Raw genomic sequence first — 71,728 nt, forward strand, 5'->3', positions numbered from 1 at the left:
GAGAGACACACAGATGAAGAGAGAGACACACAGATGAAGAGAGAGACACACAGATGAAGGGAGACACACAGATGAAGGGAGACACACAGATGAAGGGAGACACACAGATGAAGGCAGAGACACAGATGAAGGCAGAGACACAGATGAAGGCAGAGACACAGATGAAGGCAGAGACACAGATGAAGGGAGAGAGACAGATGGAGGGAGAGGCAGATGGAGGGAGAGGCAGATGGAGGGAGAGGCAGATGGAGGGAGAGACAGATGGAGGGAGAGACAGATGGAGGGAGAGACAGATGGAGGGAGAGACAGATGGAGGGAAAGACAGATGGAGGGAGAGACAGATGGAGGGAGAGACAGATGGAGGGAGAGACAGAGATGGAGAGAGAGACACAGATGGAGAGAGAGAGACACAGATGGAGGGAGACACACAGATGGAGGGAAAGACACAGATGGAGGGAAAGAGAGAGAGAGAGACAGATGGAGAGAGAGAGAGACACAGATGGAGAGAGAGAGAGAGACAGATGGGGGGAGAGCAAGAGAGAGACAGATGGGGAGAGAGAGACATAGAGAGAGAAACAGACAGAGAGTGAGGGAGAAAGAGAAGCAGAGAGAGAGAGAGCGAGAGTGGCAGACGGACATAGAAATAGGTTGGAGTGCTTCAAAAACTAAATTATATAAATGCAACTGGAAGTTCCTAAAATGGTGCCATTCATTCTTCTGTCCTTCAAAATAGCAATAAGATTTGTTTGGGCAACAGAACAATAATCAACATTGCAATGTCACATCACCAGGACACAGGCTGGTACTCTGCTCTGGACCAAAGAACTTATGAATGTTGTACAGCACATAAAATGCCTGACTTTCTCTCCTGACATTTCTGAAAGATACATCCCCAAGTTGATGACAGCATTTTATTTGGTGCTGCCTGTGTGCCGTTGCCACCAGTTAACATTTCAAACCAAGTATTCTAAGATACGAGTGTAAGTCACCGGAATTTATCGCAAATTATAAGCTATTAAAATCAATGGTAGCCAATTTTTAAGCCCAACTGTGGAGGTACCTAGCGATAACTTCTCATGTTTAACTGCCACGCATGGAAACCAACAGCATTTAGCCCGATATTGCCACTCCAACATCCAGCTTCAGCATAAAACGCTCATTTGTATTTGTTTCAAAAGGAAACTTTAAACTGTATAAATTGATGGAAAGTGGTCTACATACACACTCAGTGCTATAATGTTTTCAGGGCAATGTGCCAACCAATTGATATCAGATGTCGGTTGTCAATCTTCTGTCTGACAGGCACATGGATGGTGGATATAAAAATTCACTTCAATGATCAATGGCAGCCAACTTTGAACAAGAGGACGAGTTCTTGCACTTTTGTTAATGTAATGCTCGTGTACAGTATGCTCAGTCTGGCGCCATTTACTCCAAGCAAGTGTCGTTGAACAGTCCACAGGATGACGATTAATCATATCGGCCTTTAATCATCATGTTTAATAATGGCCCAACCTAGCCAGGAAGGAAACAAATAATTAGCTTTGGAATACTACCCAAGTAAAGACGAACACGTGGATTATCTCAGAGCTAGAGAAGGAGCAGACAGAGGAGGGGAGAGAGTGAGGCGAGAGAGAGAAACCATGTCAGTTGGTGTTACCATTCAAATCCGCTTTATATTTTAGAGGTTGCACAATTACTTCACAAGTTATACATTCTGTGTTGCTGATAGTTTATTTTCCAATCCTTAAGCCATGTCCGTATTGGGGAGGCTCGCTTATTGTTCTGTATTTGATTTCTGTATTACTGTTCCATAATCTGAGTGTCCGTTTAGCTCAGTTGGTACTGTAGAGTTGACTAAGAAATGTGTTGTATAAGCTTATATGCGTATAAATTGAAACAAAAACAAAAATACCTGGAAAAACTCAGCAGGTCTGACAGCATCTGCAGAGAGGAACACAGCCAACGCTTCGAGTCCGCACAACTCTTCATCAGACCAATATGGGCAAGTCGCAATGTATGGCAGCTAATTTAAATCACTCTAATATTCTTCTCGTGCCAACCTTGCCTTAATTCTTTTATTGTTTCTTAATTCTTTCACTTGATTAACGATTGCTCAGAATGTGTTTATAAAGATGTATGTTAGAATCCAGAATGCAAGGCATGACAGTTAAGTTTAGCTAACAGTTAAAAGATAGTAAGTTGTCCTGTAAGCCGTTACTATCAGACGTGAAATCACAAGCTGCACGTGCAAGCCTGGGGGCAGCAGTATTGGAAATACCTGTTTTACCAGAAATACCTGTTAAAAAGATGTGAGGAATGTGCAAGCCTGCTCAGCGATTATGGATGCACAGTGAAGTAATTTAACCCAAGGAAGTTGCTCAGACATGAGCTTTACTTAATATGGCAACACTGAGCCAAGGGGCGAGGGAACAGTCACCTATGGGCAATAACCAAATAAGATAAAAGGAAGCAAGGAAGGAAGGTGCAAATCAGGATGCCTGAGAACATTGGGCATACATTTTTGCAAAGAGGAGGCAGAAGACCAACCATCAAGATCTTTGGTCAGCAGAGCACCGTGAAGAGACATGTGTCACAGTCGATTGAGTAGCAAGAACCGATGTCCAAGCAACAATTAAAATTTTTTTTTTATTCATTCATGGGATTTGGGCTTCACTGGCTGGGCCAGCTTTTATTGCCCATCCTTAATTGCCCTTGAGAAGGTGGTGGTGAGCTGCCTTCATGAAACACTGCAGTCCATGTGGTGTAGGTACACCCACAGTGCTGTTAGGAACGGAGTTCCAGGATTTTGACCCAGTGACAGGGAAGGAACGGCGATATATTTCCAAGTCAGGATGGTGAGTGACTTGGAGGGGAACTTCCAAATGGTGGTATTCCCATCTATCCGCCATCCTTGTCCTTCTAGATGGTAGTGGTTGTGGGTTTGGGAGGTGTGATCTAAGGAGCCTTGGTGAAATCCTGCAGTGCATCTTGTAGATCATACACACTGCTGTCACTGTACATCGGTGGTGGAGGAACTGAATGGTTGTGGATGTGGTGCCAATTAAACAGGCTGCTTTGTCCTGATTGGTGTCAAGCTTCTTGAATGTTGTGGGAGCTGCACTCATCCAGGCAAGTGGGGAGTATTCCATCACACTCCTGACTTGTGCTTTGTAGATGGTGGACAGGATTTGGGGAGTCAAAGGGTGAGTTACTCGTCGCAGGAATCCTAGTCTCTGACCTGCTCTTGTAGCCACAGTATTTATACATTTAGTCCAGTTCAGTTTCTGATCAATGGTAACCCCCAGGATGTTGACAGTGGGGGATCCAGTGATGGTAATGCCATTGAATGTCAAAGGGCGATGGTTAGATTTTCTCTTGTTGAAGATTGTCATTGCCTGACACTTATGTGGCGCAAATGTTACTTGCCAGTTGTCAGCCCAAGCCTGGATATTGTCCAGGTCTTGCTGCATTTGGACATGGATTGCTTCAGTATCTGAGGAGTCATGCATGGTGCTGGGCATTGTGCAATCATCAGCAAACATCCCCACTTCTGACCATGTGATGGAAGGAAGGTCACTGATGAAGCAGCTGAAGATGGTTGGGCCGAGGACACTACCCTGAGGAACTCCTGTAGTGATGCCCTGGAGCTGAGACGACTGACCTCAAACAACCACAGCCATCTTTTTTTGTGCTAGGTGTGAATCCAACCAGCGCAGAGTACCCCCCCCACCGCCCAATTCCCATTGACTCCAGTTTCGCTAGGGCTCCTTAAAGCCACACTTGGTCAAATACAGCTTTGATGTCAAGGGCAGTCACTCTCACCTCACCATGACTATACATCACTGCCTTTGTTAAGCATCATGTTTTTATACTTACCATGTTAATTTTAATAAATCCATTTCACTTATCTGTTGAACATGTGTGGTCCTTGGTCAGTCACGAACAAAGGGTTAAACGTACAACTAAGATTACCTATTACCAGCTCCATAACATCGTCCAACCACCCGGTCTCAGCTCATCTGCTACTGAAAACCTTATTTATGCTTGTATTACCTCTAGGCTTGGCTATTCCAACGCACTCCTGGCTGGTCATCCACATTCTACTCTCCATAAACTGCAGGTCACCCAAAACTCTGCTGCCCCTGCCTTAAATTGCTCCAAACCCTGTTCAACTATCACCCTTATGCTTGCTGACCTACTTTGAATCCTGGTCAAGCAGTATCTTGATCTTAAAATTCTCATCCTTGCTTCCAAATCCCTCATGGCCTCTCCCCTCCCTATCTCTGAAATCTCCTGCAGCCCCAGAACCCTCAGACATCTGTGCTCCTCCAATTTCGGCCCCTTAACATCCCTGAATTTAACTGTTCCACCACTGGTGGGCTTGGCCTCAATTGCCAAGGCCCTAGTGTCTGGAATTACCTCCCTACATCTTTCCACCTCTCAATCTCGCTTTCCTCCTTTAAAACACTCCTTAAATCTACCTCTTTGACCAAGCATTTGGTCATCTGATTTAACATCACCTTATTTGTCTCAGTGTCATATTTTATTTTGTAATGCTCTGGTGAAGCACCTTGGGATGTTTTATTACGTTAAATTTGGGTTGGTGTTACAATCCAGAAGACTGGACTAATAATCTAGAGATGTGATTTCAAATTCCACCACGTTAGCTGGGAAATTTAAACTAAATTCAATAAATAAATACGGAATAAAAAGTTAGGATCTGTAATGGTGACCTTGCACTACCAGATTGTCAGAAAAATCCATCTAGCTCATTCATGTCCCCTAAATAAGGAAATCTGCTGCCCTTACCTGGTCTGGCCTACATGTGACTCCAGGCCCACAGCAACATGGCTGATTCTTAACTGCCCTCTGAAATAGCCTAACAAGCCACTCAGTTATATTCAAGAAGACAGCTCAACACTAACGTCTCAGGGGAAATTAGACATGGGTAATAAATGCTGGTCTTGTCAGTGAAGTCCACATCCCATGAATGAATAAAACAAATAGCTGTTTTCTGCTAAAGCAGAACTCCACTACTTACTACAGTTGTTTAATACAAATCAAGTAGGGCTGCTTGGTTGTGATACATGCCTTACATTAACCGTGTTTAATGCTGCCTGCTACTATTTAACATTGAACTGTTAAGTATGTACACAGAGTAACTGCAATTTGTAATCTGGTTTACCTCCTGTGGCTCCCCTAGAGCCTCTCCCAGCATTTTTTCTATATTCCTCATAATTGCGACCTTCTGATGGGACTTCAATGGGTACTCGATCCTCTTTGGAGTTGGCGCACCCTTAAGATAAACAGGAACATTAAGAGCAACTCTGCTCCACTGCACTGCTGTTTGAAAATCTATTCAACATATGTCTGTGAAACATCGGAAGTTCTTTGAAGTTCAAATATTACAAGTCCACTGCATTTGTGTGGATTTAACAGGCACAATATTTAAGAAAAATCTAACTCATTCCACCCAGAGAAGAAACAATTTCCATGATACATTAAGTTGTACATTAAGACATTATATACAAACGGAATTTTAAGATTGCTGACACCAACCACTGCCTGAAAATTGCTGGTTTCAATTGTAGGACAATTGAGGTTTTAATTACGCTCAGTTCTTCTACAATATATTTAAAAACATGACAAATTACCAATTTTTACTGGCGTTTCTGTTTGAACAACAGCTGTTTATACTTATACAGCACCTTCAATGCTATGGAACCAGATGAGAGCAGTCCCACCAAGCTGGACGCCAGTGGAGAGGTGTTGCAGAAGGATGCTATGGTCAACCATGTCAAAAGCTACAGGCAGATTGAGAAGGATGAGGGATGAAAGTTAACTTTGTCACAGTCACATAGGACATCACTTGTGACTTTGATAACAGCTGTTTCGGTACTGAGGCAGAGGAGGAAACCTGATTGAAGGGACTGAAACATGGAGTTCCTGGAAAGATGGGCACGGATTTGGGAAGTGACAACATATTTAAGGGCTGGCTTGAAACAGCTGAATGTCATCATGCTAATTGGTCTCTTGTTACACTTACCTTGTACCAGAAGTTGACTGTAATAGTGATTCCTCCATTAAGCAATGACTCAATATGATGCCACCTGTAATTAATTTAAATTATTACTATGGCAACACTAATGTAGAACACAGTGTTAGAGACTACCAGCGGGGGCACACTGTTAAAATTCTACAATCATTGTTATTAGCTGCCTGTTCATCTTAACCCAACGTGTTAAACCATGTTACCTGTGTTTGGAAAATGTCACTGCATTCTAATCCTGCAGGTGGCGTTGCCAGGAAGCAACATGGTCAGTGCTGGACTCCAGACAAAGTCTGAATCATTATCTTGACTGATATGCAGAAGTGTTGGCACTTTGCCAAACTCAACAGATGGTGTGGGGGCAAGGGCGGGGCGGGGGGGTCACGGGATGTGGTTTGTTCCCACTGCCTATGTAGGCCAATGTTGGGAAGAAATTTACTGTCCTCTTATGGTGCCTGCCAAAAAAATGTCTGGAACAGATCCATCGTCTAGGCTGTATCTCACCTCCAAGTAAGCATATGTAAATTTGAGAGGAACTACACTTTAAAAAAGAACATTCCGGATGCAAATGCAGTTAATCTTTGCCACTCCCGAGTGGAGCAAAGAAACATGATCACTTGGGATGTGGGTATCGCTGACAAGGCCAGCATTTGTTCCCCATCTCTAATTGCCCTTCAACTAAATAGCTTGCTGGGCCATTTCAGAGCAGGGAATAATGGAAACCAATATCATCACTACAGTTATATAACTACCTTGGTACCAATACACTACAGATTGAAGTAAATCAGCTTGAGTACATAGTTCTTCCCATGACATGTGATTCAGCTCAAATAGCTTGTACCAGTGCAAGACTAGGAATCAGTCCTTCACTCTGCAGTTCAAAATGCTCTCTCTAGTCACAGCCCATGTTTGGAGCTGCTGGGTGTTAGTTAAGAGTTCAAGTAATATAGAAAGAAAATTTTAAGTGCACTACTGAAATTCCAGTGCCATCCCAGAAGTAGAGGGGAAAATTAAAATACCTGAACAAATGCAATCATCGGAAGCTGAATCGAGCTTTAATGCAGAAGTTTCAGTCTAACTCAGCGGTAGCCTCAGTCAGAAGACTGGGGATCAAGCCCGCTCCAGGAAATCAGAACGTGATCTAAGCTGATATATCAATATGGTATTGCGAGAATGTTGCACTGCCTGAAATGAAGTCTTTCAGACAAGACCTTAATCCGATGCTCCACCTGACTGTTCAGCTAAGAGATCCTATGGAACCATTTGACCAAAGGGAGGGAGTTTCTCCTGGTACCCTGGTCAATGTTCATCCCTCAAGCAACATCAACAAAACAGATTAACTATCTACTTCACTGCACGCACCAGTTATCATATTGCCTACCTAACAACTATAATTACACTTCCAAAGTAATTCACTGACTTTGGGATATCCTGAGATATCCCAATACAGATAAATGCAGATTCTTTCTCCTGTAGTGGAATGGGATTAAATAGATGTTCTTTCAAAGAGCCAACACAAGCAGGGCAAGCCAAATGGCCTCCTTCTGTACTGCGGTAATGCTTGTTTCTCAGATTCTTTTAAATGGAGAGTACTTTGTGAAATAACTGAGACAAAATGGCAGAGTGGGCTTGACCAAGTGATTGTCACACTCCTGTTCCTATTTCTCACACTGAACAGGCAGACCAGGATTGCTTCAGGAAACGAGCTATGACATACCCTTCGCAACTCGAACAGTTTCTCAAAAGTGGATTTACCACAGGTAATCTTGCTCTAGAGCAAGGAACATTTCACTCCTTTTCTTTAGGTAAGGCTATTACTACAGGTCAGTGCAGAGTAAATTGTCTTACTGTTCTGACAAGCTTGCCTCACTTATTGTACAAGTATCCTAACAGCACAAGGAATATTTTGCCTCAGAAATGCTGCCCCTGTGCCAGATACAGAATGAAAAGTACATTATTCTATTGTTACTCCTGTATAGGTTTCTCCTAACCATGCCGAACCACACTACAGTAAATAAAGAAAATGTGAGCAGTTCCATATCAAATACAGCTACCCCAATGTATACAGCAAATGGCATATTACATGTTATTTCAGAGAATGCCACCCCTTTGTACGTGATGTTTGAAAATACATCCCCACTTTGTTTTGTTTCTAATAATTTAAGCTGCCTCCCCACGCTGAATCGCTTTCATTTGCGGGTGGGAAAGTGATTAACATGCATCTTGAACCAAAATGCGCTGCAATAGTTTGTAACAGCTTCTGTTAAGTTTGAATGTTGTACCTACCAGTACATAGGGATGTACAAAACATCTCCAGGCCCAACCACTGTTTCATATCCTACAACATTCCTAAAATTAGGAAATCTTTCATAATCTGGATTTTCAAAATCCACCTAGATGGATGATAAAAGAGGAAAACCATTTTGAAAACCAAGGTTAAAAAGAAACACATTCCCCCAAAGAGGGCTTCATCTACACAGATATAGTTGCCTACCTCAGTCAGAGGCAAAGGCAAACATTCAAGCCCCACACCCAAACCAAACAGTTTTCTTTCTTTTCTCGGTGTCTCCTTGGTCAGGAAACATTTTGACGTGATTGGATTTTTGCAACATTCACAATTTTTCCTTTTCTGTCGCTTCTCAGTCTATTTCTCTGCTCCTTTCTCTGTTTTTATTTTTCTCGCTTCCTAAACTTTGTTTCTTAAGCTTTCTTTAACTTTGTGCTTCTATTTCCTCCCCCACTAGAACTCGAATATAAAAAGTGAACAAATTTACAAAAGGCAACCAAGATTGCCAGTGTTTTTGCCATTTTATAGCTTTCTGTCAAAAGTGTGCAGGCAGCTAGCCCTTCCTGCATCAATAGCTGACTACCCGCCCAATCTTCTAGAATATGGGAATTCTGATAAAGAGTTGGGCTGCAGTAAAACCCAGCCTCATGAGAGTATCACTATGATATTTATATTCCCCTACTGTTCCCATCCTTAAAATGAGCTCTTCAAATCAGCACTGAAAAGGGCAGGTTATTGCTATGTGTTTCTGCTGACTGAGAATAGGATCAAGGCTCTCTAAACTAATAAGTGAAGTCAGATGACTTTGACCTTTCTAGGAAAAGTTAGTCCCACAAATTGGTGTGATGTTGTAGGTCAGCTGAACTTTCCATCTCATCACTGCTGCTGTGGGAAAGCACTGAGGCACAGGGGGAGGGAAACTAAGGGGGAAGGAATTAAGATTTCCCTGGCTGCTCTCAGCAACGAACAAGACACATCAGATTAGATCAGCAAGGACCATTGCCTGGGAGTAGGTTATCTGCATTTACTGTGGGACCAGGGAGGCTAGTTTGAAAATCTTTAAGTGCAGGGAGTTCAAGTTATCCTTTTCCGAACAACAACTTATATTTTATGTAGTGCCTTTAACAGAATAAAATGGCCCAAGGGTCTTCACAGGAGTGTTATCAAACAAAACTTGACACCGAGTTGTAAGAAGCTATTAGGGCAAATTACCAAAATCTTGGTAGGTTTTAAAGATTGTCTTAAAGGAGGAAAGGGATATAGAGAAGTAGAGAGGTTTAGGGAGGGAATTCCAGAGCTTGGGGCTTAGGCAGCTGAAGGGGCGGACACTACTGGGTGAAACGATTAAAACAGAAAGATGCTCAATTGGCCAGAATTGGAGGAGTGCAGATATCTCAGAGGATTGTAGGGCTGATGGAGATTACAGAGATAGAGAGAGGTGAGGCCATGGAGGGATTTGTAATCAACTATGAGAATATTAAAATCAAGTGTTGCTTGACCAGAAGCCAATGTAGGACAGTGAGCACTGGGGGTATGGGTAAATGGGGCTTGGTGCGAGTTAGTACATAAGCAATAGAGTTTTGGATGATCTCAAGTTAACAAAGGGTAGAGCAAGGGACGCTGGACCAGAGTTTGCTGGAGTGATCAAGTTTAGCGATAACGCATGCATGGATGAGCTGGTGGGGCAGATTTGGGAGGAGTTATGGAGATAGAAATAGGCGGTCTTTGGGATGGCACAGCCAAGTGGTCAGAAGCCCATCTTGGGATCAAATATGACACCAAGGTTATAGGGATGGCATGGTTGGTAAGGGGCGGAATTTGTGGTGGGGTCTGAAAACAATGGCTTTTGTCTACCCAATATTTATTTGCAGAGGATTTCTGCACTCCCAGGACTGGACTTCAGACAAGCAACTTTACAATTAGGAGACTGTTCAGGGGTCAAGACAGATGGTGATGAGATAGAACTGGATGACCTTAGCGTATATAGGTAGACTGATGCGGTGCTTCATGATATGTCACTAGGAGCAGTATGTAGACGAGGCAGTTTATTTGCTACCTTCAGGCAATTATAGCAAAAAGGATTACTGATTAAAGAGTGCCTTACCTGGCTCTGTCTGTCACACGGGTGATGAACTGGGTATGGATATAAACAATCAAACTGATCAGGTGGGAAGAGAATACAGCGTTTGTAACCCTTAATTTGTGCAAAAAAGTTCTGCTGTTCATCATAATGTGCTGGCGTGACATTTCCTGGAAAAAGGAAATAACAAACAATGCAATAGAGTAGCAATTTAAATAGACATTGGAAATTGCAGCCATCTGAGGTCTAATCCTTTTAATTCAAGTTGCTTAATTCGAATGATATTGTTAGTGCAAAGTAAACAAGTGAATCATCAGGAGCAGACCAATCAACAATGGACATTTTTTTGATTGCCATAGCTCCTTCAGATGACATAAATCTCTCCAAAGATCATGAGATAAATAGAAGTGAGCAATGGCCATTCAAAGTTCAACTCAACTAAAATTAATTGATCCAGAAAGACCCACCCACCCGCCCCCCCAACAGCTGTCTCATTGCAGCATCCAACTGATTCTTAAACAGATTGTGGGCTTTCATCTCCACTACTCTGCCCAGATGGCCATTGGCATGATAAAATCAAAATACTGCAGATGCTGGAAATCTGAAATAAAAACAGAAAATGCTCTGAAGAAGAGTCATATGGACTCGAAACGTTAACTCTGCTTCCCTCTCCACAGATGCTGTCAGACCAGCTGAGATTTTCTCGCATTTTCTGCTTTTGTGTCCATTCCATGGGCTAACCAGGCTAACCACACTGCATGAAGAACTTCCTAACATTGTTAATACATCTACCTTTTACCTTTTTAACCCTGTGTCCCCTTATTATAGTCACACAATTTAGTTTGAAGTAATTTTTGGATTTATCTTTTCTATATCATTTATTATCTTACATGTATGGCTACAAAATAATTGAAGTTATCTCCTTCCTGCACAATGCTTGAATGGCTCCTTTGTGTCTTGGGTGGCCAGAATTGAAAATGCAGTCTGACCAGATGATTATAAAGCTTGAGCCCAAGTTCCTCTGCTTGCATTCTAGAGTCACAGAAATTTACAGCACAGGAGGCAGCTATTCAGCCCATCACAGCTATAACAGCTCTCTGAAAGAGCTATCGCTTGCCCTAACTCCAAATCCTTTAAAACGTTTCTTCCAAATATTTATCCAATTCCCAGTTAAAAGCCATCATGGATTCCATCACCTTCTTACAGGGCAATCTATGTCCTAAAAGCTCTTGACAAATTCCAACTTCCCCCCTTGATTGTTGTTGAGGACTTTAATTCTGGTTAGCGACTCATTGTCTGATGGAAATAGTTTCTGCTTATTTAATGTGACCAAAACCTTTCTCAAATATCTTATACTCACAACTACATGTTTGCTGCCATTATCTACTGTGGGAATTTCACCCCACTGAATGGCAAGTGTAAATTGTTGCTCTCTTTGAAAAGCTTCAACCGCGTCTCTCTTTTTTTCAGGGATACATAAATAGAGAAATATTAACTCTTCACTGTTTATAAATTGATAAGTTATTGGTAAGAAGACTTTCCTTAGGACAACTAAAATTTCAATGCATCAGGGTAAGAATATAAGTATGAATGACCCTACAAAGAGTGACTACTGACCTGCCATTCCTACAAGCAGCAGATTGGATGTGAGCTGTCCCCAGTTCCGCTTTGCCTGTTGCTTATTAATCCAGTTCCAGTTAAAACCCAGGAAATCCATGACAATCTTCTTCCCTACTGTATCATTCAGTGTTTGTTGTAAGTAATACCTGCAATGAAGCGGCGAGGGAAGAATATATTGTAACCTAGGACCTGCTGCAAGGTCTTTGAAGGAAAATAAGACAAAGGGATAAATGCACATAAAATAACAGGTACCTGAAAGAGTTGCAGACTATAATCTCTCTCTCACTCTCCCTAGCACTCACATATGAAGGCATATTCACTCTGCATCTCTCTCATGCATAGAATACTTAGATTTACATAGAATGACAGCAAGAATGACCCAATCGGTCTATACCGGTATTTATGCTCCAGATGAGTCTCCTCTCGCCTTACTTCATCCCACATCAGCATAACCTTCTATTCCATTCTCTTTCATGTACTTATCTAGCTTCTCCTTAAAGGCAACAATGATATTCACCTCAATAGCTCCATGTAGTAGCAAGCTCCACTTACTACAATAACAAGCTGCATTTATAGAGCACCCCTAATACCCCAAGGTGCTTTACAGGAGCAAAATCAAACAAAATATTCAGTCTCTGGATAACCAAGTTTCTCCTTAATTCTTTACTGGATTTATGACTATCTTATATTTATGGCTCATAGTTTCAGAATCCCCAAATAGTGAAAGATCATCTCTATGTTTAACTTATCAAATCCCTTCATGATTTTAAAGGCCTCTATGAGGTCACCTCTCAATCTTCTCTTTCCTAGAGAAAAATCTCCAATCTGCTTAATCTTTTCCTTTAAGACATTCCTTAATCCATTTCTTGGACAAACATTTGTTCTATATCCCCTTAGGTGGCTCAGTGTCAAATTTTGTTTGACAATGCTCCTATGAAGTGTCTTGGGGCATTGTACCATGTTAAAAGTGCCATCGAAATACAAGTAATTCTCATGTGGTCTAATTAGGGTACAGATGAGGAAAAGTCAGGGTTTCCACTGGAGGTGAATGGTGCACCCGGATAAAGATTAACCAATAATCACTTCTATATCTTGCAAAGTAGAACCTGTCAAGAACTGTGAAAGTCCAGAAGAAGCACTGTAATTAACTGCTGTGTACAAGCCAACAATATAGGGAAATCACTGCTGCCTTCTGTACCAAGCATGAATGTAAACCCATCGCTAGCATACTGTTAGGCACGTTTATGTAAACCATCCCGAATGTTAACTTAACATCAGCAACACCAAGGACATCAATCCCTGCCAACTCTTTGCTGGCTTATTCCTAATTCCATCTCCTGGTTTGCTAATCAATACTTATCCCTCAACCAACATCACTAAAAGAGATCATCTGGTAATTATCTCATTGGTGTTTGTGGGACCTTATTGTGTGAAATTGGCTGCCGTGTTTCTTAAATTACAGAAAGTGCATTCAACAGTGCTTCAATGGATGTAAAGTGCTTTGTAATGCCCTACATTCATGAAAGGCACTATATAAATGCAAGCTTTATGTTTGTCTTTTTTCCTGACTCTTGATCATGTTCAACCTCAGTCTCCTATCAACCTAAGCGAATCTGCAAATTCAGATGATGTTCAACCTCAACTAAGCCAATCTTCAAATCCCACTACAACACGAGTCTTTCTACCTCTGTAATATTGTCCACCTCGGCCTCCAGTTTCATCAACCCCAGCTTACAATTTTTGCCAGGTTTCCCAAATCCAACTAACAACAAACTCCCAAATGTACACTCCAGTGCTGGGTACACTGGTGGACTTATGTTACTGAACATAATTGAGAGAACGTGTGCGCAAATCCCACTGTTGCAGCTTGAGAATCTGTATTCAGTTTAAAAAATCTGGGAACAAAAATGTTAGTTATCAATCTGAGCAACCAAAAATACTTGTATTTCGATGGTAACTTTAACATGGTACAATGACCCAAGACACTTCTTAGGAGCATTGTCAAACAAAATTTGACACTGAGCCACCTAAGGGGATATTTGAAAACAAACTCAACTGGTTCACTGACGTCCTTTTAATGACCTATTTGTGACTCCAGTCCCACACCAGCGTGGTGCACTGTTAACTGCCCTCTGAAGTGGCCGGCAAAGCCACTCAGTCAGGCAACAAAGGTGGGAAATAAATGTCAGTTTTGCCAGTGACTCCCACAACCCAAGAATACGGGGGGAAGTGGGGGAAAATCTAGATTACTCTCCGATTAGTCGAAGATCCTTTATTTGAGAAATGAGCTTCCTGTGCCCCAAGGGCTGTACTGAAGCTCCTTCAATGCTTCTGGCATGGAAGAGTTTTACACAGTTGGAACAGTCCTCGCTTACTGCATCTGAGTTGATTTGGTTAGGGTGAGCTGCACTCAATTCTCTATTGAGCTTTCCCCCGTCACCCCCACATTCTTGGGTTGCAGGCATCACTGGAAAGGCTGACATTTATTTCCCAACCTGTGTTGCCTGGCTGATTAGCTTTCTCGGCCACTTCAGAGGGCAGTTAACAGTGCACCTTATTGGTGCTGGAATCACAAATAGATCATTAAAAGGGCATTAGTGAACGAGTTGTTTTGTTTCCCCACAATCTGACAGCTTTGTGGTCATTTGACGGGTAGCCTGTCTGTTTCCAGATTTTTAAAAATGAATTCATTTCTCAAACTGCAATAGTGGGATGTGCACTCTGGTCTCTGGATTAAGTCCAGTAACATAAGTCCACCAACCTAGCCTGCACTGGAGTGTTTCCAGTACTTTGAAGGTACTCCCACTCTCACTGTTAGTGCAGGAGGGTCAAGTTATTTCATCATTTCCTTCAGGATCTCTGGAGCATTTCAACTGTTTATGCTGAGTCTTCCTAGACAAGCTGGAGCTGCAAGTTATAGTAGCAAGCACTACCAGTGATCTGCCTGTTGCTGGAAAGGTATGGCGGAAACGTGTGCCTTTAAATCCAATGAACTCAATTCTCTACCTCGCTGGAAAAAGATAGCTGCCTGATGATCACCTGACTTCTCATGTCACAGAGTTGTGGATTGGAACCACTCCCCTGTCTCAAGAGGGAACAAAAGGAACCCTCCAAACTGATGCTGGCTCAATGCCGTTTTCCTGAAATTATTTCAAAATGGTATTATCAATTGAATTGATCTTTCAAGTACAAAGACACTGGCTGTCTAAAATTCTCAAGGTTGAAAATCACAACACATGATGGATAATCGACTTAACCACCCACTTTATATGGAAAAAGACTTTGGACTTGAAAAAAGTCACATGATAAGACAGCCATGCTTTCTATTTGCCTTTACAAATATCAGAAGAAACTGTTCTACAGAAAGGGTTCCGTCAGAAAGCCATCATCTAACTAGCTGCATGTCATCCAAGCAGCCAAGGGAATAAACAGCAATACCTTGAAAGTAGGAAGAAGGACTTCCTCCAACCTGTTCCAACTTCGAGTTCACCTGAGAACCAACCTTCTCAAAATTCGATACAAGAAACCTCGTATCTCACTGAGAATCCTTTGCCTTATAAGATCTGTACTTCAACTAAAGCATCAACTCATCTAAGAAACTACAGGTCTGCCATGAAAGAGATTGAGATAACTATAAATTGTAACCGCATTTTTTGCTTTCATCTGTTTCTAATCTGTGCGTGAGACGAGTAAATGAGACATCACGTTTAAACATCCAGGGCAAGTGTGTGATAATAATTAACCTTCATTGTTTTAAAACTCACTGAAAACTTGCTGCTGGAATTATTTAATTGGGGCTCAACTCTATGGGTAAGAAAATATACACCCCTTACATACAAACACATTGATCATAGGCAGTATAAAGGTACACACAAATTCTGTCCATGACAATTATATTAACCAAACAAAGTTGGCCATCAGAAGATATGAGTGCAACACTTTCAAATAAACCTTTTGCTTGCAGGTAGGTCAGGGTTAGAGTAACGTGAGATCAATTTTACAAACTAAACAAAGTAAACTAACATTTCTTCCGAGGAAATTTGTTGTTACAGAGAATATGCAGCATAGAAACTGGTGAATCAACCCAACTAGTCTGTGTTGGTGTTTACACTCCACACAAGTCTCCTGCCAGTCCATCTACCTTGTCTCATATTTCAGCATATCGTTCAGCATATCTTTCTATTCCCTTTTCTCTCATATACTTGTCTGGTTTCCTTTTGAAAGCCTCTAACCCATTTGCCTCCACCACTTCCTGTGACAGCGAGTTCCACATTTTAACCACTGAGTAATAACTTTCTCATTGTATTTATTACTCACTAGCTAGTATTTATGGACCCTAGTTATGGCTTTTCCCACAAGTGGAAACATTCTTTCTGCATCTATCCTGTCCAACCCATTCATAATTCCAAAGATCTCATTCAGGTCACCTTTCTTGTAATTTCTAAAGAAATAAGCCATAACCTGTACAATCTTTTCCAATAACTGTAGTCTCTCAGTTCTAATACCATCCTTGTAAATCTTTTCTGTACTTTTGCCAGTGTTTCCATATGCCTTTTATCAAATGGAGAACAGGACTGTGCACAATACTAAGTGCAGCCTGACCAGGTCCTGAACAAGTTTAATATAGCTTCACTACTTCTGAAGCCAGAACAGAAAATACTGCAACTACTCAGCAAAGTCTGGCAGCACTCCTGAAGAGACATATAAGAGCTAACGTTTCAGACTAACGACCTGTTTCCAGAACTGAATCATTAACCTGGAATGTTAACTCTCGCTTCTCTCTCCACAGGTGCTGTCAGACCTGCTGAGTATTTCCAACATTTTCTGTTTTTCATTTCAGATTTACAATGTCCACAGTACAGGTTGAGTATCCTTTATCGAAAACACTCAGGGCCGAATGCATTTTGGATTTCAGATAATTATGATTTTCGGATACTGTATATAAACTTACATTACAGTAGCCTAAGCCTAGGCTAGCTAAAGTAAATAAAATGGCTAGAAAAGTAAGATATATCACTGAATAATAGAGTACATGTAATAAGTTTCTTTTTGACATGTTCACCACAAAAATCGCAAGGTAAACAGTCCAGGCAAAGAACTAGACTTTCCATGCTAAAGGTTGATGAGGTTAAAAAAAGTGCATTTTTGGAGTTGTCACTTTTCAAATTTACAGATAAAGGATATGCGATCTGTATTTTCATTATTTTTGAATTCAATACCCCTGAAATAAAGCCCTGTTCTTGTTCACCTGTAATTCTAAATTGTTTTGTTCTTCTACCCCATTCAGTTTCTTACTTTCTAAGGGCAGGTGATAGTTCTAATTTTACTATCAAAATGCATCAGCTCACAGTTATCTAAGTATAAAAGTTCATTTGCCACTTAACTGCCAAATCTGCAAGTTTTCTAATGTCTTCTTGTACTATGTTGTATTCTTCCTCAAGGTTAGCTATAACTGTCTCCACCGGTTTGGTTTCATCTGTCAATTTCAACATTGAGTTGCAGTACTTGTCCTTAAGTCCAAATGTAAATTATGATTAAGTGATCCCAGCACTGATCCTTGAGCAATGTGGCTTTTTGCCTTCCTCCTGTCTGAATAACTACTCAGTTACCAAGGTTTTGGTTACTTGTTGGGGAGCTGGGTATCTCTAGTAACTTATCAATGGGACCATTACTCAAGTGAGACCATACATGCACAAGGAGGTATTGCAGGTAAACCTGATTCCATCACACACGTACATTTTCAGAAAAGGTCCTTGGATAGTAGTGATTAGGGATTGGAAACCTCAATGACTTCTGCCTCTCTCCCCTCACCCTTTGGAGGGACAGAAGTCAATTGCAGCACCTCAAAGACTATAGAAAGCCACATACCCTTTTTACTTACTTAATAACATGTTTCCAATGTTAGTTGATGAAAAGGAACTTGAACAGTAGGGTTACCATTTCACTTCAACTAAGATAGAATGCGCATATTATGGGGATTACCTTATCCGGATTTGCAGCCTGCATCACACCAGGGAGTTTCCAAATGGCTGGCCAGTATTGCCTTGACAACTCTGACAGCAAGGAAATACACGGGAAACCAAATGCAGAAGATAATGTTTCTTTTTGAGAGTGGTGTTACTGCAGGGATTGGAGAGAACTGAAACCCCTGTTCCCTTCCTTACTGTCAGTGTTCAGTGTGTTTTTAGAAAAGGAAGAGGTGTGCATTTCTTAGCCCGGGTTTGTGGACAATTTGAATAGCCAGCAACAAGCTTTTTGTCGGTTTAAATGAAGAGGAGTGTTTATTCATGCGTTCACCCCAAAAATCTAATGCTATGTCACTCTCTCTCACACGCACGCACACACACACTCTCCCTCTCTCTCAAGGAAAGTACAGTTAAAAATAATAGTCCACTTTTATAAGTTATAAACAAAAGAATAGTTCCTATTTCATGTGATTGGTTTGTGTTGGAAAACACAAGGTGCAGGCATGAAGAAGTTTTCAATCCTGAAGTGTGATTGGGTGAATTCAATAGCCAATGTTGAATACCAGAGTTATTGCAGGATTCTCTTGAAAAGATGGACTTTCTGCAGGTCATGATGTTAGTTACTTGTAGTCTTGTTATCAGAAGGTCGGTTTGCTATATCGGAGTTGAAAAAGAACAGGCTTGGAGACAATATGATGTTACTATCTCCAGTTAAGGCATAGGTGTTGCTGCCCTTTCTGATGCTGCTGTTTCTGCAGTTGTGTCTTTTTGCAGGCAGCAATTAAAAATAAATAGGGAGACCAATATGACTTCCTTACCTGAAACAAAAACAGAAAATGCTGGAAAAACTCAGCAGTCTGACAGCATCTGTGGAGAGAAACAGAGTTGACGTTCTAGTCTGTATGGCCCTTCTTCAGAGCCACAGAGAGATAGAAATGTGATGAAATTTAAACTGTTTAAGGGAGGGGGGGTGGAGCAGACGAAGCTGGATAGAATGGCAGCGATAGGTGGGGGCAAAGGCGAGATTGACAAAGATGTCATGAACAAAAGGACAAAGGAAGTGTTAATGGTAGTGGTGAGGGCTAAGAAAGGTGCTTATAATGGCAAAGGTAAGAAAGCAGAATGTGATATAGCAGAACAAGGGTAAGAACTCTGAAAAGAAGAACATGAACAAGTAACAGATGGTCCTTGTGGGGTGGGGGGAGTATGCAGGGTGGGAAAAAGGATTGAAAGTGGAATAAAAAGAGGGGATGAAAAGGGGGATAAAACAATGAATAAATGAGTAAGATTAAAAATGAATAAAAATAAGTGGATAAAAATAAAAATGAATTTTGAAAAAATACACAAAAAAGGGGTGAAGATAGAGGAAGGTGTTCATGGTCCAAAGTTGTCAAACTCAATGTTAAGTCCAGAAGGCTGTTAAGTTCCTAATCGGAAGATGAGCTGCTGTTCCTCCAGTTTGTGTTGGGGACTTCCTTACCTTGTGGTTTCTCTCAGTTCCCTTCCGAATATGGTGTTGGGTTTACATTGATCAGCCACAAACTGGATTATTGTTCACAGTCATTCACCCTGGCCGGGGGGAGGGGGTTTGAGACAATCACCATCTTGGCTCAAAATGACCCACTCAAGTCAGGAGATACCTTTTTGGATGGTTTCAGGAGATGGTCTTGATACCTCTAGTCCTTTTTTCCTTTCAAGACAGTGTGGCAGTTTTTGAATTCACAGACCAAGTCAGATAACTCTTAGTGGCCAGCAGTGTCCATTTTAAGAAGAAAGCTAGTTTCCTGAATCCATACTGGGTACAGTTTATGTTTGAAAGCTATGAATGTGACATGGCTTTACTGGGCATGGCAGTGGGGAAGCCATAACCTCAACTTCACTTCGTTAAATCACACATTTTAATCAAGTCATTATGTGAAAACTGAAGGAAAGATCATCAGCAGCCAATTATTGATAAAATAAAAGCACCCTTAATACAGCACACGGTCACAAGTGATGCAGTAGATGGGATGAACAAACAATGCCAAGCGCCAAATATAGACAAAAAAAATCAATTCTCTGGCAAACACTTGCATAGATATTAAAGAACATTTTTCACTATAAAACTCTATACAGTAATTTAGAAAAGGGGCAAAGACATCCCTTGCTGACAGGGGCTAATAAACATACTATGATGATTCAGAAAATTGCATTAACCTGCAGGATATGAGGTTTTTTTTTGGCATGGCTGGGGAAGCAGTTATAGACTGATGTCAAAGTCAACAATTAATTCAACAGCTTCAGCAAGCACACTGCGAATGCTGTGATACCACGAAGAATCGATCTCTCAGGGTAGGAGTTCAGTATACACGTGATGGTCTGACTTGAATGTTCACAATCGCAATTTGAGCTGTTCCCTCATATTCTACTTGTGGAACAAGTGGTCAAATCTTCCCTGGCCCATCCTCAAGCAGTTGAGGGTTGTCCATATTTTCCATGTAAGCTTGAAACCTGGGACTTCACCTCTCCGGTCAGTTGCAGTTGGTGATGTTTGCATTAAGTGCGAGTTGCACCATCGAGAGATGGGGCTGTTGTCAGCTTGTAATGTGTGCAGTGGGTTTTTTTTTTTGGAGGTCCTGTGACAACGGGAGTGTTTCACTAGCTGTCAGCCAGTGGTGTTCTTTGAAGAGTATGTTTTCCCTGCAGACATCAGGAGGTTCAATGTGCGCTGGCACAGGAAGCCACTCAAGCTGTGTTGGTCTCAACGTCCCAGAAACAATCCCCATGGCTTCCCGGAGGTGGGCACCTGCCACATTTGTGTGGCAGCTCCTAAGCCAGGTTAAACAGCAGTACTCTGCTGTTGAGTAGGCCAGGGTGAGCGAAGCAGTATACAGTGTCTTGGCTCTGCTGCCCCAGGTAGTACCAAATGAGATTTGCTCATGTCTTGACCTTGGCTCCAGTGTTCTGGAGATGTTAGCGGTAGGTCAAGTGTGATGACAAAGTATTTTGGCATTGGGATGTGGGTGGTTCAGGTGGAAGGCTGAAAAGACAGTCTTGGCAGTGTTTATTCGAAATCTCCATTTTCTGAAGTAGGCTCTCTGAGAGGAAGACAGCAATTTTCACGTGGTCCTCCTGTTAAAGTGAGTTTAACAAGCTGAAAACCTGCGAACCAACATCATCAAGATGGTGACTGACACCCAGCCATGGGCCACCCGGTCTAAGCAATAAAAACCCACCGGAAGGTAATGAGTGATATATACCAGAAAGGCCCAGCTTTAATTCCTGGTCTAATGGTGTCAAGTGATAGAATGACCTCAGATAGGTAGGAGGGTTTGAAAAAACAACCAGAATTTGAACACTTGGTGGTTAGCAAGACACCACTGCACTTTGACATCTGTCAGGGAAGACTAGGCTCAGTTGTGATGCCTCAATTAGTTGAATAGTTTGCCAATTTTCTTTATCGGGGCACAGAGAAGAGCTTTTGAGCGAAGTATCAGAAAACCTAATGATGCCCATGGGACACACTTCAGGATGGGATGGGTTAAATATTTTGAGGACAAGGGAAAAAAAATAAACTTGCGGCACAATAAGTATCTATTCATCTTTCGGCTGAGATTTTAAACCAAAGCCCCAACTTCTATCTCAAGTGGGTGTAAAAGATCATTTGGCACTATTCAAAGAGCAGGGGAGCTGTCTCTTATGGCCAATACATACCCTTATCCAACATTATTAAAACACATTATCTGGTCATTCTCACATTGCTCGCTACTCCAGTTGTCATGATGCAACACCTACCCTTTTACCTTAACCCTTCTCACAAGACCCCAAAGTCTCCTTCCAGGTGAAACAATTATTTACTTGTACTTCTCTCAATTTAGTATAATGTATTAATTGCTTAAGATGTGGTCTCCTCTACGTAACACAAATTGGGTAACCGCTTTGTGAAACATCTCCATTCAGTCCGCAAGGGTAACCACAAGCTTCCAGTTGTCTGCCATTTTAATTCTCCACCTTGCTCCAACTCTGACCTTTCTGCCCTCGGTCTCCTGCAGTGCTCCAATGAAGATCATACGAAGCTCAAAGAACAGCACACCATCTTTCGACTGAGCATTTTACAGCCTTCTGAACTCAACACTGAGTTCAACAATTTTAGATCTTAAACCTTTGGCCCCATTTCATTTCCTTTCTCTTTGCTGGTTTATGTTTTTCTCTCTTTTACCCTTTTATTTGCTTTCCTACAGCAGCTGTTCATGATTCTGCCATTCACACCTCCTCCAGGCAAATGTTTTGTTTCCTTGTTTGTCCCATTACCACTTCCTTTGGCCCTGCACCATAAACTCTTTTGTCTTTTAATCTCTCCTGTAATCCACCATATCACAAATGTTTCTTTTCCCACCCGCCCAACAACACCGTATCCTCCTCGTCCACATATTTCATTTGTTTAAAACTTAGTTCTCTAACCCTGTTCTAACGAAAGGTCATCAGGCTGATCCCTTAGCTCCGCCTCTCTCCCCACATATGCTGCCAGACCTACAGAATATTTTAGAGCGTTTTCTGTTTTTATTGCTGTTTATGGGACTTTACTGTGTGCAACTTGGTTACCCATTTTCCTACACTACAACAATATCTAGAATTCAAAAGTACTTCATTGACTGTAAAACGCTTCTGGACACCCAAGGGTTGTGAAAATCACTAAATAAATCTAAGTTTTTTTTTTCTATTGTCCAGGATCAAATAGCATTTTCATGTAAAATTAATGTGTCCTACAGGCACTACATTGAAGTGTTTTAGTTGCACAGTACAAGGTCTGCTGTTCATGTTTTACCTGTTGTCATCTTGTTCGATTTTACCAAGCTTTTCCACAAACTCACTGAATTTCATCTCTTCCCGTCTAGACTTTGGCCTGAAGTTCTTGAAGTTAACCATTTTCTTTTCATCATAGTACAAGAATTTGTGCGTGTTGGCAACATAAACAGAAAAGTCCCCATCGCCAATGTTCTCCTGCAAATATTCCAGATCCCATTTCAGTGCTGGGTACACCAGGTTGGTATCTGTCAACACTACTGGCTCCTGGAATGCAAAAAGAGAAAATATAACATAGATTTCACTGAAGCTTGTGCCATTGTACATTTATTAACCCGCTTCCCGATTCTGCAGCATCGCCACATAACAGGCATATTAAGGAAATGTTGATTGAACCTCTACGCTATCTCAATCGCAAGGCTACTTTGCAATGCAAGATGTTGCCTGTTTGTTACAACATGTGCCAATTTATTTTCTAAAACATATCACCTTATAATACAGGTAGACAGGATAGCAAAACAGGACAAAAACATACATCAAGATAAATTTCCATGAATATCACCACAATGACAGCCAAGAGTGTAGTTAATGTGGATGATGTAAGCACAACTAAATAACTAACCAAAACTACAGCAATATCCAGGAGATGATCTGTGATACATTGTACACACAAACTAAGAGCAAACAGTTTTTTCTTTCCTGATCCTGCCATCTCTTGCTGGCTGTGCTTCCAAATATGCTGGCAGTGTCCACTGCCTTTTTCATGAGTATGAGACTGAGACTGTTAATATCAGCAAGCTAACTGGCTGTGTAGGCATCACAACTAAACAAAATCCACAGGTCCAGGTGTACATTTAAGCAATGACAGAGAGCATGCTAGTGGTCAGAGCAGAAAATTGCAATTTAAATAGACAATTAAAGGGAGATATCAGAATAGGGAGACAGAAATTCTGAAAGCCTTAGGAAAGGTTCAAAAGGCATCCTGATTCATTGCCAGCCTTTGCTAAGGGTGAATGAATCGAGGATTAAGACATGACACGTTGTCCTTTATGTTATGTAACCAATTTTGTCTCTCTAATGGAGAGAAATATCTATGGTCCTTCACAGGCTATGGCTAATTACCCTACCTATTACTGGTGTCATAAAACTAAAGTTCTGAAAAAAGGTCTTCAGCTTGAAATGTTAATTTTGTTTCTCTCCACAGATGCTACCTGACCTGTTGAGTATTTTCGGCATTTTCCGCTTTTATTTCAGATTTCTAGTATCTCAATATTTTGCTTTTGTAATCCAAACCCCTATTTGCCTTCCTAAGGGTCTTGCCACAAAGCCTGGACACCTTCTATGGTTTGTGGATCCTTCTCTTTGCCCTAGCCTTTAGTAGGTACCACGGCAAACCGTAAACATACCCAGAACTTTTCAAGCTAATATACATGGTGCCTATTCACACTGAAGGGCACGCGGCACAAATGGACTCAATCTCCTAACTTCTGTCAATCATACAGCCATGTATGAATTTTTGTTCATTCCCTGCAAACATAAATGTGTGTTTTTAGAAAGCAAGATCCAAGCCTGGTTCATAATTGTTTAAAAAAAATAAAGCAGGTGTCTGCGTTTAAATGCAAAACTGTGTGTGATGGTAACATAAATAAGAAAGCACTGGAGTCGAGTTTGGTGAAAAGCTGTGGCCATGGTTTTTAAGTGTGCATACAAGTCAAGTAGTCTTTATCTGAAACCCTTGGGGCCAATTTTGTTTTGCTTTTCAGTTTTCCGAAATGTATATGGTAGGCCTACACCTACTTAAATTACAATAGCCTAAAGCCTAAGCCTAGGCCAGCAATACTAGGTAGTTTCTCTATTTGCAAACTCACACACGCCCTACTTCCTACCTGTTAATACTTATTACACCTGTAATATAATTTAATATTGCTTTATTAACTTACAAATTAACTGCACAGCCATTCAAAAACATGTTTGGCTTTTGGATGTGTTTGATTTTCGGAAGTATGGGTAAAGGCTATTTGACTTGTTTTTGTTTTACCTTCACACTGTGTATTGAGATGTTCACCTATCATTTATTTGTTTGATGATAGTTATCACTGGATTTTGTTTCATTATAAGTGAAGAGTGCAGTGGATGACATGATAAAACATCTTCTGTCCTCTGAATGCTTGACATCTTCATACTAGAGTTGCCAACTGTGGTCCCATGTATTCCTGGAGGTTTCATCACAAACTCCTGCCTCTAAATGTCCAGTCCCCAAACTCCTGCCATTGGTCAACCAACATGTCCATTCTTCTGGTGCTCTGTCTTCCCAAACCAATCAGAAAGTGGATAGAAGCAAAATTCTGCGGATGCTGGAAATTTTAAATAAAAACCGAAAGTGTTAGAAACACTCAAGGTCTGGCAGCACCTGTGGGGAGAGAAACAGAGTTCACGTTTTGAGTCAAATATGACTCTTCTTAAGAAATGACAGAAGGTAGAGAGGGGAGGAAGAACAAAAGGGAAGGCCTGGGATAGGGTGATGGTGGGAGAGATTTAATGACAAAAATGTCATAGTACAAAAGACAAAGGCAATGGTAATGATTGTGGTAAAAAAAAGCAAAGCACAGGTCCAGAGTGTGTGCTTATGGCAAGATAATGAATAGCTCTGTCTGAAAGCAAAGATATGAAAAACAAGATTCAGACCAACATACAGCAAAAAAAAATCAACTCCGGGGAAAGAGATCATGGTCAGAAATTATTGAACTCAGTGTTGAGTCCAGAAGGCTGTAAAGTGCCTAGTTGGAAGATGAGGTACTGTTCCTCAAGCTCGTGTTGAGCTTTACTGAAACATTGTGGCATGGCCGAGGTCAGAAATGTGAGTGTGACAGCAAAATTGTGAATTAAAATGGCAAGCAACCAGAAGGCAGGGTCATCCATGCGGACTGAATGGAGGTGTTCCACAAAGCAGTCACCCACTCTGCGTTTGGTTTCCCCAATGTATAGGAGGCTGTGTTGTGAGCAGCGAATGCAGTATAAATTTGTTCTTCCTCCCCTTCACCCTTTCAATGGCATAAAACCATCAATTTCTACCATCCTTCAGTTCATGAATTCATATTCTACTCAAAACATCAAGGCTGTTTCTCTCTCCACAGATGCTTCCAAACCGGCTGAGTATTTCCAGCACTTTCTATTTTTATTTTATATCAGAAAGTGAGTAGACTTTATACTTCATTGGATTAGCCTTGACTGTTAAACAGCCTTCCCTTATTTTTCTAACTAGTGTTCAATATCTTTTTTAAAAAATCACAAGTTTTTATTGCCTCTGTGATCTTTCTTCCCATGTTAATCTTAGCGACGTCTGCAAATTATTTATCATTTGTGGAGACTTCAGGGCAACTCGCGAGAACCGTACTCCTCCTGTACAAAGATTTTAAAATGGAGCATGTTTGGAGTGGTGGAAGCTGGAGGCTGCTTTACATAAGAAATGGTGAATAAGCCGTTTCTAATTTAGAAAACTAGCACTGCCTATTAAGTGCGGGGGAAGGACAAATGTGAAGCTGAGCTATTAAGTGGAGGCCCATTTAAGTTCTACATGCCCCCAGCCCCTCGTAAACAGTATAAAATCCAACATATTTCTACTTCTCTCTAGCTCTAATGAAGAGTCATACGGACTTGAACCGTTAACTCTGTTTCTCTCTCCACAGATGCTGCCAGACCTGCTGACTTTTCCAGCATTATTTGTTCTTATTTCAAATTTTCAGCATCCGCACTGTTTTGCTTTCATCTTAGGTTTTACTTGCATTGGCTCGCCTGGTAAGCAGCATTCCAAGCAACCACTCTTAATCACCCAGCTCACTCAATACACAGCGCTCAGCATCGAATGACATTCGCCTATCCGCTATTATTGCATTTAATAATACTGGGACGCAAACAAAAAGAAAAACAACACGAAATCCAAAAGCAAGTTGCAACTGCTGCCATCAATCAGGTATTGGGACAAGTTCGTGGAAAGTTTGGCTGCCGTTCACTGCGAACGCAGAACTCGTGTCAGTCACTGTCCCTCAAAGAAGGTACAAATTGTCGAGCATTTAAGCGGCATGCGTGCGCTTTCGGTTTCTTGTTTGCGGTTAGTCCTGTCTGAAAGTGGAGCGGCAGCAGCGCCCTGAGAGTTGCTGCTGCCGCGAGGTGCCGCTATCTCAGCTCCACACTGACACCGAGTTAGCGCCAAGAGCCTACGTGACTGAAACAACGTACACAGGGACACGGGGGAGGAGGCAAGCTGCGGCTGAAAAAACACCGCAACTGGGAGAGAGGGGGGGGGGGGGTGCGGAAGCGAGGGAGGTGGTGGTGGGGGGGGGGGGGAAGGGAGGGAAAGAAAGACAGAGAGAGAGACAGTTCAGTGTGGCACTATTTCAACACCAGCCCAGAACAGAGATATTACACAGAGATATACTTATACTTGCTAACAGTTCAGCATCATCAATCCTATCCAGGCAGGGAGATGTCCTCAATGCAGTATACTATCATTATCCGTAACCTAGAGATGCAGTAAAAACAGAATATGCTGGAAAAGGTCTGACAGCATCCGCCGACAGAGAAACAGAGTTAACGTTACGAGTCCGTATGGCTCTTTTTCACAGCTCTGAACGTGTCATACGGGCTCGAAACGTTAACTCTGTTTCTCCCTCCACAGATGCTGTCAGACCCGCTGAGTTTTTCCAGCATTTTCTGTTTTTACCTAAGGTTTCCAGCATCCGCATTATTTTGCTTTTACACACTCAATGCAACAATGCTAATAGTTCAGCATCACGTCGATTGGCACCACATCCACCACCTTCAATATTCACTGCACAGTGGCAGCAGTGTGTGCCATCTACAAGATGCACTGCAGCAATTCACCAAGCCTCCTTTGGTTGCTCCTTCCAAACTTGCGACTTCTACCTAGAAGGACAAGGGCAGCAGACGCATCGGAACACCACCACCACCTGCAAGTTCCCCTTCAAGTCACATACCATCTTGACTTGGAACGATATCGCCATTCCTTCACTGTCACTGGGTCGAAATCCTGGGATTCCCTTCCTAACAGCACTGTGGGTTTACCTACACCACATGGACTGTAGCAGTTCAAGAAGGTGGCTCACCACAACCGTCTCAAGGGCAACTTAGGCATATAAAACAAATGCTGGCATAGCTAGCGATGCTCGCACCTTGTGAAAGAATAAAAAATCACCAGGCCTAACCCAGGGATGCAGCATCGCTAATAGCTCAGCACCACCACTCCAGTCCAGAAATATATTGATGTAGCGTCGTAAATAGTTCAGCAAATTATCCTCAGCCTTGAGATGTACACAATGCAGTAATAACAGAAAATGCTGTAAGTACTCAGGTCAGGCAGAATCTGTGGAGGCAGAAACAGAGTTAACGTTTCAGGTTACATCAGAACTGGGAAAAGTTAGAGACGTAATAGGTTTTAACCAAGTACACGAGGGCGGAGGGAGAAAGAACAAAACAGAAGGTCTGTTATAGGGTGGAAGGCAGGGATGACAATAGGGTTGATAGTGCAAGGATATGGTAATGAACTAGTAAAGAAACAAAACAAAAACAGAATTACCTGGAAAAACTCAGCAGGTCTGGCAGCATCGGCAGAGAAGAAAAGAGTTGACGTTTCGAGTCCTCATGACCCTTCGACAGAACTTGAGTTCGAGTCCAAGAAAGAGTTGAAATATAAGCTGGTTTGAGGGGGGGGGGGGGCGCTAGAGAGAGAGAGAGAGAGAGAAGTGGAGGGGGGTGGTGTTAGAAACAAGTAAAGAAACAAGATGGGTCTAGAGATGTAAATGGGAGTAGAAGGATTATCACCAGCTGGCACTATAGACCCAGTGTGTGTTCTCCACTGGCTCTATTACCAGCTTCTTTTGCCTTGCAAGTGGCAAGTAACATTTGTGCCACACAAGTGCCTGACAATGACCATCTCCAACAAGAGAGAATCTAGCCACCCCCCCATGACATTCAATGGCTTTACCATTACTGAATCCCCCACTATCAACATCCTGGGAGTTACCATTGATCATAAATTAAACCGGACTAGTCATATAAATACTGTGGCTATAACAGCAAGTCAGAGACTAGGAATCCTGCAGTGAGTAACTCACCTCCTGACCCTCAAAGCCTGTCCACCATCTACAAGGCACAAGTCAGGAGTGTGGTGGGACACTCTCCCGTTGCCTGGATGAGTGCAGCTCCAACAACACTCAAGAAGCTCGACACCACCCAGAACAAAGCAGCCCGCTTGATTGACACCCCATCCACAAACATTCACTCCCTCCACCACCAACACACAGCAGCAGCAATATGTACCATCTACAAAACTCTTCAGACAACACCTTCCAAACCCACTACTGCCACCATCTAGAAGGACAAGGGGAGCAGACACATGGGAACACCACCACCTGCAAGTTCCCCTCCAAGTCACTTACCATCCTGACTTGGAAACATATCGCCGTTCCTTCATTGTCACTCCGTCAAATATTGGAACTCCCTCCCTAACAGCACTGTGGGTGTACCTACATCATATGGACTGCAGCGGTTCAAGAAGGCAGCTCACTACCACCTTCCCATGGGCAATAAACGCTGGCCCAGCCAGCAACTCCCACATCCCATAAACAAATATAAAAGAAAATCTGGTGGCAAGAAGCAGCAGCATCCTTTCCCAAGCCAATGTGCCCAGCAGCAAGATGCTAATCACTCAAACCCAACTCCGCTGGGTGAAACAGGTTGTTCATAATGCCTGACACCAGATTCCCAAAGCAACCACTCCACTTGGAACTTAGTCGTGGCAGAAAACTCCCAGGACGACAGAGGAAGCACTTTATGGATGTCCTGAAAGCATCCATGAAGAGGTCAAACCTCCCCACCGCACTGGCCTGTGACTGACCAAACTGGAGTAAGTTCATTCAGCAAGGCACCGAACACAGAGAAACTTCATTGGGAAAATGCAGAGGTGAAGCAGAGATGTTTGTGGCAGCACACAAACCTCCAAACAACTCATCTATCCTAACCCCCGAGCACCACCTACCCCGCATCGTCAGAATCTATAGATTGTGCACTGGATTTATCAGCCATCACAGAACCCAACAAACTGGAGTGGAAGCAAGTCATCCTCGACCCCGGGGCACTGCCAAAGAACTAAGACTTGCTTAAAACCCGTCACATCTCACGTTTTCCAGTTATGATGAAAGACCATCAATTTAAATCATCAACACTATTTTTCTCTCCAGAGATGATGTCTGGTCTGCTGAATGCTTCCAGCATTTTCTGTTTTATTTCGGATTTCTAGCATCTTCAGTACTTTGCTTTATGTACTCAATGCAGAATCGCTAATAATTCAACATTACTACCCCTAACCCAGAGATATACCCAATGCAGCAAAACTAACTGTTCAGCATCACCAACCATTCCCAGCCTCCACTGAGGTACAGTTTTGCCAAAGAATTTATGTCACCACATTGCGGCAAACTGGTTTCACTTTTCGCCAACACTTCCATTATAATTTAAATGCAGCTTAAATTCCTGACCTGACAGTGAACTGAGCATCCCTGGAGGAGGGAGTTTCATTCCACTTTCTACCAAGGTCAGATTCACAAATTCAATATCTGTGCAAAGCAAAATCCTCTTTGTACCATATATGCCCTCAGCAACATTGATCCCATTCAGAGCTTCTTAAAGTAACATTGTCAAGCATTTGCAAATTAGTTCTACACCCTCACTTTTGCGAGGAGGCACTTAAAGCTGAATTGCCGAGATATTACATGGATTCCCTAGTTTCAACACAGCAAGAGACAGAAGACAATCTCGTCTTAACTCCAATGCCACTGATTTAAGTCCCTACCTATCATTAACCATCAACAGCTCTACAATCCTCCACAGAGCTATTTGTTTCTTTGATTCTGGCCTCTTGTGCACCCCCACTTTGCTTCACCATCAGCGACCGTGCCTTCATCGATCTAGGTCCAATGGTCTGAAGTTCATCTCTCTTAAACCCCTCCAAACCTTCAGCTCCCCCTCCTCCTTTAAGATGCTGCTACAAATCCACCTCTCCCACCAAGCTTTTAATCATCCCTCTTAATATCTCCTCCTTCGGCAGGTCATCCATTTTTGTCTGGTTATACCTCTGGAAACCTTTTTCTATGTTAAAGGACATATATAAATGCAAGTTGCTAATAATGAGTTCATTGACACAGTGAAAGGAATGGACAGAGAGAAAGTGGTAATGATCATAACTGGCTTCGCACTGAAAAAAAATCTCAAAGATAGAATGGCGAACATTTAATAAGTTGACCAGGCCTGTATTCCAGGGGCATTGGAAGTCCAAGGGTAAGCCTCAGGGACAAAACAGAAACTGAGCCAGGCTTTTATGACAGCCAACAGCTTTCAATGGCACTGATTCTTCCCCCCACTGGAAAAAAGCACACTCAGCCAAGGCTCAGTTGGTAGCAGTAATAAAAACAGAAAGTGCTGGAAAACTCAGTAGGATCTGGCAGTATCTGTGGAGAGAGAGAGAGACACAGTTCATGTTTCGAGTCCAATATGACTCTTCTTCAACTGAAGAAGTTATAATGGACTTGAAACGTTAACTTTTTCTCTCTTCACAGATGCCTCTGGACCTGAGCTTTTTCAGCACTTTCTACTTTTATTTCCGATCTCCAGGATCCACAGTAATTTGCTTTCATCTTAGTTGGTAGTACTCTTGCCTTGGAGCAAGAAGGTTGTGGGTTCAATTTCCACTCAAAGTCCTGAGCACGTAATCCAGGCTGACACTCCAGTGCATTACAGAGGAAGTGTTGCACTGTCGGAAGTGCTATCTTTCAGACAAGATGTTAAACCGCAGCTTTGTCTGCCCTCTCAGATGGATGTAAAAAATATGGGGAAGACAGGCATGGGGAACTCTCCCTTGGCTAATATTAATTAAGCAACCAACACCACTAAAACCTAGTCATTATCATACTGGGATTTTGCTAAGTAACAACTACACTTCAAAAGTGCTTCACTGACTGTAAAGCACTGTGGGATGTCTTGAGGTTGCAAAAGGCACCATATAAACACAGGTTCTTTATTTTTCTTAATAGGAAATCAAATTGATTAGTTAATGTTTTAGTTTGCTTTTAGTTTAATATGCATGCTACCTGAAGAAAGAAAGAACATACTGTAAAAGGAAACTGAATCTGTAATTGATCTCAATCAGTTTGTCACAGTGTAAACCTAACTGCTGCCTATAATTTATAGCTGCCTGTATTCAATTCCAAACTGAACAGCTACTGGTAACAGATCAAACAATCAAAACAAATTGCACCCATGTTAATAATTCACAAAGCTGAGGCAAGAAGTGTAAGTTGCACTGTAGCTGGCAATAAATCAGGCATTCCTCAGCAGTCGAAACTCAAGCATGCATCAAAAGGCTGTTATTATCCTTCAGAGGTTAGAGAGGTGAGCAACAGTGATGACTCACTAATATCAGGAATTTTAGTTATCGGAAAAATTTGAGGAAGTGGGGGGGGGTAGTGTTTGCTTTCTTCGGGAAAAAGACTTTGAGGTGACTTAATAAAAATTTTCAAGATTGTAAAGGGATCGACAAAGTTCACCTCTGCAAATTGTTCAGTAGAGCACCGAGTGTAAATACCAGGAGAAACAACTTAAAACTTAGGAGTAAGAAACGAAGTCAGGCAGAAATTCAGAAGGGATAAAATGTGAAATCAAAACAAGATTATTAGAGCAAACTTCAGAGATGAAAAGAGGCCCAGCATAGGTAAATGACGTGGTAATGTTGGGAGATAGTGCTCCAGATTAGCAATGAGAGAGGATGTACACAGACTCCCTGACCAGGAGTAAAAGGGTTGCAACAACAGCTAGAGATTTACGAGTAATTGGGGAGGTTAGCAAAAACATGATAAAGTTTATACTTGTATTTAAAAAGAATAATACCAAAAGCAGGCAGGAAATAAAAAAGGAAATTAGAAGGGATAAGGGTATGGGAAAAGACTAGTCAATATAAAGGCTTTTATAAACAGATTAGAAGATAGTCAAAGAAATGATGGGACCACAAAGAGACAATTTAAATTAGAGATTAAATAACCATGCCACCCCTGTATTATAAAAGGTCAAAGAAAGGAGTATATCAGGAGACTGTTTAAAACAGCAGATACACTAAACAAAATGGACCAAAATTGGGAACTAATTATGGCAAAGTATTACAAGGTGATAAATGTTACAGCCTTAGTAAAAAGGGGCTGGGAATAGCCAAAGTTAACTCTAGACCAGTTAGCCTCACATTTTTTGTAAGCAAACAGCTAGCAAGCAGAAGGGATAACATAAGCAGCTTCTCAGGGACTATCAAGATGGCTTTGTAAAGAGAAAGTCAGACAGGACTAATTTAATCAAATTCTTTAAGGAAATTGCCTGAGGATTTGGAAGCTTATAGACTTTACTTTTGATGAGGAATCCCTTCTGAAATTCACATCCCATGTGCCCACCCCCCCCACTCTGGCCTTTCTAAGAATCAGTATTTTTGCAGTCTTATACTATATGGACCGCAGCAGTTCAAGAAGGCAGCTCACCACCACCTTTTCAAGGGCAACTAGGGATGGGCAATAAATGCTGGCCCAGCCAGTGAAGTCCACATCCCGTGAATGAACAAAATAAAACAATAGCATTTCTCAGGCCATAATTAATAAAAACTTTTAAATGTATATTAAGTAGAAATGCAGACGTTTGACCAATAATGTTCCTTAAAAAAAGACATGCATTTACATAGTGCCTTCACGAATTTGAGTGGGCACAGACTACCCCCATGGTGTCACTTTGCATGTCCTTTTTACTGATAATGGAATGAAGATATTCCCATTGGGAAACTAGCCGCTGATAGAAATGGTGCTGAGGGCATAAATGTTTGTTTCTTTTGAAGAACAATTGGCACAAAGGCCAGCAAAAAAACAAGAAAAAATAAAAATGGCCCAGAATGGCCTTAAATCCTTTATACTAATGTTCCAATTAAACGAACCCCTGCCAGAGTTCGCCTTCAGTGTCATTCGCTCTGGACATCCTCCCTGTATTAAAGTTAGTGGGTTCCAAGCAGAACATCCACACTCCATTTTCATATTTAAATAAAGTTTACACCTGTTCCACACAGAATCTTTGATTTTCTGCCTGAAGTCTCATTGATCAGTTGGGTCCGATTACTGTCAATTTTTACAACTCGTTATGCTCCATCACCACCCCTTTCTGGATTGTAACTGGTGTCGTCATCCTCGTCCATCAAGTGTGGTGCCCAGAGCAATGGCCAAACAAAGTCCATCACCAGAGGTCAAAGTAATACTACGAGCAAATGTTAGAGTAGCCAAAGCTTTCTTTAAGGATGAGGATAATTCAAAGGGAGTGTTTGGCATGTCCTCATTAATTGAGGTTCAGAAAGCAGATCCAGAGTTAAACAAGTTAGTACAGTCAGCTCACACTGAAGTTGAGGCTGAAGGGGTTCCGGAGTGCTATTACATTAAAAATGGAGTTCTGATGAGGAAGTGAAGACACCCTCACAGACCTGTGGATGAGGAATGGACAGTTGTTCATCAGATAGTGGTACCACCCAAATATCATAAGGAGATATTGCGAGTAGCTCATGAAATTCCTATAGTAGGGCATGTAGGAATATGGAAAGCCCAAGCATTGATAAAGACATTTTACCTGGCCAAGACTTCATAAGGACATAGTGTAATTTTGTAAAATGTGTCATACATGTCAGATAGTGGGTAAACCTCAACATATAATCAAACCAGCACCTTTAATACCCATAACAATTTTTGAAGAACCATTCAGTCAGGTATTAGTAGGTTGTGTAGGGCCATTACCCAAAACGAAAGCAGGACATCAGTATATCCTTACAATCATGGGTATGACAACCCGATTTCCAGAAGCTATTCCTTTAAGAACTATTATAGCTAACGTGGTAGTGGAAAAGTTAACTCAGTTTTTCACTTGTTATGGTCTACCAATTGAAATAGAACCTGATCAAGCTTCTAACTTCATGTCTAAAATTTTCCAGGACATAATCAGTAGTTTAGGTATCAAACAACTGAAGTCAACACCTATCATCCACAGACACAGGGAGCTTTACAGAGATACCATCAGCCTCTCAAAACCATGATTAAGACCTATTGCCATGAATATCCAAAGGATTGGGACAAGGGATTAGATTTCTTACTATTTGCTACCAGAGATTCTCCAAATGATTCTACTGGATTTAGTCCATTTGAATTGATCTATGGTCATGAAATAAGAGGTGAATTAAAAGTGATTAAGGAAAAGTTTCTAAAGCAAAAAGATGAATCCTCCATGTTTGATTATGTGCCCATGTTTCTAGAAAGACTCACAGGAGCACATAAAGTAGCTGAAGTACATAGCTGTGTGGCTCATTTAGGCAATGTAGTAATATATAGTAACACATGGGAAGAACATGTAAAGCAATTAGAGGACCTGTTTAAGCAATTGCAGTTGGCTGGCTTACTCACAAATCTGGCCAAAAGCGAATTTGCAAAAGCAAGGATAACTTACCTAGGTCACATCGTAGGGCAAAGGCAAGTGTTGCCAAGGACAGCAAAAGCGAACGCTTAATAGATTTCCCCATTTCTAAAACTAAACAAGAAATTATGAGATTTTTGGGAATGTGTGGGTTTTATCGGAAGTTTGTGCCTAACTTCAGCTTCTACCAATTTGTTAAGAAAACAGGAAAAAGTGGTATGGTCAGCAGAATGCCAAACAGTGTTTGAAAAGCTGAAGGCAACCTTAATAAACGAACCAATGTTGACCGCCATGACTTACCAAAACTTTTAAAATGGCAATTGATGCTAGTGACTTGGGGGTAGGTGCAGTCCCATTACAAGATGATAAATTAGGGATAGAGAAGCCAGAATGGTACTTTTCCAAGAAACTAAATCACTATCAGAAAAAGTATTCTACAGTGGAAAAAGAAACTCTAGCATCATTGTTGTCTCTTCAACACTTTAAAGTTTACGTGCAACACGATAACAAAGAAACACTATTCTACACTGACCACAATCCGCTGGTTCATTGTTCATTGAAAAGTTTAAAACTTGAAATGCAAGACTGCTTAGATGGTGTCTATTGTTTCAACTATTCAATGTAAAGATTGTTCATGTTGCCAGCAAAGATAATGTGATCGCGGATGCATTGTCCCGGACGTAAAATACTGAAATAAGTTAAATGGTAAGAAATGCTGAAGATTGTACAAGGAGGAGGAAGGATGAATGGAATTAAGTTTTGTGTTTTGTTGTCATATGTCACATACCTTGTGATGAGACGCATTTTTGAAATGTCGTTTCATCTCTTTTAAGGGTGGAGGCATGTAAAGAACATATCTTTTTATTTCTGTTGGACTGTGGATTAAAATCACAATGGCTGCAGTTTGAAAGGCATGTCTACTGGAACAGTGTGAGGGATATATACAATGTTGCTGTTCTGGAACAGAGTGTGCCATAAAAGACAGGATGGTGCCAAGGAGGAGTCCGGTCTAACGGAACTGCCTGGCAACAACATTTCAATTGGCTCCTAACCAGGTCCCCAGGGTTTGTGAGCGAGCAGTGCAGCAGAAAAGCTCCTAGCCTGAAAAGAGAAAAGACCTAAAACCTCTTTCACCTGTGTGTGTAAGACTCTAGTAATTCTACAATATTAGCTAGCTATTTTTTTCCTCTCATTTCTCTGTAACCTGCTATCTCTCTGAAAAACCCCTGTCAAGAGGAAAAGGGGAAAATCACCATTAGAGACATTGAAAAGCAAGCGCTCAACCAGTGAACTAAAGACTAAAAGTGCTGGGAAGATCACCTTGCGTCATCAACAAAGAACTGAAAGGAATTTGAAAGACGTCGATCAAAATCAACCCATCGAATTCTGTACTCCGGAATTGGTGCATTGAACTGTTTTACCCTTAAAATCTATGTTTTTGTGCGTCTAATGTGTCTTTCTTGTGTGTATATTGGGATTTAGGAAGGGGTAAGGTTTAGGTTATAGAGTTAGAAATTAGCAGTTCATATTTCTTTCTTTTGCCACTGGTTAAAGACAATTTGTTCAGTAAACAGTTATTTACTTGTTAAGTTAACAAACCTGGTGCTCGGATTCTGTTAACCTAAATTAAACAATTAAATGGTTTGATCAGACTTTTGCTGTGGCTCGGGGAACAGTGGGGCTTGATAGTGTCACAACTCACTGGGGATAGTGCACCTTAATATCTTATATCTATGGCCCCTACTTTTGGTTTCCTCCACAAGTGAAAACATCTCTGCATCTACTTTATCAAATCTCTTCATAATTCTCTCAGGTCACCCCACAGCCTTTTTTCTAGAGAAAGGAGCCCAGCCTATTCAGCCAATTCTGATACTTATAAACTTTCAGTTCTGTAAGCATTCTTATGTATCGATTTTATACCTTCTCCAGTTTCTCTAGATCCTTTTTATAAGGAGAACTATGCACAGTGTCTAAGCTTGTTTTATTTCTCTTCCAATTTGTAAGTATACTGTATACATTAAATCATTATATTTTGCTCAAATTATAATTCTGTTCTCGGCTGTGCACATTTCAACAAATTGCTGACATCAATGATAAATACGCCATACTAAAGTGGAGCATTTTGACAATTGACATTATATCGAAGAGCAGCAAAATGCACACAGGGAGAGTGGATTGCAACATTGTCTTGCTGCATTGCTACCCATGTCATTGGGGGAACAGTACAAGTCCAAGCCTGATCCTGATATCCACACAAGCCACACTTAGACTAAGAGATCACTGCAAAGAGATCAGGACAGGGAACCCTGGCTGATTTTCCACAACCCCAAGCACAGAGCAGAGGATAATTAGACATTTCCACTACCACTCCAGCCAGCTTGGAACAGACAGGGCTAATAAACCTCATCTTCCGACTAGGCACTTTACAGCATTCCGGACTGAATATTGAGTTCAACAATTTTAGATCATGAACTCTCTCCTCCATCCTCACCCTCTTTCCGATTTCCCCCCTCCTTTTTGTTTTTTCCAATAATTTATATAGATTTTTCTTTTCCCGCATATTTCCATTATTTTTAAATGTATTTCCATCCATTGTTTTATTTCTACCTTTTAGCCTTTTTCGATTCCTTCACCCCACCCCCACTAGGGCTATCTGTACCTTGCTCGTACTGCTTTCTACCCTTAATTAGCACATTCCTTTAGATAATACCACCACCTTCAACACCTTTTTGTCCTTTTGTCTGTGACATCTTTTGGTTATCTTCGCATATCGCTGGCCCTCTATCCAGCTCTTCTTGTCCCACCCCCCCGCCTTAAACCAGCTTATACTTCACCTCTTTTCTATTGTTCCTTAGTTCTGTTGAAGAGTCATACGGACTCAAAACGTTAACTGTGCTCCTCTCCGCAGATGCTGCCAGACCTGCTGAGTTTTTCCAGGTATTTTTGTTTTTGTTTAGGGCTAATAAACCTGATCTGCCTAGCCAAACTAGTCAATGCATTAACCAGCAGAGAGATTGAGGGGGATATAATGGACCTTTCCTGGGTACTTTTATTTGGTTAATAAATCAATATTTATGGTAATGACAGAATTTTTTGCCAGTTGAGGTTTCGATAGCATGAATAGGGAAAAACGTTTTCTCCTAATATACATTTACAGTATTGGAATGAGGAATGCTTTGCTATGGGGAACGGTTGAGGCAGAGAAATTGCACCTGGGATGAATTTTAGAGGTGGAGGAAAACACATGGCAAAGAGAAACTGGGAGCAGGACAATGATTCATTTTGGATTGCCCAGAGCTGGCACAGACAGAATGGGCTGAATGGCCTCCTTCTGTGTGGTAAACTTTTATGGCAGCATTTGGAGCCCTGCAACCATTCCACCTCAATCGTTGCAGTATGTAGGCACAATGGCCTAGACTTTGACTGCTGTAATTGTGACAACTGAGGTTACCCATTTAAAATAACAACACCTGTTAAAATAATACCAACCGGAACGCCCAGGCCTCTACATAACAAATGTTCATATTGAACGGTTGCAGTAAGGTTCCCCCATGCAGATGGTCTTATTGATGCCATTTCTATTATTGAGAGAAACAGGTGCTACAACAGTGATTTACAGCAGTACTTGTGATACACATTTACTGTTGACCTAAAGCATTTCCGCTTTGCTTCGTTGCTAAACCCGTGCAGTATGAATCAGACGATAGGGTAAAACCTGACTCCACAGCATGTGCTTAAAAGGCTCATTCCTCCAGGGGATGTCAATCCCATTTGCTTTGGTGGCAGGTTAGGACTCAGCTCCAGATTCAACGAATATCTCAATTTATTGTGGTGCCTTTCACACCCTCAGAATGCTTCACAACGACAGAAATGCCTTTGAAATACAAACTCGGCAGCTAATCTGCACACAGCAAGGTCTACTAACAGCAATGAGATAAATGACCAATGAGTCAGTTTCGTCGGTGTTAGTTCAAGGACAAATATTGGCCAGGACGCTGGGAAAACACTATGCTTTTATTCTGAAAGTGCAATGGGATCTGTATGTTCACCCAAACAAGCAGATGCAGCCTCGGTTTTAATATCTGATCTGAAAGACAACAGTCCCTCAGCATTGCACTGATCGTTCGCCAAGGTTCTGGGTTCAAACCAGAGAGGGACTTCAACTCTCAACTTTCTGACTCAAAGACGAGAGCAGTACCAACAAACTAAGCAAAACTGTCTTGCATGAATGCTGTAGCTGTTGTGCAGATGCACCCTAAGCTAACAGCAAGAGACAAGGCCATTGCTCTCTGTGCAGCATCAATCAACTTCACAGGTTCTGATTATACCAATCCATTGAGAATAACCCAATTTTTTGAGGTCCAATGAAATAATGGATGTGTATTATTAGAAATTGCTTAAACAACAGGTGCTTACATACCTTAACATTCACTTAAACTAAAACAGGTAGAACTAAGAAGTCCAGCCCATCTGACTGACTATAAAAAAATAAAGACCGGAGCTAAGTATTTACAGGATACACAGCAAACTGTACAAGTTTCAGAACCCCTGTAACTGTCTGTGCTTTCTACTTCAAGGCACATAAGGTACAGCCTTAGAATAAGGGAATAAGTGTGGTAGCATGCTTCAAGTTATCCAGTAATAAGCTGTTGGTGGATCAGATTTGAGCCTTCTTATCGCCACAAGTAGCCAAATCATAAATGAATAGGATCAATTGTTAGCACTTTGATCTGGAGTTAGCTTTTATATTAGCATCCAATTTACACCACACTTTTAGCATGGATACAAAGCTGAAAAAGCTTCGCGCCAACAGTAAATCTGCAGTGTAAATGAAGCCATAAATCACTGCTTACAACACCTGTTTCCCTCGTGAACTCTGGAAAAGCATTATAAATTTACATTTAGCACTTAAAGAAAAACAAAAATGTGGGCGAAAGCCTCCAGAGAGAACATATCTGATACAAATGCCACTGACAGACTGACATTAATGGTAAAATGGCCAGATGGGGGTACCACTGGCCATTCCTTCTGGTACTGATGTGCCAAATTCAATTTCGGAATCTGCCACAGTGCGATCTCAACCCTTGACTTCAGGGTTGTTAGCTGCAGTACCATAGTCATTAATATGTAGGGCTGTCAACTCTGCTTGAACCTATTCTTGGAAGTTTCAAAATATGACAGCCCACTTTCAAGCACTTTGTTTTTCCACCTCTAATAATTTTATAGACAAAAACATGCAATGAAAATGAAAAAAATAAATATACTTTTTAATGGCTCTAAGACTTTTCTCCTAGGTTGCCATCAGCAATGACCTGGAGAATAATCTTTAATTCCTGGAGACTCCAGGACAATTCTAGAGGGTTGGCAATTTTATCTATCAGTGAACACACCAAGGACTTTCACTTATTCCAGCTGCATCTTAGTACAACACCACAAAGTGCATTTATAGTGGGCTTCTGGGGATCCTGTGTAAGTTATTTCTAAGCTCCACTTTTTTGTTCATTTAATCTCCCTGAGCAGATTCATTGGAGAAAATTGCTAGCTCTGGCTCACCCCAGCTTTGATTCCTTCTAGGGTGGTTCAGAATACAAAAAAAAGAACTTGTATTTATACAAAGCTTTACACGATGTCAGGACACTCTAAAGCTATTCATAACCACTTCTGAAGTCACTGTTGTGATGCAGGAAACGTGGCAGTCAAGTTACACACAACAAGCTCCCACAAACAGCCATGAAACAAATGACCAGATGATCCATGTTGTTAGGTCTTGGTTGAAGAATAAATATTGGCCAGGACACTAACAGAACTCACCTGCTCGTCAAAATTGTGCCTTGGGTCTTTTACGTTCACCTGAGAGCAGAGATTGGTTAACTGCCTCACTCAGGAGGAGCATTTCCAACAGTGCACCACTCTTGCGGTGCTGCAATGAAGTGTCAAACCCAGGTTATGTAGCCAAAACTCTGGAGTGGGGCTTGATCCCAGGGTCTTCTCATTTGAAGCCAAGAGTGTTACCACTGAGACGAGGCCAAGACATCATTGTCAACATTCATGGTCACGGCCACTGATTTGCTGTTTTCATGGAATGTATTCCCTAAAAGACTAGCAAAACTTCTGAAACCCCATGTAATAAAAAACGCATTTAACTTAAACCAATGTACCAAATTCTAAATACCAAGAACTGCAGAACACAATTCCAAAAACATGGTCAAAAGCTCCTGAATCAGTTTGCTTAAAGACAGGATTAAATGTATTCAGTCATTGTGAATTCGTGGCCCAGCTCTTTATGCGGTCTCAGGTTAACATCTCATCCAGAAACTCTGACACTGCAGTACCTTCTGAAGACTGCGCTAACCCAGATTATTTGCTTGCGTCTCTGGAGCAGCAACTGAACCCACAACCTATCGACTCAGAAGTGAGAGTGCTACTAATGAGCCAAGTCAGAGGGAGATGGGGATTTTGTGCAGGAGGAACAGGATTAGATGCCTCAGTGTGTGAATGTTACAACTGGTGTCAGTTGTAATTCAGTTGGTAGCATACTAGCCCTGCGTCAGAAGATCGTGGCTTCAAGACCCACTGAAGAGAATTGAGCATAAGATCTAGGCCAGGGCTTCCGAAATGTGGATTGTGAATACCAATGCAATTGCAAGGTGACATTTTGGGGTCATGAGCTCCGTTACATCAATGGCTGTCGTGGAGCTCGGACTCAATGCGAACAGCTGTGAGGTCCCTTTAAATCCTCGGTTTTTTTTCTAATGGCGTGCATGGTCTAACGGACAGATCTTTGAGGCCTGATTGTTGCTACAAAAAAAACTGTGAAAAGGTAGTTTTAGAAAAAAACCTTGCAGTTTAAACACTGTCAGCCATGCTCAACTTCACTTCCACCTGCCCCGCTCAGCAGCTGAAGCCCAGCCACCACCACCCCACCCCCCGCAGCTTCTCACTCTGGGGCTCACGTGAAGTCTGGGGCGTTATAATGGGATCACACTGGTAAAAATTTTGGGAAGCACTGATCTAGGCTGATACTCCCGTGCATTACTGAGAAAGTGCTAAAACGGAGATGGTGCCATCTTTCGCATAAGGGGCTAAACAGAGACCTTGTCTGCTCTCTCAACTGAAGGTAGAACATTGTATAGTGCTATTTGAAGAAGGGCAGGGGAAGTTTACCCTGGTTTCCTGGCCAATATTTATCCCTCAACCAACATCACCAAAACAGATTATCTCATTGCTGTTTGTGGGTGCTTGTGGTACACAAGTTGGCTGCAGCGTTTCCTACATTACAACAGTGACTGTACTTCAAAAATGTTTTTTTTGGCTGTAAAATGCTTTGAGATGTCCTGAGGTTACGAAAGGTGTCTTCCTTTAACTGTAACTCATAGAAATCTACTTACGAAGCCAGAGTGTAAACTGAATGGGGTCAGGTCAAGAGGTTACAAGCAAACAGAGACAGAGGTGTGAGGATGTTGAGGTGAGCAAGAGATAAACATCGGGCGGCAATAAGCTGCATAATCCTATTCTGCTATCAGCTCACCACAGCTTAGGAGGTAGAGACTATATCATTTGCTTTGGAGATGAATAGGATTTTCCAGCATTGTTGTCAAAACAGATGTTAACGAAATGGGTGGTAACAGCGGACAAGTTTTTTGGTGGTGCAACGTACCCCAAATATTTGATCAATCACTTATTTTCAGCGTTGTTATATTTCATCAGTGACTGATCACAGTTTGAAAGTAACATTAATCCCTCCCATTTGCTCTGTGCCTCACACCTAAGTTTAAAGTACTCAGGCTGTCTGAGTGACAGAAATTCTATATATCATACAGGGAATTCAAGCCCCGCACTCGCACCCTGCCTGGGTATTGACCACATTCCACTGGCACACTGCTTGCATTTTATCGAGCTGCCTCTCCACCTTCTCAGAGTGATGTCAGCTGTAAATAATTCACTAATGTTACAACCTGTTCTAATGAATTCCCTGCATTACCGTTACCAGACACATTTCTGTTTGTGCAGCGAGCGATACGTACATGCCTCTATCCTCAGCTCATTAATTCACTGTGTCCTCTCTCTCAATCCTACACTACTGATTCTTCCAATCTCTACGTGAACATATCAGTTTCCCCCCAGTATTCTTTTTCTCTTGAGCTCCTATTTTAAGAGGTAGTTGGTCCCCCTGTCCATGGATTTCTTGCCCTCGCCAATATTCTCTTGCATTACCCTTTGGGTGCAATGTCTCAGTGAACCCCTGAAAGGCTCCAGCATCTCATATCACCGGGCATTCTTCACCTGATGATCTGTAAAGACCATATACATTTGAGAGGGGGCTTCACATCAGAACGCAGTCTTTCCCCTGCCAAACATGCCCTCAAACACAAATTTTGTAGCGGGGCTGGGGGACTTGGATTGCAATCCAGAGCGGAAACTTGACCAGCAAGGATAATATGGATAACTGCTCTACCATGGCAGAAATCAACTAACTCAACACAGCCCACACATTGAACCTAGGGCTTGGCTCAGTTCCATACAAGACACTGTCCTTACAGCTGAGGAACCAGGGAAAGCCAATGTCCCCCTTCCACTAAAGTCTGTTTGTAATGGGGCAGTTGTTCTCTTCCCATCTCATCATACTATTATGGGCAAGTCAAGAGTTTCTGGAAGATAGTCTGTATATGGGTAATACTATGTTATGGGCATTTAAGTATATAGTTGCTTCCATATGGTATTATTATTACACTGAGGATAACCTGAAATATAAAATCTGATTTCTAGCACCTGGCTGTATGGTATAATTCTTCCTCTGCTATATATAATCTGACCATATCTCTTCAGCTGTCCCTCTGTAGCATGCTTTTTCCCAATAACATTGCCCTTTGCTGTGCAATGTAGCATTTGCTCTCTCTGTCCCCATTCCATCATTTCAGCACTTCTAAGCTACAACTCCAAGGGAGTACTGCAATGTAGAAAGTGTCACTGTGTGAATGAAATATGAAATTGAGGACTCAGCTACCTGTTCTGGTGGTTGAAGTGAATACTGATGGTTCAAGGGAACCATTGGAAGATGGTCAGGGAGGAGTCTCAGTGATGTGGCTAATCTTCCTTCCTCAATTATCACCAAAAACAGACTGATTGGCAATTTTTCTCACTGCTGTTTGTGTGATCCTGCTGCGAGCAAAATGGCTGCCACATCTGGCTAGATAACAAACTTTACATCAAATTCACTGTAAACAAAGTGCTTGGAACAGTTTTAGATTGGGTATATTATAAATTGAACTCCCTTTTAGAAAGAAAAATTTGCATTTCTTATAGCACCTTTCATGACTTCAGGCACCCCAAAGTACCACACAACTAATTAAATACTTTTTGCTATGTGGTCATTGTTGTAAAAAGGAAATGCAACAGCGAATTTTCACACAGCAAGCACCCACAAGTCAAAAGAGCAAATAGTCTGTGTTCATGGTGTTGGCTGAGAACTAAATGTTGGCCAGGACACCAGGGAAAACTCCCCTAAACTTCTTTGAATACCTGAAAGGGCAGAAGGGAATCCGGTTTAATTTTCATCCAGGAGACAATGTCTCCAGCCATGCAGCACTCCTCAATACAGGACCAGAGCTCCAGCCTAGATCGTGTGCTCAAATCTTGAGTGGGGTATGAACTCAAAACTTCTGAATTAAGGGGTGAACGTGTTAACACTGAGTCTTAGCTGATGGTGATAACACTTTAAATGGTAATGTAGACAAAAATCCCACCTGTGATATGGTTGGATGATAAGATGTGAAAATAATTGATCAAAATGCCACTAATCTGAGTTATTCTTGGTAATGTTAGTAGGTGTATATTGAATTTATTTGTACAGCACTCGTCACAACAACGTTAATGTCACAAATTCATTAAGTGCTTATTTTTCTACCTGGTCCCTTTTTTAAAAATATTTGGTGGTTGAGAATTTTATTGTACACAGTATTCTGGTTTTGGTATATAGACTGTGCTGGGTTTCCCCTCTGGAACACGCTATGCTGAACTTCCCCTCTGGGGCTGCATCTCCCCTCCGGGGCTGACCGGGCCGCACCTCCCCCTCCGGGGCTGACCGGGCCGCACCTCCCCCTCCGGGGCTGACCGGGCCGCACCTCCCCCTCCGGGGCTGACCGGGCCGCACCTCCCCCTCCGGGGCTGACCGGGCCGCACCTCCCCCTCCGGGGCTGACCGGGCCGCACCTCCCCCTCCGGGGCTGACCGGGCCGCACCTCCCCCTCCGGGGCAGCCTGGGCTGCACCTACCCCTTTGGGGCAACCTGGGCTACATCTCCCCCTCCGGGGCAGCTTGGGCTGGATCTACCCTCTGGAACAGCTTGGGCTGCATCTCCCCCTCTGGCATTGAGTGAGCTGCATCACCCCTTCTGGGGCAGCCTGGGCTGGATCCCCCCCTTTGGGGCAGCCTGGGCTGCATCTCCCCCCTCTGGGGCAGCCTGGGCTACATCTCCCCCCTCTGGGGCAGCTTGGGCTGCATCTCCCCCCTCTGGGATAGCCTGGGCTGCATCTCCCCCCTCTGGGGCAGCCTGGGCTGGATCCCCCGCTTTGGGGCAGCCTGGGCTACATCTCCCCCCTCTGGGGCAGCTTGGGCTGCATCTCCCCCCTCTGGGATAGCCTGGGCTGCATCTCCCCACTCTGGGGCAGCCTGGGCTGGATCCCCCCCTTTGGGGCAGCCTGGGCTGGATCCCCCCCTTTGGGGCAGCCTGGGCTGCATCTCCCCCCTCTGGGCCAGCCTGGGCTACATCTCCCCCTCTGGGATAGCATGGACTGGATCTCCCCCTCTGGGATAGCATGGACTGGATCACCCCCTCTGGGATAGCATGGACTGGATCTCCCCCACTGGGATAGCATGGACTGGATCTCCCCCTCTGGGATAGCAATGGACTGGATCTCCCCCTCTGGGATAGCCTGGGCTGCATCTCCCCCTCTGGGATAGCCTGGGCTGCATCTCCCCCTCTGGGATAGCAATGGACTGGATCTCCCCCTCTGGGATAGCCTGGGCTGCATCTCCCCTTCTGGGATAGCAATGGACTGGATCTCCCCCTCTGGGATAGCCTGGGCTGCATCTCCCCCTCTGGGATAGCCTGGGCTGCATCTCCCCCTCTGGGATAGCAATGGACTGGATCTCCCCCTCTGGGATAGCCTGGGCTGCATCTCCCCCTCTGGGATAGCAATGGACTGGATCTCCCCCACTGGGATAGCATGGACTGGATCTCCCCCTCTGGGATAGCAATGGACTGGATCTCCCCCTCTGGGATAGCAATGGACTGGATCTCCCCCTCTGGGATAGCCTGGGCTGCATCTCCCCCCTCTTGGATAGCAATGGACTGGATCTCCCCCACTGGGATAGCCTGGGCTGCATCTCCCCCCTCTGGGGCAGCCTGGGCTGCATCTCCCCCCTCTGGGGCAGCCTGGGCTGCATCTCCCCCCTCTGGGGCAGCCTGGGCTGCATCTCCCCCCTCTGTGTATGGCTGCTTTGGACAGAATCAGTTGGCCCTACCCCACACAGACAACCACCTCCTTCCCCCTTCCTGTCCCCACATCCTGCCCTATGCCCCCCTCCTCCTCCTCCTCCTCCTCCTCTTCTCTTTTACCTCATTGTCTATTAGCGCCTCGACCCGCGGATCGCTGTAGGACATCCTGGGGATGTCCTTGGTGGCGAAGGTGTACTTCCTCAGCTGAACCTCGCTCCAGTGCCGGCTTTCATCCCCACTCCGCTCCGCCATGGCCTGCCGCCTGCCAGGAGTCCGGCTCCGTGAAGAAGATCCGCGCGCACAATCACACACACACATACACACCAACAAAAACCCCTCCCCCCCCCCACCCCACCACCCCCCTCACTCCGGCTCCGCCAACAGCAATCTCGCCTGACAGTCACCGCAGCGGCGGCGGAGCTCGAAAGCTCGGGGGTGGGGGGAGGGTGGAAACAGGTCGCTGCGGCCTCGGCCGAAACGGGCGACCTCCTGGTGCAGCGCCCCCGCTAAGCTGGGAGGACAGCACCAGCTCAGTCCGGGGGGGGAGGGGGGGAAGCGGCGGTGGCGGAACCTTAGCTCAGCCCGCCCCCTGGAGGCCGGGAGGAATTAAAAATCGCCTCATCTTCACGACACTGCGGCCGGCCGGCCGGCTGTCCAATACGCATGCGCAGTACGCCCTTTTCTCCAACGCCTGCGCAGTGAACGCTTCACCCCCCCTCCCAATCCCCATCCAATCCCCATCCGGGTTGCTCGTCTTCCTCCGCGCCTGCGCTGTGGGCCGAGGCGAGATGGCGGGGAGTGGCTGTTGGTTGCGCTCCTTTAGCAGGGGTGTAAGGAAGAGCCTGCAGCCGCCGGGGAGTTCGGCCTGTGTGAGGGCTGGTGAGTATTAGTGATTCAAAGGTACGTTCCAAACTCCATTAAAGGGGAATGGTGACTTGGGAGTCGATGTAAGTGCAGTAACCTTGGAGATGGGGCAAGTGGGGTTAGGGGTCAGGCATAGTGTTTTTGTATCAGCCTCAGGCACTACTTGTCTTATAGCTCTGGCTAAAAGCTTGGGGCAAATCAGCTTTATTATCAGTGAGGGATTGCAAAACTAGCTAAAAAATCTCTCAATTGTTAATTGTCAACCTGGCTGAGTAGAGCAGTAACACCCCTGCCTCAGTCAGAAGGTCATGGATTCAATCCCCAATCCAGATATATATACACACACCTAAGTTCAGTCTTAGAGCATGTTTGGAAATAAAAAGCAAAATACTGTGGATGCTGGAGATCTGAAGTAAAAACAGAAAATCCTGGAAAGTTCAGTTCTGGCAGCATTGGTGGAGAGGGATCATGTTTTCAAGTCCAATATGACTCTTCTTTGGAACTCTGGTTTGGAGATATTGTCTTTCGGATGAGACGTTAAACGAATCACTGCCTGTCTGTTCAGGTGGCTGTAAAGGAGTGGCAGAGGTCTCCAGCTGTGCTGGTTAACTGCTAACCACCACCAGAAGAGTGCCAACAACACCAATTCAAAAGCAAAATCCTGCGGATGCTGGAAATCTGAAATAAGGTCAGAAAATGTTGGAAATACTCAGTGAGTCGGCCAGCATCTGTGGAGAAAGGATCGTTTCATGTCGATGACTGACCTGAGTATTTCCAGAATTTTTCTGTGTTTATGTCTGCAACATCAACTTGCTTTTATATGGCCCTTTTAACATTTTGATGTGACTTGGGACATTTGCTAGAGGTGTGATCACCACATATTCAGGTGCTGAGTGATCATGGAGCCAAGGCAACCTAAGGCATTGCTGGAGGTGTATTGAAAAGGGTTTTGTGGTGGTGAAGGAATGTAGAATGCAAAAGAGGACAGTGGAACAGAAAGTTCGTGGGAGTTGTAAAGCTGGAGGAGGTTACTAAAATAGGGAGGGGTGAGGTCATGAAAGGATTTAAACAAGAATAAGAATTTTAAAAAGATGTTGTAGGATGGGAGCCAACGTTTATCAGTGAGGATAGGAGTGATGGATGAACAGGAGTTGGTATGAAATAGAATACTGGCAGTAGTATTGGTTAAACTGAAGTTTATGTTGGGTGGAGGCAGTAAGATGGACAGGAGAGCTTTGGAAAAGTCTGTCCTTGAGGTAAGAGAGGCATGGATAAGGATTTTAGCAGGCCAAGTGAGGTAGGTTTGGAGGAGGACTATGTAAGTGGTGGTGTGTTTCAGTTCACTCGGAGTCTGAGTTGATGTGGCAACATGCACTTCTATGTGCATGTTGTAGTCTAGAGCTATGGATAGCAATGTTAGAGTCTCCAACGTTCTTTGCATCACATGGCTGACCATGAATCTCTCCTGCTCTTACCACCTGCCATTGGTGTGTGTTGGAAGGATTTGCAGATTGATACTCAACCTGCTTGGCCGTGTTATGTTCTTTGGCCATTGAGTCCTGAGTTGGGACTCGAACTTGGAGCTTCAGGTCCATAAGCAGGGATGTGACCCACTGCACCACAACACTGCCCATTATGTAGGTGGAAGTAATAGTTTTTGTGATGCAGAGGATTTGGGGTAGAAAGCTCAGCTCAGTCAAATATGACACTGAGGTTTCAAACAATTTGGTTCAGCCTGAGACAGCGGTGGGGCTGCGAATAGAATGTTGACAGCCTTTACCTAGGTTCCTCAGCAAAATGAAGTCTAATTTCACAAGGGAGATATCTGAGGCAAATGATGGACAGTGCCAACGAGTGTGGGCAGGCAGCTGTTGCCCTCCTGCTCCAATACATCTGTCTGCACAACGTGTGTCACTGAATCATGCCCTGCTTCCCAGGCATGAGCAGGAGAAAATTTTTTTCAAAAAAAAGAGTGAAAGGTTAACTTTCTTTTTCTTTTTGTTAATGCTTTGTATTTTGCTTCACAGCCTCCAGTATTTCTAAGGACATGCTGCCGGGTCCATATCCCAGAACACCAGAGGAAAGAGTGCAAGCAGCTAAAAAGTACAATATGAGGGTGGAAGATTATGAGCCTTATCCTAATGATGGAATGGGGTGAGTGTATTTCTGCAAAATGTGTTTAGTTATATCAGATAATGGAAATCAGAGGTGTACCAAAATTTCACATTGAAGAAAATGTAATAGCTACTTACTTCAACAAAATTTGGTTTCTGCCTTTAATTATTTTGATATGTTACCATATCTCAGTGAGGTTTCCCTTATCCAATGAATGACTTGAGATAATCAGTATATGTGTTCTCATGAAACTATTTATTAAGAAGTATTTACAACTACATCATGGTAAGTACATGTTCTTGCACACCGTCTGCTCTGCGCCTTGCTGTCTTGGAGCCTCTTGGTCATCTGACTCTGATGCCATGCTTACATTATCATTACCAACATTGTCTCATTAACCTTTTACTCTATATTGATTTTTTAAAATATATTTGTTGATGAGATGTGGGCGTCATTGGTAAGGACAACATATATTGCCCATCCCTAATTGCCCTTGAGATGGTGGTAGTGAGCTACATTCCTTAGTACAATTGAGTGGATTGTTAGGAGATTTCAGAGGGCGCTTAAGAATCAACCACATTTCTGTGGGTCTGGAGATAGATATAGGCCAGACCGGGTAAGGATGGTAGATTTCCTTCCTTAAAGGGCATTAGTGAACTCGAAACAAAAACAGAAAATGCTGGAAAAACTCAGTAGGTCTAACAGCATTTATGGAGAGAAAGACAAAGTTAACGTTTCGAGTCTGTATGACTCTTCTTCAGAGCTAAAGAGAGGTAAAAATATGATGAAATTTATACTGTTAAAGGAGGGTGGAGCAGGTGAAGTTGGATAGGAGGCCAGCGATAGGTGGAGGCAAAGGAGAGATTGACAAAGATGTCTTGAACAAAAGGACAAAGGGGTGTTAATGGGAGTGGTACTGGCTAAAGGAGGTGCTGATGGTGGCATTAAGGATAGAAAGCAGAATGTGATAATAGCAGGACAAAGGTAAGCACTCTGGAAAGAACAACATGAACAAGAGACAAGATGGCCCTATGGGGGTGGGGTGGGGGGAGGGATCAGTGGTGGGAAAAAAGATCGAAAATAGGACAAAGGGTGGGGATTAAACAATTAATAAAAAATAAAATAAATAAAATTTAAAATAAGTGGATAAAAATAAAAAAATAAAAATGAATTTTGAAAAAAGGGTTGAGAACGAAGGAAAGAGTTCATGGTCTGAAGTTGTTGAATTCAATGTTAAGTCCAGAAGGCTGTAGAGTGCCTAGTTGGAAGATGCGGTGCTGTTCCTTCAGTTTGCGTTGAGCTTCACTGGAACATTGCAGTAGGCCAAGGACAGACATGTGGGCATGAGAGCAGGACAGTGTTGAAATGGTAAGTGCCAGGAAGGTCTGGGTCATGCTTGCGGACAGACCAAAGGTGTTCCGCAAAGCGGTCACCCAGTCTATATTTGGTCTCCAATGTAGAAGCGACCGCATTGGGAGTAGCGAATGCAGTAGACCAAATTGAAGGATGTGCAAGTGAAATGCTGCTGCGCCTGAAAGGAGTGTTTGGGCCCTTGGATGGTGAGGAGGGAGGAGGTAAAGGGGCAGGTGTTACACCTTCTGCAATTGCATGGGAAGGTGCCTTGGGAGGGGGGTGAGGTGGTGGGGGTGATGGAGGAGTGGACCAGGGTGTCCCTGAAGGAACGGCCCCTACGGAATGCTGACAGGGGTGGGGTGAAGAGAAGATGTATTTGGCAGTGACATCATGCTGGAGTTGGTGGAGATGGCAGAGGATGATCCTTTGAATTCAGAGGCTGGTGGGGTGAAAAGTGAGGACAAGGGGGTACCCTCTCATGGTTCTGGGAGGGAGAAGAAACTGTGAGGGCAGAGGTGTGGGAGATGGGTCGGACATGGTTGAGGGCCCTGTCAACCACCGTGGGTGGGAAACCTCACTTAAGGAAGAAGGAAGACATGTCAGAAACGCCGTTTTGGAAAATGGCATCATCGGAACAGATGCGACGGAGGCAAAGGAACTGAAGGAATGAGATGGAGTCCTTAACAGGCAGCAGGGTGTGAGGAGCTATAGTCAAAGGAGTCGGTGGGCTTGTAATGAATATTGATGGACTGTCTATCACCAGAAATTGAGACATAGAGCTCAAGGAAGGGAAGTGTTGGTGATGGAGGGGTGGAAATTGGAAGCAAAATAGATTAATTTTTCCAGGCCCAGATGAGAGCATCAAGCGACACCAAAACAATCATCGATGTACCGAAAAAAGAGTTGTGGGAGGGGGCCTGAGTAGGACTGGAACAAGGAATATTCCACAAATCCCATAAAGAGACAGGAATAACTGGGGCTCATGTGGGTACCCATAGCCACACCTTTTATTTGGAGGAAGTGAGACAAGTTTAAGGAGATATTGTTCAGTGAGAGAACAAGTTAGAGATCTTGGCGTACAAGTACACAGGTCCCTGAAGGCGGCAGTTCAAGTAGACAAGGTTGTAAAGAAGGCAAAAGCTAAAAGCAAAAAACTGCGGATGCTGGAAATCTGAAACAAAAACAAAAATACCTGGAAAAACTCAGCAGGTCTGACAGCATCTGGTGAAGAGTCATACGGACTTGAAACGTTAACTGTATTCCTCTCTGCAGATGCTGTCAGACCTGAGTTTTTCAAGGTATTTTTGTTTTTGTAAAGAAGGCATGTGGAATGCTCTCCTTCATTGGCAGAGGTATAGAATATAAAAGTAAGGATATAATGTTGGAATTTTATAAAACACTGGTGAGGCCATAACTGGAGTATTGTGTGCAGTTCTGGTTACCACATTACAGGAAGGACGTAATAGCTCTGGAGAGAGTGCAGAGGAGGTTTACAAGAATGTTGCCAGGGTTAGAAAAGTGTAGCTACAAGAAGAGATTGGATAGGTTGGGGTTATTTTCCTTAGAACAAAGAAGGCTGAGAAGTGACTTGATTGAGGTGTAAAAAATTATGAGGGGAATAGATAGAGTGGACAGGATAAAATTGTTTCCCTTGGTGGAGAATTCTAGAACCAGGGGACATAGATTCAAGGTAAGTGGCAGAAGGCGTAGGAAGGACATGAGGAAGAACTTTTTACGCAGTGGGTGTCTGGAATTCACTGCCCAAGTTGGTGGTAGAGGCAGAAACTCTCAACTCTTTTAAAAAGTACCTGGATCTGCACCTTAAGTGCTGTAAGCTGCAGGGCTATGGGCCGGGTGCAGGAAAGTGGGATTAGAAAGGGCACCTGGGTGTCCTCGGGCTGGCATGGACAAGATGGGCCAAATGGCCTCCTTCTGTGCTGTAACTTTTCTATGGTTCTAAGTTTAGCCAAGCAGAGGAGAGGAGAGTGGCGGTAGATGGTGATTGTTCAGGCCTCTGTTCAAGGAAGAAGAGGGCCCTCAGATCATCCTGGTAGGGGATGGAGGTATAGAGAGATTGGACATCCATAGTGAAGAGGAGGCAGTTAGGGCCAGGGAACTGGAAATTGTTGATATAACGTAAGGCATCAGTGAAATCGCTGATGTAGTTGGGAAGAGACTGGACAAGGGGAGAGAGAACAGAGTCAAGATAGGAAGAAATGAGTTCCATGGGACAGGAACAGGCTGACACGATCGGTTTACCGGGACAGTCCAGTTTATGGATTTTGGGGAGGAGGTAGAAGCGGGCTGTCTGGGATTGGGAGACTGAGGTTGGAAGCTGTGGAGGGCAGGTCTCCAGAGATGAGATCAGTGACAGTCCTGGAAACAATGGCTTGATATTCAGTGGTGGGGTCATGGTCCAGGGGCAGGTAGGAGGAAGTGTCTGAGAGTTGGCGCTTAGCCTCTGCGAGGTAGAGGTCAGTACACCAGACAACAACAGCACCATCCTTATCGGCAAGTTTGATAACAAAGTCAGGGTTGGACCTGAGAGAGCAGAGTGTGGCAATTTCAGAAGGAGACAGGTTAGAGTGGGTGAGAGGAGCAGAGAAATTGAGACGGCCGATGTCACGCCGACAGTTTTCAATGAAAAGATCAAGAGCAGATAAGAAGCCAGAGGGAGGGGTCCAGGTGGAGAGAGAATACTGGAGGCAAGAGAAAGGATCAGTTGGATGGGGGAAGGTCGCTTGTCCAAAGAAGTGAGCACGAAGACGAAGGCGGTGGAAGAAGAGTTCAGCATCGTGCCGAGCCCAGAGTTTCATTGAGGTGAGGGGGTAATGGTATGAAACTGAGTCCTTTGCTGAGCACTGAACGTTCAGCATCAGAGAGGGGAAGGTCGTAGGATATGGTGAATACATGGCAAGGGCTGGGATTAGAAGATGGGATGGGGTCAGAGGGACAGGAAGGGGTGGAGGGTCCTGGATGGACGTTGGTATCAATGAGTTGTTGGAGCTTGCGTTCCTTGGCACATGAAAGGAAGAGACAAAGTTTCTTGTTAAGGCGTTGGATGAGATGAATATTAAAAGGAAACTGGGGACAAGGACAGCTTAGTAAACATGGTGTTTTTTGGAAAACCAGTTGTTTCATGTGAAATGCACATGGGGGGAATAGGAGAACATACACAAGAGGGGCTGATAGAGGAAAAGAGGAATTTTTTAGAAAGGATTGGAAATAAACTGCTAAAGCAATGACGAGAAGAGTGCATGTGAGAGGGAGAGGAAAAAAATGGACAGAGTGGAAATCGAACAGAAATGTGGTAGAAGGTGGAAAATGTCCTTGCCAGTTAGAAGAGATGCAAAAAGATAGCAGGAGAGAGCGATTTTGTCTGTCACCGATGCCAGAAGATACAATTTCAGCCTTTCAAAACAAAATTAATTGTATCCAGTATTTGCAATTATGCTGAATTTTAAAAAAAATTCATTCGTGGGGTGTGGACTTCGCTGGCTGGCCAGCATTTATTGCCCATTCCTAGTTGCTCTTGAGAAGGTGGTGGTGAGCTGCCTTCTTGATCCGCTGCAGTCCACATGGTGTAGGTACACCCACAGTGCTATTAGGAAAGGAGTTCGAGGATTTTGACCTAGTGACAGTGAAGGAACGGCGATATATTTCCAAGTCAGGATGGTAAGTGACTTGGAGGGGAACTTCCAGGTGGTGGTGTTCCCATGTGTCTGCTGCCCTTGTCTTTCTAGATGGTAGCGGTCGTGGGTTTGGAAGGTGCTGTCCAAGGAGCCTTGATGAATTCCTGCAGCGCATCTTGTAGATGGTATACACTGCTGCTACTGTGCGTCGGTGTTGGAGGGAGTGAATGTTTGTGGATGTGGTGCCAATCAAGTGGGCTGCCTTGTCCGGGACAGTGTCAAGCTTGCAGAGGGTATGTCCCCAGTTCCCATGTTTATTGAACTGAATAACAATGGATCGATCCAGTGGATAAATATAATTTTTATTTGGAATTTGATGTGATTTCCTTTCTGTTAATACCAAAGATGTCAGTAGAAAATATTGATGTGAAAAAGGTGATAGAAAATGAGCAGACTTTCCAACTGAATATTTTGTAGCGGTCCAGTTTGAAGAAATAGTTTCACTGGAAAATAAGCTGTGTGGTGGACAATGCTCCCATACCATGTTGTTTTTTCCCTTTAACATAGACCAGAGTTCATTTCTTCCCTTCCCTGTTTCCTGGAGTTACACTGGGCTCCTGGAGTGTTAGAACCTGAGTAGCTTCAGTCAAGGTCCTTTAGGAGCTGAAAATTTGTTTCCTTTGTAACAGATTTGGTGACTACCCAAAACTACCGAATCGGTCGCAGCAAGAGCGAGATCCGTGGTACACCTGGGATGAGCCTGACCTGCGAAGAAACTGGGGTGAACCGGTAAGCAGTGATGCTGAGTGCGTATTAGCAAACCTGTCCAGGTCGCTGCAAGTTTATTGTTCCTGGCTAAAGTGTCGAAAACTTTTGAATACCATTTCTCTGGTTTAAAATAATTTTTCAACAAAAGAATGTTTTTTTTTCAGAAAAAAGCAAAAGTGTTTTTTCTGTTCAACTTCATACATAAAGCTAATCCTGATTCAGTGTGAGCTTGTGCAGCTTCAAGTAAGGATCATTGGACACCAATCATGCATGCGGGAACGTTTGTTATTTCTTTCCCTAATTTGTGGTACTGAGATCATTAAAATATGTGATTTTCCTGGTTGAGATCAGTTAAGTAGGCAAAAATTGGGAATCAAACAAAGGATCTTCCTGGTCATACGGCTCAGTACCTCATGAGGTGCATTTGTCAACTGAGCCATTAGGGCAAAAAACTTTGATTATTTTGTTTTTATTGATTGAACATTCTGCACAAGTTGTTAATGGTTAAAATGAAAGAAGGAAGGACAAATCTTGTGAGCACCTTGATGTCCTCAGGATGCCCAGATGTGCTTCATAGACAACCATTTGGAGGCGTAGTCACTGTTATGTAGGCGAACATTGCCAATTTGCACAGAACAAGATCCCACTAACAGCACTGAGAAGAATGACCAGATAATCTGTTTAGAAATTGGTTGAGAGATAAATATTGACAAGGATATCAGGGCAACTCCCCAGTTCTTTAATGAAAAGTTAGCATGGAATATTTTACATCCACTTAAACAAGCAGACAAGATCTCAGCTCACCATATCAACCAAAACCTCTGACAGTGCAGCACTCCCTCAGGCATGAACTGATTTGGTAATCCAGATTATGGGCACAAGTCCTTGGAGTGGTTCTTGAACCGATGATCTTCTAAGTGTGCCACCATGAGAAAAGCTGCATACAACTGAAAGAATTTTAATTTTTTTTTTGTTCGTAGTTTTGGTTCAGATGGTAGCATTTTGTCTCTTGGTCAGAAGGTGTTGGTTCTACATCCCACACCAAACCTTGAGCATGTCACCTGTGTCAATAATAGTGTAGTACTGAGGAAATGCCATACTTGTGTGAAGTCTGATCTGCCTGTTTTGGACATAAAGATGCTGCCATGTTATTATAAAAAAAACCTGGAAGATTGTCCTGTTTCCTGGCCAACGTACACCAGCAAGATAGCAGATTAGCTGCTCAGTCATCCAGTGGCGTAAAATAGTATCTGCACTCTACAAAGTAATTTTTTTATGAGATACTTTGGTACACTTGAATGATTCAATAAGATGCCATATAAATATATATAATATATATAAATATATCTTTTTATTCTGTTTTAAATTTCACTTAACATTTTTAAAACTGCTTTTTCCAGATGCACTGGGATTTTGACATGTTCATTAGGAATCGTGTGGACACCTCTCCAAGTCCTGTGGACTGGAGTACTATGGTCAAAACCTTGGGTGGCTTTGTAGGCTTGATGCTGTTCATGTTCTTTGTTGGAGAGGTATTTCCTTCATATCAGCCCGTGGTAAGTTTTAATTTGAAGCTTATGCCTAGTTAGTTTCTTATTTACTACCTAATTCTGTTTTATTGATGTTACTATGGTCAGTGCTCCTATGTACTTCCTCCCTCTTCTTTTAAAGCTGCATATACAGTGCCTTAGATAATTTTCCATTTCACGATATGCATGCTATGTTGAACTCAATACACCTCACAGTTACACACAAGCAAAATACTGTGGATGCTGGAAATCTGAAATAAAAACTTGGAAATACTCTGCAGGCCAGGCAGCATCTGTGGAGAGAGAAATTAAAATGTTTCAGGTCGATGACCTTCATCAGAACTGGAAAAGATTAGAGATGTAACAGATTTTAAGCAAGTACGGACATAAGGGAAGGTCTGTGATAGGGATGGAAGGCAGGAGAGATTAAATGACTAAAAGGTTGATGGTGTAAGGCAAAAGGAGATGGTAATGGGACAAATAAAGAAACAGAAGATCATTCTAGAGGAGGTGTAAATGACAACAGAAAAATATCACCAACAATGTGTGCCTGAAAAAATGAGAACAGTGAATATGATCTGATATTAAATTCATAATTGAGTCCAGAGGTTTGTGAAGTATCTCGTTGAAGACACTGGATCAGATTCTACATGTAAGCTGAGGACATCCAACTCTACTTTCCTACAAAGTGTCTCTGTCTTTCCATTGCCTCTATCTTGTGAGACATTTGCTCCTTGATGAGTCATCCACTTAAACATTGGGAAGAGCGAAACCGTGGTTTTCAGTCCTCAAACTCTAGCCTATCAATTCCATGCCACTACCCCCTCAACCTCACTGCCTCTTATTTAACAAGACATTGCAACTGTGGCATCATATTTGACCCCAACCTGAGCTTCTGTCCTTGTCCTCTCACCAACAAAGACTACCCACATCCAACTCCATGCCATCTACCTGCACCCTGTCTTAGCCCACCTACTTCTGAACCCCTCCTCCATGCCTCCTCCAGACTAGATCGTTCCAATGCTGTCCTGGCTGTCCCCACATTATCTGCTGTCCATAAATTTCTATTCATCCAGCACTGCTGCCTATCTTGCATCAAACCCCACTCTAATCATTCCCATTCTTGGTGACCTATATTTCTACCAGCTCCCTAGTATGCCCGATTCAAAATTCTCATCCCCATGTTTAAATTGCTTCACGGCTTTGTTTTTCCTTACCCTGTAACCTCCTCCAGCCCTGCAATTCTGCACTCCTCCAAACTCGCAAGCCCTATTCCAAAGTCCTACCGTTGGCTGCCTTACTATCAGCTGCCGAAGCCATACATCCTGGAATTGCTTCCCTAAACATTTCCACCTCCTGCATCTCCTTTAAGATGCTCCGGCAAATCCCACATATTTTGACTTGCCCCTCCCAATATCTCCTCCTTTGGCTCAGCACCATTCTTTGTCTTATGCTTCGGTGAAGTACTTTGGGGAATGGTCTACATTAAAGGTGCTATATAAGTGCAAGTTGGACTTATGCAGGAGCATTCCCTTATCTATATATCCTCCCACTGAAAGTATATCTGTGTGGATCTTGAGTAAGGACAGGATTGCACCCACACCAGTTGAATAGTTTACTGGCACTCGCTGTCAAGGATCATATATAAATACTCACGAGTCGGGAGAGGAGCCAGAGGATAAATATCTTCAGGAAGAGGGGAGAAAAATATTCAAAGGTGGTGTTGGAGTGGGGTAAGTTGTCTTGGCTGATATTTCAACTTTAATTCTCTTTACAGGCTCCTAAACAGTATCCCTACAATAATCTGTACCTGGAGAATGGAGGAGCACCTGACAAAGAGCAGCCAGAAGTGCACAATTATAAAATATGACCAGTTTTCCTTGTCTGATTGTAAGGTGCAGATCATTTTGGAAATGGTCTCTTATTCTGTACAGTGAATAATTTTTAAGGTATGAATAATAACTGAATAATAAAATGATTGCCATCCTATTTATGGAAAATAAAAATTAACTGTTTTTAGAGGATTACACCAACAGATAGACAACATTAAAGGATCAAATCTACGACATTCCCTTGGAAGTTCAAGCTTTCACCAAAATAGATTTTGTAACGGTAGCGGATGGCTGAATTCAAATTTTGAGTCACAACCTCTATTATTCACGTTACTGGACACACTGTGCCACCAAAGTTCCCATAACTTATCTAATTTATTACAGATCAAACAGGTCGTCTTGCTTTATCAGGGGCAGCATAACATTGTCCTCAGCTGCAGATCGCTGAACAGAATCTGTTTTTCAATAGGAATCTATTTGTGAAAAGAAAACCATATTGCTTTGAATATTTCCATTTGCCTCATAGCTCTGACACAATTTCAATCGTTGTAAGACTCCTAAACAGAAGTTTTCACTTCCCTCTAAGGTCTGGACCCCGCACTGAATATCAATGAAACAAAACAAACGTTGGACACAATTTCCACTTTATGTGGAAAACCTTTATTAACTCACTAAACAATACTATATACTTAACACCAGTTGCTTAGTCAGAGTTGCGTGCCAGAGCTCGTTCCCGGTTGGTCAGTCTGCTGAATGAAATTTTCTGGACGACTTTTTTTTGTGCAAAAATGTACTTTATTCATAAAATATCTGAAAGAACAATACAAAACATTTCAAAATGGCCATCACTAAAAAGTGCAATAATATTCAAGTTTCCCACATAGATCATGTCGCACCCTGAGGTACTTCAGTACAATCAAGGAACGTTGCAGACATTTTAAAACGGTCATAACAGAGTCAGACAGCGCAATGGTATTAAAGTTATCAGCATAGATCATGTTGTATTCTGAGGTGCTTCATCACAGTTGTGATACATGTAATATTCACTGCATACATTCAGTGTGAATCATACAGCCCGAGGGGTCCTGTATAATTCCCAGCCCCTCGGTGCACTATGGCTGAAAGGTCTTAGACCGCAGCCTTTCCCCATTGCGCCTCTGAGGTGGCTATCCCGAGCTTTAGTGCATCCCTCACCACGTAGTTCCTGGACCTTGGAATGTGCCAGTCTGCAACACTCGGTCAGGGACAACTCTGCACTGGAAGACCAACGAGTTTCGGGCAAGTCACACCTCCCTGGCTGCAGCAGCGATGTCCTTATGCATTGTCGCTTTATACCCCTTTCTGACCCTGGTCTCTTGACATAAAAAGTGATACCTTGAATGGGGTAATCCGATTGGGTTTCAGTGCCTTATTAATCCCACCATGGTTATGCAAGACCACCTGCATGCAGTCATATCCTGCTCTCAGCAGGGGCTGTCTCCAGGTATCTACCAGTAATCTGCATCTTGATAAAGCATGAAGAAAGCCATTTATACATATCCAGAGAGGCCATTGTCTCAGTGTTGTAGACAGTGTCTGGGTAATTACCTTAAGGCCATATCCTGACGTATGTGTGTGTGTGTCCTTGTTTAATTAAACTGTCTTAATTTTTAAAAAGTGTAATATGAGCCCCAGTGATGATATCTTCGGTCAGAATTCTCCCTTTGTCCTGATGTTGTCCTCACTCCATGTTCCTACCATTCCTTAAGCTCCACACTCTGTAAGTAAAACATAGTCCATTTGTGGTGTGGAACAAACAGAAATACAAGGCATATTAAAAATGCCTTGCAGAATACAAGAGATATCAAAATGCCTTACAGCATCCAAACTTAAGTGGATAATTTCGCATTCAAACATTACTACAGTTGCGATTCTAATCCATTCACCTTATTCTGTCCCTTTGGCAATATTCACCTGTCCATGAGCACAAACATGTGATAATATGTGTTCCCAGTCTAACATCTTAAGCTGGGGTAAAACAAAATATTCCATCTGGATAGAACAGATCAGACCCTCATACTGGTATAAAAACAAAAAACTGTGGCTGCTGGAAATCCAAAACAAAAACAGAATTACCTGGAAAAACTCAGCAGGTCTGGCAGCATCAGCGGAGAAGAAAAGAGTTGACGTTTCGAGTCCTCATGACCCTTCAACAGAACTGATTTTTCTTTACAATGAGAGGGGTGAAATATAAGCTGGTTTAAGGTGGGGGGGTGGGGGCGGAACAAGCAAGCAGTGAAAGGAGCAGATCATCAAAAGATGTCACAGACGAACAAAAGAACACACGTGTTGAAGTTGGTGATATTATCTAATACCGGTATTCCTGGTGTATGGTTGCAATACAATATTTCCCCTTTCCTTTATATGCCACATGTATTAGGACCTCTTCCCCTGTTCACCATATGTAACTGGGCTCTTCCTGATCCCAAATGAACTTGCAGGTTGCTGCATTTTCAGTTACGTCTTATGGGCAAATAAAAGTATGCCCAGACAAATCCGGGACTACCCAAGTGATCCCATCCACTTGTGCCATGTACCTAGGGCATTGGTCATAATGTGACATATGACCCTAATCCTCTACAACAATGTTTCCAATTCTAAAAAGAGGATTAGTGTTCCTTTAGGACAGGATAGTACAAAATCAAACCTAGCATATCCATGGTACAGTTCCCCAGGTGGCACTCGTGTTTCATTGTGTAGGCGTGCAAGAGTCCACTGATTTTAGATACATCAATGGTCAGTTGGTCAGTTGACAGTTCTAAGAGGTCGATCAGTATCCCAGGAGGGAAACCGCCCCCCCAACCGCAATCCTCTGGAGATTCTCTCAGGCCTGTTCCATCAACCAAGAACTGTACGTTGTGCTAACATAATTCTCAGCAGCCTCCACAAAGGCATTTTTATCCCCTCTTACAATTTCATTCATGTGGTGGGCATGCTCTTCCAATTCCCCCATCACATCTTGCAAACGATCAGTCTTCCTCTAATTTATTCTGTTCCACATCATTCACCCCAGTTAATATTTTCCTTAAACTATTTCGAACAGTATTTATCACTTTGTCTAAAATTGCTAAATCTAAACTATTTCCAAATGATGTTCGGGTGTTACATATAGTTGAAGTGTCATTAATCGAAGTACGCCTGACCTGCCCGTGAGAGTGAGATTTGGTTTTATTCTCTGAACCCTTATACAGTTTAGTGCATTCATCCTCATCAATCACAGTGCTGGTTCATTCTCAAAATTCTCTCAAAACTTGAGAACATTCAATTCTGCAATGCTTGGCTTTTATGTTTACACCATGGAGGTAATTCCATATCCGTTAAATTAATCATCACTGACACTACCTCAGGTTGCACATCGTGATAAAGTATCGTTTGTGTCGGTATAACAACCAGTCAGTTCTCTGGGCCTGGGGTATGTCTGGGGCATCTCACATTTCTATTTGTGCGAGGAAAGGCCAGGAGCTTCTGAGGCAGTGTCAGCTGGTTGCCCCACACTCTGCTCATTGAGCTATTTGAACAGCATAGTTCCTGATTTTTATCCTCACACACATAGATGCCACCCCTTGATTTGCAAATTGCTTCCAACAAAATGTCTTGTTGACTTGCCTGGTGTTGCCAACACCATCGAGAACCATCCACAACTTGGATTTATATAGCATCTTTAATGTGGTAAAACATCCCAAGGCACTCACAGAAACAACATCAAACAAAATTTGACTTTTACAAAACTAACCAACCCATCAGATTGCTTAAACTGTTTTTCTAACAACTTTGAGTGGTAATCTTGGCTGTTCACCTAGATCATCAAATGCCCTAAATTCTAGTTTTCTAACATTTCAAGAGATCTGGATAAAATAAAACACTAAATTACTGGTTTGTCATTTGTTTCTTTTTAATGTGATATTTCAGCCAAGAATTTTTGTAGAAAGGTCAAAAGTATGGTTTCAACTCTATTTTCACAGTTGGTCCACCATTAGCAGCCATGCCATCAGTTCCCACAGCCCAAAGCTCTTGAATTCCCTCCCTAAATCTCCCTTTTCTCTTTTAATACACTCTTTAAATCTTACCTCTTTGACCAAGATTTTGGTCATCTCTCCTAATATCACCTAATGTGTCAAATTTTGTTTGATAATCTTCCTGTGAAGTGCCTTGGGCTGTCCACAATCTACAAGGCACAAGTCAAGAGTGTGATGGAATGCTCTCCATTTGCCTGGATGAGTGCAGCTTTAACAACACTCAAGAAGCTTGACACCATACAGGACAAAGCAGTCCACTTGTTTGGCACCTCCAACATCCACTCTCTCCACCACCAATGCACAGTGTCAGCAATGTGTACCATCTACAAGATGCACTGCAGAAACTCACTAAGGTTCCTTTGACAGTACTTTGCAAACCCATAACCTCTACTACCTGAAAGGACAAGGGAGGAGATGCATAGGAACTCCACAACCTGCAAGTTACCCTCCAAGCCATATGACATCCTGACTTGGAACTATATCACTGTTCCTTCATTGTCACTGGGTCAAAATCCTGGAACACCCTAACAGCACTGTGGGTGTACCTACACCACATGGACTGCAGCGGTTCAAGAAGATGGCTCACCACCACCTTCTAAAGGGCAATTAGGGATGGGCAATAAAAATGTCAGCCTAGCCTGCGACACCCTTGTCCCGTGAAAGAATAATTTTTTTAAGTTTTTTCGGTACTAAGGGATATGGAAAACGTGGAGCTTAGGTAGAAGATCAGCCATGATCTTGTTTTAGGGTGACCAACCGTCCTGGATTTTCTGGGACTGTTCCATAATTCAGCCCCCATTCCAAAGTCAGGTTCTTTCTGGGATGCATTTTGTCCCAGTTTTTCTACCGCAGACATCGTTTCTGCCTGTACATCGGGCATGACATGTGTGATGGCGTATGATAGTATAGGACCAGGGCTGTCTTGCGGCCTTCAATGGTGGGGTCCAAGTTGCCAGCATTAAGATCGGAGCAGGTTATAGGTTCTCCAAAACAAAAACAGAATTACCTTGAAAAACTCAGCAGGTCTGGCAGCATCAGCGGAGAAGAAAAGAGTTGACGTTTCGAGTCCTCATGACCCTTATAGGTTCTCCATGCTTCAATAACTCAGCAGCTCCCCCCACCCCACACACCCCCCCCCCCAACCATGGCCCACTCTCATGGAGTCACCAGAACCCCCACACCTCCAGTCTCATCCCCCTTGGCGGAGTGTTCCCTATTTTATCCGCTCTGTCTAGTTTACATAGGATATGCGCCTAACTAGTACATGTTGGTTTATATTCCTCCTCCCATTTTTCCTCATGTAAATCTACCATTGTAATCCTCTATTCCCTCCTCATATACTCCATGTGCCTTACTACACTATTCAGTCAACCAGCATCGGCGGAGAAGAAAAGAGTTGATGTTTCGAGTCCTCATGACCCTTCAACAGAACTAGGTGAATCCAAGGAAAGGGGTGAAATAAAAGCTGGTTTAAGGTGTGTGTTTGTGTGTGTGTGTGTGTGTGTGTGTGTGTGTGTGTGTGGGGTGGGGGGGGGGGTGAGAGAAGTGCAGGGGGGTGGTGTGGTTGTAGGGACAAAAAAGCAGTGATAGAAGCAGATCATCAAAAGATGTCACAGACAACAGAACAAAAGAACACATAGGTGTCGAAGTTGGTGATATTATCTAAATGTATGTGCTAATTAAGAATGGATGGTAGGGCACTCAAGGTATAGCTCTAGTGGGGGTGGGGGGAGCATAAAAGATTTAAAAATAATGGAAATAGGTGGGAAAAGAAAAATTTATATAATTTATTGGAAAAAACAAAAGGAAGGGGGAAGAAACAGAAAGGGGGTGGGGATGGAGGAGGGAGCTCAAGACCGAAAGTTGTTGAATTCAATATTCAGTCCAGAAGGCTGTACAGTGCCTAGTCGGAAGATGAGGTGCTGTTCCTCCAGTTTGCGTTGGGCTTCACTGGAACAATGCAGCAAGCCAAGGACAGACATGTGGGCAAGAGAGCAGGGTGGAGTGTTAAAATGGCAAGTGACAGGGAGGTTTGGGTCATTCTTGCGGACAGACCACAGGTGTTCTGCAAAGCGGTCACCCAGTTTACGTTTGGTCTCTCCAATGTAGAGGAGACCGCATTGGTAGCAACGAATACAGTAGACTAAGTTGGGGGAAATGCAAGTGAAATGCTATTTCACTTGAAAGGACTGTTTGGGCCCTTGGACGGTGAGGAGAGAGGAAGTGAAGGGGCAGGTGTTACATCTTTTGCGTGGGCATGGGGAGGTGCCATAGGTGGGGGTTGAGGGGTAGGGGGTGATGGAGGAGTGGACCAGGGTGTCCTGGAGGGCACGATCCTTACGGAATGCCGACGGGGGGTGGGGGGGGGGGGGGTGAAGGGAAGATGTGTTTGGTGGTGGCATCATGCTGGAGTTGGCGGAAATGGCAGAGGATGATCCTTTGAATGCGGAGGCTGGTGGGGTGATAAGTGAGGACAAGGGGGACCCTATCATGTTTCTGGGAGGGAGGAGAAGGCATGAGGGCGGATGCGCGGGAGATGGGCCGGACACGGTTGAGGGCCCTGTCAATGACCGTGGGTGGAAAACCTCGGTTAAGGAAGAAGGAGGACATGTCAGAGGAACTGTTTTTGAAGGTAGCATCATCAGAACAGATGCGATGGAGGCGAAGGAACTGAGAGAATGGGATGGAGTCCTTACTGGAAGCGGTGTGTGAGGAGCTGTAGTTGAGGTAGCTGTGGGAGTCGGTAGGCTTGTAATGGATATTGGTGGACAGTCTATCACCAGAGATTGAGACAGAGAGGTCAAGGAAGGGAAGTGAAGTGTCAGAGATGGACCACGTGAAAATGATGGAGGGGTGGAGATTGGAAGCAAAATTAATAAATTTTTCCAAGTCCCGACGAGAGCATGAAGCAGCACCGAAAGAATCATCGATGTACCGGAGAAAGGGTTGTGGAAGGGGGCTGGAGTAGGACTGGAACAAGGAATGTTCCACATACCCCATAAAGAGACAGGCATAGCTGGGGCCCAAGCGGGTACCCATAGGCACACCTTTTATTTGGAGGAAGTGAGAGGAGTTGAAGGAGAAATTGTTCAGTGTGAGAACAAGTTCAGCCAGATGGAGGAGAGTAGTGGTGGATGGGGATTGTTCGGGCCTCTGTTCGAGGAAGAAGCTAAGGGCCCTCAGACCATCCTGGTGGGGGATGGAGGTGTAGAGGGATTGGACGTCCATGGTGAAGAGGAAGCGGTTGGGGCCAGGGAACTGGAAATTGTTGATGTGACGTAAGATGTCAGAGGAATCACGGATGTAGGTGGGAAGGGACTGGACAAGGGGTGAGAGAAGGGAGTCAATATAACGAGAAATGAGTTCTGTGGGACAGGAGCAAGCTGAGATGACCGGTCTACCGGGACAGTTCTGTTTGTGGATTTTGGGTAGGAGGTAGAAGCGGGCCGTCCGAGGTTGGGCGACTATCAGGTTGGAAGCTGTGGGAGATGAGGTCAGTGACAGTCCTGGAAACAATGGCTTGATGTTCAGTGTTGGGGTCATGGTCCAGGGAGAGGTAGGAGGAAGTGTCTGCGAGTTGACGCTCAGCCTCCGCGAGGTAGAGGTCAGTGCGCCAGACAACAACAGCACCACCCTTGTCAGCGGGTTTGATGACAATGTCAGGGTTGGACCTGAGAGAACGGAGTGCAGTAAATTCAGAGAGAGAGAGAGATTAGAATGGGTGAGAGGAGCAGAGAAATTGAGACGACTAATGTCGCGCCGACAGTTCTCAATGAAAAGATCAAGAGGAGATAAGAATCCAGAGGGAGGGGTCCAGGTGGAGGGACAATATTGGAGATGGGTAAAATGATCCGTTGAACAGGGAGAGGACTCCTGCCCAAAGAAGTGAGCACGGAGACAAAGATGGTGGAAGAGTTCAGCATCATGCCGAGCCTGAAATTCATTGAGGTGAGGGTGTAAGTCATTTGCTGAGCACTGAACGTTCAGCATCGGAGAGGGGAAGGTCAGGGGATATAGTGAATACACAGCTGGGGCTGGGATTGGAAGATGGGGTGGGGACGGAGGGACAGGCAGGGGTGGAGGATCCTAGATGGGTGTTGGTGTCGATGAGTTGTTGGAGCTTGCATTCCTTAGCCCTTGAGAGAAAGAGAAAAAGTTTCTTGTTGAGGCGTCGGATGAGATGAAGAATAAAATGAAACTGGGGGCACGCGCAGCTTTGAAAAAGGGTACGGCGGTGCTGCTGGAGGGAGAGGTCGAGTGTGTTCATATGGCGGCGCATGGCACTGAGTGTGGATCTCAGAATGTGATGGGAACAGCAGTCCGAGAAACGTTTTATGTCCCGGAGATACTTGTAATCCTGGGTGAGTTCGAAACATGAGGGGTGGAATTTCAGTTGAAATCCACGTGGGGTAAGTCAGAGACGGAGACAGTCACTGAGAAAGGAGATATGGCTGTGAAAGCGGGTTTTAGTAAACACCTTGTCAAATACCAGGAGAGAAATGGAAAGCAATGAAGGTGAGCAAGGCAAAAGAGAGGTACGGAAATCTTGTCGCAGAGATGAACAGAACTTCTTCAAGGTAGGCATTTCTTGAAGAGCAGTGGCAGTCAATTAAACACAGAGATAAAAACAAGAAACTGTGGATGCTGGAAATCCAAAACAAAAACAGAATTACCTGGAAAAACTCAAGCCCAACGCAAACTGGAGGAACAACACCTCATCTTCCGACTAGGCACTTTACAGCCTTCCAGACTGAATATTGAATTCAACAACTTTGGGTCTTGAACTCCCTCCTCCATCCCCACCCCCTTTCTGTTTCTTCCCCCTTCCTTTTGTTTTTTCCAATAAATTATATAGATTTTTCTTTTCCCACCTATTTCCATTATTTTTAAATATTTTCAAATCTTTTATGCTCCCCCCACCCCCACTAGAGCTATACTTTGAGTGCCCTACCATCCATTCTTAATTAGCACATTCGTTTAGATAATATCACCAACTTCAACACCTATGTGTTCTTTTGTCTGTGACATATTTTGATGATCTGCTTCTTTCATTGCTTGCTTGTCCCTACAACCACACCCCCCCTCACCCAAATACCCCCACCACCCACCCCACACACACCTTAAACCAGCTTATATTTCACCGCTTCCTTGGATTCACCTAGTTTTGAGTACTCCACACGTCAACTCTTTTCTTCTCCTCCGATGCTGCCAGACCTGCTGAGTTATTCCAGGTAATTCTGTTTTTGTTTTGGATTTCCAGCATCCGCAGTTTTTTGTTTTTAATTTAGTCAACCGCTTCATCATCCTGTACCAAGATGGTGGACCCACCATTTCCAGCAATGGTTGAGATCTCACTCGCTGGCTCCTTTACCAAAATGACGGAATCGCCGGTTGCTGTACCAAGATGGCGGGGACGCATCAATTTCCCCTCTCGCCTTTACCAAGATGCCAGACTCATCGGATGCCACCGCCCCCCCTGGTTCCTTTACCGAGATGGCGAACTCAGGCGGTCCCCTACCCCACTTCCCGGTGGCTCCTTTACCAAGATGGCGATGGCGCCGGCCGGGCTCCGCCCACCAGTCACGTGCCGATGCCCAGGCGGCGGGTGTGCAGAGTTGGCGCCGGCGCAGTTGCCACGTCGCGGCGCCTGCTGTCTGAGTGAGTGAGTGAGGTGTCGGTGGCGCGTCCGCCTCGGGGTTACAGGTAGCATCCCTCTGACGGTAAACCGCGATTACTCGGGTGATGGACTCCGGGAACCGGGTCAGGCGCGGAGGAACGGGTGCGTGCCCACCAGCCGGCGGGGCAGGCGGCAGGGCCTGGAGCTGCAAGGCCCGAGCTGGACCTGCAGGCACCGGCCCTGTGACAGACGCCGGGGGCGGGGGGGGGGGTCAGGGAGAGCGGCCTGGATCTCCCCTGCTCTCCTTACCTCCCCTTGAATATCTGGGAGGTCTCGGTCTGCAGCCGACCCCAGGTCTCCCTTTGCCCCCAGTAAAAGCCGGGACACTTGTTGAAGCCCACAGCCACCTTCAGACTCCACTGTTTCCGATGCTCCCTGTGGCTCAGCTGCCCCTCCTCCTCCTCCTCCTCCTTTACTGCCTTTGTGCAATGTGCAGCGCGTCCCAATCACTTGTTGCCCTGTGTCCTATCCCACACCTGGTCCTGCTCACCCAGCACCACACCTCCTTGTGGGTGATCCTGTGCCTCAGATTTAAATCTCAATAATTAAATCCCTTTGTAGCCTCGCCCCACCCAACCCCTCTCCTGTTTCTCTGCCCCACCCCTGCCCCCTTTGATCGCATCTCCTCCCTTCTCCATCCCACTCCACCTTGCCTGGTAGCTGATGTCAAGGCACCAAACTCTGAAATGCACTCACTTTGCCTCTCCACCCCTCTGTCCTCTTTTAAGACTCACCTTCAAGGTGTCAGCCTTTGACTCAGCAGGTAACGCTGTCTCTGAATCAAAGGGCTGTGGACTCAAGTCCCACCAAGAGACATAAACACAATCTAGCTTGACACTTCAGTGCAATACTGAGGGAGTGCTGCATACTTGGAGTTGCTGTTTCCCGTATGAAACATGAAATTGAGATCCCATTTTTCCTTTCAGTTGGATGTAAAATGCGTCATAACTATGAAGAACAGGGAATCCACCTGGGTGTCTTGGTCAACAATTATCCTACAACCAGTTCCAAAAACAAATGACCTAATCAGTTATATTGCTGTTTGTGGAACTTTGATCTGTGCAAATGTTTCCAACATTGCAACACTTCAAAACAACTTAATTGACTGCAAAATGTATTGAGATATTCTGTGGTCATGAAAGAGGCTATATAAATGCAAGTCTGGAAGCACTTAGCAGGTACGGGGAGAGAAACAGAGTTAATGTTTTAAGTTGAAGATCCTTCACCAGGTTTTCTTGAAGACTTCATGTGACGCCTTCCCCTTCGAGATGGTGCCTATGTACAATTGCTGTGCTTGTTCCTGGTGATCATGCCTAGGGTTTATGTGCCCTTCATCACCTTCATAGACACTTTCACTGTGTCCTCTTCCATTTCCCCCTGGAGTCCATACACACACGTGCACTGAGATATTTTCTGTGATCCCAATGCCCTGTCGAGGTTTGTGTTCTCGTCACAGGATCCCTGTCCCCTCCTCTCTCCTTAGGCACTTGCCTGTGATCCCAGTGTTGATTCTTCCCTTGAAGGTTGTGCTTCCAGTTCCTTGCACTAGCCCACAGGGTGTTTATGCCTTCCCTCCTTGCTAGACTCTTTTTCTGGTGTTCCTGTGGTGTCAGTCTCCTGATTTTAAATGCCCTCCTGATGACTGTGCCCAGGATACGATCTTTGTTCTTCCTCTGTGCTGTTTTGCATCTAAGTGCCACTCCATTGTTGAGCCCCAGATGTGGGTTTCTGTTTTGCAAAGTACCCTTTTAATCACTGGTTCATGGAGCTGCTTTGGGCCACTGAGTTATTGGAAAGCTGGCCCTAACCATTAGAGCTTCTGCTTGATACTTTGAGCTGTTGGAAGAGGTTGATGCCCTTGGGTGACTGCTGGCAGTTAAAAAATAGTTTATTTTATTCTTCCATGGGATGTGGGTGTCTTTTGCTAGGCCAGGATTTATTGCTTACCCAGAATTGCCCTTGAGAAGGTATAAAGTATATAAGGTATAAAGTATATATTCGACTTTCAGTGTATCTTTGTTCAGTTTGAATTAACTATTAATTTGATTATTTTTAGCCAACAACAACTTCTGTTTTATTTAAATTGCTCAATTCAAGTTACTCAATCTGATATTTTTTTCAAGGTTAAATGATTTCAAATGAATGGAAGTTGACGACAGAATACATATTGATCATTTCCCTCGATCCTTCTGGTATTGCTGCATCTGTCTGATATTATTTTTTTGATCCCTGCAGCATAAAAATCTGGCTGACAGTCCAGTGTGATGCTGAGGGTGTGTTGTACTGTCGGAGGTGCAATCTTTCAGATGAGACGTTGAACTAAGGCCCAGCTGTGGTCTCAGGTGGATTTAAAACAGCGGTTCCCAAATGGGATCCCAGAGACAGCAAATGGGATTGCGGGCTTCCCCTCTGCTGATGCTGCATCTCACACTGAGGCACAGGTGACGTCCAGCCATGCCCTTGCTCTGCTCATCTGTGCCTCCCTCTCTCTCTCTGTCTCTGTCTCTGTCGGCCTCGCTCTGCCTCTCTCTCTCTTTCTCTCTCTCGGCCGGTCTCGCGCTCTCTCTCTCTCTCTCTCTCTCGGCCTCTCTTTCTCTCTCTCTCGGCCTGTCTCGCTCTCTCTCTCTCTCTCGGCCTATCTTGCTCTCTCTCTCTCTCGGACTGTCTCTCTCTCTCTCTCTCTCTCTCGGCCTGTCTCTCTCTCTCTCGGCCTGTCTCTCTCTCTCTCTCTCGGCTGTCTCTCTCTCTCTCTCGGCCTGTCTCTCTCTCTCTCTCTCTCGGCCTGTCTCTCTCTCTCTCTCGGCCTGTCTCTCTCTCTCTCTCGACCTGTCTCTCTCTCTCTCTCTCGGCCTGTCTCTCTCTCGGCCTGTCTCACTCTCGGCCTGTCTCTCTCTCTCTCTCTCTCTCTCTCGGCCTGTCTCTCTCCCTCTCTCTCTCGGCCTGTCTGTCTCTCTGTCTCTCTCTCTCTCTCTCTCTCTCTCTCTCTCTCTCTCGGCCTGTCTCTCTCTCTCGGCCTGTCTCTCTCTCGGCCTGTCTCTCTCTCGGCCTGTCTCTCTCTCGGCCTGTCTCTCTCTCTC

At 43.6% G+C, this 71,728-nt stretch overlaps 3 protein-coding genes across 9 annotated transcripts in view; 2 read left to right on the forward strand and 1 right to left on the reverse strand.

Annotated features, from left to right (window-relative positions):
- Window positions 1-1,161: 1,161 nt before the first annotated feature.
- On the reverse strand, window positions 1,162-47,333 carry hif1an (hypoxia inducible factor 1 subunit alpha inhibitor). 3 transcript variants are annotated; one of them, XM_041176613.1, is made up of 8 exons: window positions 46,947-47,333; window positions 22,810-23,054; window positions 12,037-12,185; window positions 10,444-10,589; window positions 8,339-8,445; window positions 6,050-6,113; window positions 5,189-5,299; window positions 1,162-1,515 (listed from the first exon to the last, which is right to left on the reverse strand). In XM_041176613.1, the coding sequence occupies exons 1-8, from the start codon at window positions 47,142-47,144 to the stop codon at window positions 1,471-1,473; spliced, it is 1,065 nt and encodes a 354-aa protein (XP_041032547.1). In that variant the 5' UTR covers window positions 47,145-47,333; the 3' UTR covers window positions 1,162-1,470. The 3 variants fall into 3 exon arrangements, 2 of the variants coding, with proteins under 2 accessions (XP_041032547.1, XP_041032548.1); XM_041176614.1 differs by lacking the exon at window positions 46,947-47,333 and adding an exon at window positions 27,782-27,831; XR_005941643.1 differs by lacking the exon at window positions 6,050-6,113.
- Window positions 47,334-47,567: 234 nt separating this feature from the next.
- ndufb8 (NADH:ubiquinone oxidoreductase subunit B8) lies at window positions 47,568-59,076 on the forward strand. Its single transcript, XM_041176037.1, has 5 exons — window positions 47,568-47,705; window positions 49,718-49,844; window positions 55,480-55,579; window positions 56,959-57,114; window positions 58,865-59,076. Exons 1-5 carry the CDS (start codon window positions 47,615-47,617, stop codon window positions 58,955-58,957), a joined length of 567 nt encoding a protein of 188 aa, XP_041031971.1. The 5' UTR covers window positions 47,568-47,614; the 3' UTR covers window positions 58,958-59,076.
- A 9,497-nt stretch (window positions 59,077-68,573) lies between these two features.
- sec31b (SEC31 homolog B, COPII coat complex component) overlaps window positions 68,574-71,728 on the forward strand; it is a 94,544-nt gene continuing 91,389 nt past the window's right edge. The window contains exon 1 of one of the 5 annotated variants that reach the window (XM_041176377.1): window positions 68,574-68,632. The gene's annotated coding sequence lies outside the window, so the exon portion shown is untranslated. Of the gene's footprint in view, window positions 68,695-71,070; window positions 71,093-71,728 lie in introns of those variants that run through there. The other 4 variants (XM_041176375.1, XM_041176380.1, XM_041176376.1 and 1 more) reach the window with 4 other exon arrangements.

This window comes from Carcharodon carcharias, chromosome 28 (genome assembly GCF_017639515.1).
Source record: "Carcharodon carcharias isolate sCarCar2 chromosome 28, sCarCar2.pri, whole genome shotgun sequence".
In the NCBI taxonomy this organism is placed as follows: Eukaryota; Metazoa; Chordata; class Chondrichthyes; order Lamniformes; family Lamnidae; genus Carcharodon; species Carcharodon carcharias.

Coding starts and splice junctions, on each gene's coding strand:
- hif1an (XM_041176613.1), bottom strand. CDS start 47,144: ATGTGTGTGTGTGATTGTGCGCGCGGATCTTCTTCACGGAGCCGGACT. Junction 23,055..46,946: donor AGGCGCTAATAGACAATGAG/GTAAAAGAGAAG, acceptor TTTGCATTCCAG/GAGCCAGTAGTGTTGACAGA. Junction 1,516..5,188: donor CTCTAGGGGAGCCACAGGAG/GTAAACCAGATT, acceptor CTTCCTGGCTAG/GTTGGGCCATTATTAAACAT.
- ndufb8 (XM_041176037.1), top strand. CDS start 47,615: ATGGCGGGGAGTGGCTGTTGGTTGCGCTCCTTTAGCAGGGGTGTAAGG. Junction 49,845..55,479: donor TATCCTAATGATGGAATGGG/GTGAGTGTATTT, acceptor CCTTTGTAACAG/ATTTGGTGACTACCCAAAAC. Junction 57,115..58,864: donor TTCCTTCATATCAGCCCGTG/GTAAGTTTTAAT, acceptor TTCTCTTTACAG/GCTCCTAAACAGTATCCCTA.